We start from the raw sequence: 72,089 nt of genomic DNA on the forward strand, positions 1-72,089 counted from the left end.
TCTGGGTAAGTGTCTCTGTGTCTTCAGATGCAGAATTAGTGTGTGGGTGGTCCTAGAAAGGCTATGGGAGGAGGGTATTTGAGGATACTAGTAAGGTTTCCTGTAGATGTAAAGGAGACATGAGTTCCAACAGTCCTCCTTACCCCAGAGGACTGTACTCTGTACAGTACAATGAGGATATTTTCATCTAAGAATGTTTGCTTCTTTAATTCAGATTCTCCTAAAATTAGTCAATTTTTCATAGTAAAAATCAATTTTATTTTTTCATTGTGTTAAATGTGATAACTTCTACTGACAAAACTTACATATGAAATGCCACTTACAGGTTTTAAACAATACTTATTTGTATATATATTATCAGGGATGACATCAGTTTTAATGTTACCTAAAACTTTACTTCTGTGAAATTCATAACCCAAATGGAACTATTATGTGACTTCTATAGTTGGAGTGATTATAAGTTTTAAAATCTTTAGAAGGAAATGAAGTTCCATGTTCAAACCTCACTTTATAAAAGGGAATATCACTTTGCTATAAACTATCTACTTATATTTTCTTATGAATTCTTAGGATTCAACTTAATTTCACAAATTAAAAATTCCCTGATTCTGTACTCTATCAGTTAGGAAATATCAAATGACAGGATCATGATAACAGGCTTTTGAAGTACTTTAATCTTTTTTAAAAATCAAATGAATGTGCTGGTAGTTTCTTATTCCTGGATCTAAAACACACAGGAATATAATTCCCAAGTTTGGAGAACTTTTTCATTAGTCCTTTATGTTTTGGTTTCTAAAATAAATATATATACCCTTTCCAATTTCTGTCACAATGCCTGAACCTGGTTTTGGTTAGTTTATGTCAGTAGAATCCCTTCCTTCCCTGGTCATTGGACTTAACTTTCACATTTTTTTCCCAAACTCAAATTTTCATATCTTTAGCATGAACAGATATGTGTGAACCTATCTCCTTTTCTTGTCACTAAAACACAAAGAACAAGATGAAACAGAAAAGCCAAAGCTGTTGAGCAGAAAATCAGGATTTGAATTGTACATCACTATATCAATCAGGGAGATGGACTTCCCTGCAGGACTATTTGGGTTTCCCAGTAATGAAAGCTTGGGGTTTTCAAAGAAGCACTTCTGAGGTTTCCTGATTCTCTACTTTAAAAGAACACTTTCTTTTCTAGTAGATTTTTCTCAGGAGAAATTTTAAATAGTGGTAATATATCATGGCTGTAAGTGCGAACACTGAACAGTACATTACAACCTCAAAAATTTACAAACACAACCTATACTTCTCACCTCTATTTCTCACAATTATCTGCCATTCATTTGCCCAAATATTTCCAGAGTTTTCCTCATGATATTTCTGGAGGTTTTGTACTTCACAGCAGATGTCCCCCCAGGACTGTCAGCCGCTGGTTGATGGATTTGCCTTCCCTGAGGTGCCAGCCATTTCTCCCTAAAGCTCTCCATAGAGTCCCAGCATAAGTAGTGCCACAAGGTAGAGGGTGCTGCCTCCATGAACCTCGGATGCAAACTCATTTGCTTGAACCTTGAGTCTTTCATAAAAAATCACATGTTATACTAATTTAAAAGGCCAGCAATTTCTAGCTTTACATTATTTTCCAACTTAGAATGTTTCAAAATATCTTTCGAATTACTAAGCTCCCAGACTGACCCAATAGAAAGTCTACCTAATATTACCTTATTTTGAGTAGTAACTTCAAATGTAAAGTGTAGCTTGTATTTATATGAAAGTAAGGATATTACATTCTTTCAAACAATCCTTGGCACACTATATCAGGTTTACTTTATCTTCCTCTTTAATACAGCATGGATATTCAATGGAGATGCATTTATGCTTTTTGAAATATCCTAATGATGCAGGGAGACCAGAAAATAGTAGAAGAAACTTAAGTTTGTAATAAAATAAAACATACTATTTTCCATGAGTTGGCATGGTGATATTAGAATACACAACCACAGGCTCATTATTCTGGTGATGGTTTGTTATTCTTTATGTCAGAAAATACTGCTTCTTCATATCTGATGGATTTGGAATTTCAATATTCTCCTAGTTGATTTTGTACCTTTTGAGTTCTTTAGCACTACAGCACTAAAATTTTCCATAACTAGTTTCTTCTTTTATATAGATACACTGTTTTGCAATTTTAAAAATATATAACTGATGCAAAGAGATAGAAAAAGTAAACATACTTTTTATGACATGGCTGAGTCCTATTATAGACAACTGTAGACTCATTTAAATGGACACAGCGCACATCTACCTCTGTTATACAACTTTGTTTTTGATACCTAAGAATTCTCTAGAACTCTGCATTTCTATCACCTATTCTATGAGCATTACACTTATTTTTACTAATGAATAATCATGGTGAAATTGCATATAATTTGAGAATTTTCAATAAGTAGAATGAATCTGACGTAACTTTAAACATACATATATGAAAACACCATAATAAATCTCACCATCGAGTATGTCCAAAAGAATTGGGTCCTAATTAGAATGTTATATTCCATGCTTGAATAACTATATCAAAATGGATTCTACTGGTATGTATATCTATAAAGAACTAATAATAAAAGCTTTTGCTTTAATATATTAATGTTTCTAAAGTGGCAAGTTCCTTTGTTATAAGTTCACTGAATTTTCTATAGTAAAGAAGAGCAGTTTACAAAAGTCTAGAGAAAAAAATGTTTGTTTTTTCCTAAGAAATATATTCCAAAATATTTTCAACCACTCCTTTCACCCAAATCTTGAATGATAATGTTATGATTTGAAAACTTCCATCACAAAAACATTTTGCAAGTAGTTTCAATCCAGTCAATGGATGATCACAAAGTTCACATTTGCATGTTTATAAAGGTAAATAAAGCAATGTCTTCAGGAATCTGTGTGATTTAGGAGGAGGAGAAACTGGTAATTAGATATAATAGTGGAATATTTTGTGCCATGGTTTGCAAATATCTAAATACAGCAATTGACAGGAAGATGACTTTAAGTTTGAAGCATGAGGACATATCCTACGGGAAACTCAAAGACCTGGGTGTTTCTGGGTCTGAGTGTAAATACTGTAAGAGGAGTCACATAAGGAAAGTTATATGAAGACTATTCCAATATCCCCAAACAGAAGTCTTCCACTTGTTGTTAAACTTGTTCATGGGGGACAAGCCTTTTCCCCCTGGGTCATGGATATTTAGTTGCAGTGTGACAGGCTGTATTTGACAGGTCCTGATACAAAAGCATTGATTACAGGCTTATGATACTTAGTTAACCTCAAAGTAAATGTTTCCTTGCATTTAACATAAGTGTGTTTGTGATATTTTCCTTTGTGTGTCCCCTGAGAAGTCAAGTGACTGGTTAGTTTTTAGCTAAAAGCCCCATTTTCCTGCTTTGAGCATAAAGCAACCTAGATTTCATATTACTTTTCCAGCTAATGTCAGTCTGGTGTTTTCACAGTGACCAACCTAGTTATCACCTTCTAACCCTTCAACACTGTTTTCTGCATAATGATGCATGATTTTCTGATCAATATTATTTACTCCACAAAACACACAAGCTCCTTGGGTAGTAAATATCCAAATAGCAAAACAATAATGTTAGCTCCACCTGTCTGTGGATTTAACTTTTCAATGAAAAGTATCTTTAGACCTCATCCTGATGATATTTTATTGGTACATTCAAAAATGCGCTATTTGTATTTCCCTAACTGAAACTCTGTGTTTCTGGTTTTGAGTGGGTTTTTTTGTATTGTTCTGGTTTTTTGTTTGTTTGTTTGTTTGTTTGTTTGTTTTGTGGTGCTGGGGATTGAACTCAGGGACTTGTACATGTAAGGCAAACACTTTGCCAACTGAGCTACTTCCTCAACCCTATTGTGTTTCTCAGTATTAATGTTTATGATTTTGCCTCAGCTTTATATGCATGTTTATTATGGACTTAATAATTCTGCCTTTCTTCAGAGGTACTTGGATAAAATTTGAGAGTATAATAAACCACTATATCATTTATTATATCATTCTTAGAATTGATATGGAGATTCAGAAGGGATTTACAACCATGTTCACAGTGATGTACAGATCAAAAATTTCAAGTCCTGAGTTAAAGAGATTCAGCAAAATGCCAGGATTTGAGCCATGACCACGTTATTTAATGTGATGTTTATCAGGTACCCACAGAACTCTGGATCCATCAAGTAAGCTGAAGGATCCTTGATGTAAGTTCTCACTTCTGAGCAAATAAACTTATCTTACAGCATTACCACCACCAAGAGGTGGAAGAAATTTTTCATTTTCCACAAATATGCATGGTGGCACTCATGCATTCAAACTGAAAAAGTCGATCACACAGAAGTTGAGAGCAAAAAAGCTTCCTACATCTATGATTAGAAAGGGAATGAGACAAATGGTGGGTAAGGAGTACCAAAGAGAGTGTACAGGGGAAAGAAACTCTTAGGTTTTATAGCATAATAGGATGATTACTGTGTATAAGAATTACATGCACAATTCATAACAACCACAGCAGAGTTTTCAGGTTTCAAATGTGACAATGATAATATTTAACAGCATGGGGATTGCCCTGATTTGATCACTATATATTGAATACCCATGTTAAATTATAATGCTGGGTTCCATATCCAAGAACAGTTAGTAGATTCCAAGTAAAAATTAAAATAAACAAAAATGAACCACTCAGTGTTTTAATCAAGTATCTATATCAACTCAGATTTTTAAAACATATCTCATGTTCATGAATATTTAACTTTTCTGGTTTCTCTTAATAGCTTGCCTTAGAGATGTACATTTTCCAGAGAGTCATGAAGTGATTTAGCCTCACGTGCAAGATTTTCTGATTACTATTGTTTTTTAATATGTAATTGTAAGTGAATTAAAATGAGTCTACTCTGTCAGCCACTTGAATTAAAGCATGAAAAGGCCCCATTGAGGAAATATTTCATCAGTATATCAACATCAAAGTTTCTGTATCAAGTTTGTTCTTGGGACACTGAACTGGAAAGCTGCCTATTTAAAGGAGGAGAAAATTGGGACTCGTTAGGAAGTCAAACTTTGAGTCTTTGATCAAATGTTTTTTCTTTCATGAAAACCTTACAATAGAATGATTCTGAAGCTATTTGAACTGTGACTTTAATTACCACTCTGATTCCAGATGACTGAGGAGAAAACATTAGGATATATTCCTAGGAATATTTGACAACTAGACTTGGTTCTCTTAGGACAGTTTTTGTGGTGAACATAATAACAGGAATCTAAGATGTAAAGCTGCAGTGATTTAAACAGTCCTAAAATACCACCAAAGGCCTTTCTACACATATTGCTAAGATGTTCTAACATGATGGAGATGAATTGAAGCAGCAACACAGTAAGTCATTATTAAAATAATTAAATTAAATCACCCAAGTCAAAGGTATGAACTGTGTAATTTAACATAATGGCCAAACTCTCTACAGATGTTCTTATATGCCAAAAACACTTCCATATATCTGTCACACATAATAGGTCTAGAAGATAGGTAATATGACTGCCCATATTTCAGAGATGAGATGATCAGATTTAGCATCAAGTTCCCATTTGAACTGAATGGAAGATCACGAAGGAAAATTCAAACAATGTCTTAGAGGGCTTGCTTCTCAATGTTGGATCAGTTGATGTATTAAAGATATTACATCTGGTTAAAAACCAGAATAAAGAGAGTAGAGAGTACTAAAATAATACCCCTATGAGTACACCTACATCATTGAGATCCATTTCTTGAGAGGGTTAGAATTCTCTGCAATTGTGCAATTCTCCCTATTACATTCACCAAAAGTTGTAGAGATTTCAGTATGTACCTGGTGCTTAATAAAGAAGAGAAAGATGAAAAATGAGCAAGACACTACCCCAGGCAACCTCAAGATGAGATTATGCTCCAGAACTGTTTTCAATGGGAAAAGGTCATTCTGAGTGAACAAGAAAGCTGAGCCACATTGAGAGCACAAAAATCACTGCATATTGCAGACATGATTTGGTGACAATAGGGAAGTGACACCTCAAGAGTATCAGAGAGCCTTCAGTCCTGAAGTGAGGAAAGGTTGTGTCAGGGTGAATCCTCCCATTTCCTGATGGTAAGACCAGAGATTGAGATTGATGAAGATGATACTATTTGAAATCAACTCTTTCTCTTCCTTTTCTCCTACGATATAATATGATGCTTTGCCCAAAAGATGAAAAAGACCAAACAAATGTATGGTTTTATTAGCATAAAAAATGCATTGTTTTCTGAAGTGGGCATTGGGATCTCAGCCAACACCATCCTTCTTCTCTTTCACATCTTCACATTCCTTCTCCAGCACAGGATAAAACCCACTGACCTCATCATTGGTCTCTTGGCCCTAATACACTTAGGGATGCTGATAATTATGGGGTTCATAGTTACAGATGATTTTCTGTCTCACAATCTTTGGGATGGCATAAAATGTCAACCATTGATCTACCTGTACAAGTTTTTGAGGGGCCTCTCAATTTGTGCCACCTGCCTTCTGAGTGTCCTCCAGGCCATCACCCTCAGCCCCAGAAGCTCCTGCTTGGCAAAGTTTAAACACAAATCTCCACATCAGATCCTGTGTTCCTTTTTGTTACTGTGGGTCTTCTACATGTCCTTTAGTGTTCACTTCTCATTCTCTTCTACTGCCATGCACAATGTGACATCACATGGTCTTGTATTTATTACTGAATCCTGTATGATTTTACCACTGAGTTACTTCCTCAGGCATTTATTTTCCATATTAGGTGCATTGTGGGATGTCTTTCTAATAGGGTTCATGGGCCTCTCAAGTGGGTACATGGTGACCCTCTTAACCAGGCATAAGAGGCAGTACCAGCACCTTAACAGTACCTGCCTTTCTCCAAAAGCATCCCCTGTACAGAGGGCCACCAGGACCATCCTGCTGCTCATGAGTTTCTTTGTGCTCATGTACTGTTTGGACTGCATCTTCTCCTCCTCAAGATCTATGTGGAACAACGACCCTGTTTGTAATTCTATCCAGATAATGGTTTCCAATGGCTATGCCATGACAAGTCCCTTCCTACTCCTCTTTAATGAAAAACAAATTCTTAACTTATTGAAATCCTTTGGGGGGAAGATAGCACATATTTAACTGAGTGATGGGTAAGATCTCCTCATGTGCCAATATGCTGGCTTCTGAATCACAGCATAGAATAAATGCTCTCTGGAAAGTCAATATGGAGATATGCATGTTTTCTTAAATCTGTTTACCTGGAGACATGTGAATATTAAATATGTCATAAAAATGTCAATAATGTACATTTTTGTATAACACAAGCACACAACATATCTCCTTGGTATCAACCAGTGATTTCTATGGAGTGGGTGTCATTTTAAGGCATGGGTTAGCCACTTATAAACACTTTGAGATGGTACAGCTCTTTTAAATAAGTACTTCAATGAGATGTATTATATCCAGCTAAATATGTCAAATTTATTGTCATCAATTTCCACCTGATCCTTCAAAAGTCCTTTATATTGATCTGGTAAAAATAATCAAATGCAGGGACTCAAGTTATCTTATGTACACCAGTGCTTATAGTAGCATTACTAACAATAGCCCATGTTGGAAACAGCTCAATTCCCAAAAGGATATGAATGTATATGCAAAATGTGGTCTGATCACACCATTGAATATTATTCAGCCTGTAACAGAAATATACATGACTGAGGGAGTAACTCCTGAACCTTGAAGACATTATTGCAACTAAACTGTCAGTAGCAAAAGAACCAATGCTGAAATTGTGTTTGTAGCTCAGTGGTAGAGCAACAGTCTACCACGTAAAAATAAAGGTATGTGTCCATCTACAACCAAAAATATTTTTAAGAAAGAATCAACATGGTAAAATTCTAACATAGAATTTTTAAATGAGAGTAGAACCTTTTACAGACTGAAAACAAAATGGCAGTTACAAGGGGATGAGAAAGGGGGCCAGTGAGGAGTTCATATTTGAGAGCTGCACAGGAATAGTGTGGGAAGAAGAAAAAGTATTGGCGATGGGTGAAAATTGTTTTCACAGTAGGACGAATGTGCTTTCTGCCACTGACCTGTAGTCTTAGAAATGATCAGAATGGTGAATTCTCTGTTATGTGAACCTTGTCATGATAAAACAGGCCCAGTGACCTTCATTATGTTAAGGAAATATGATAAAAGGGCAATCACCACATGTTCTCATTCATTTGTAGAGAGCAATAAGTGCATCTAGTAGAACAAATGGAATAGTGGTCACGAGAGAATGGGAGGAGCAGGAGGAGTATTGAAGCAAAGAGTTCAGTGAGGGGGCCCTAGGAACAGAGTGGAGGGATCATTTCAGGTAATTCTTTAGCACATGAAGATAACTATGGGTCAAAATGACCTAAAATGTGTATCAAAGTGAAATTCCTGATACTTAAGAATAATTAAAGTTGAGGAGATAGAAATACTAATTACTCCAATCTGATTACTACACCTTATATATGTACTGAATTACCATAATATATCCTCTAAAATTGTTCATAAAATATAACATAAACAATATCTCTTAAAAATCAAAAAAATACAAAGTCTTTAAAAAGTGTTTCCAGTGGCCTTATAAAATGCTCTGAAAACAAATTTTCTAAAATTAAAAGAAGCTTACATGTCATGATTCCAAGATGCCAAAATACAATTTTCTAACAATTTTAAGGCATTTTATTGAATTTTGCCCAAAACATTTTATTTATTTATGTATTATTTGGACCAGGGAAGGAACTCAGCAGTTCTTAATGACTGAATCACATTCCCAGCAGTTCTTATTTTTCATTTTGAGACAGGGTCTCAATTACTCGATTAGACTCTTGCTGAGTTTTTTGAGGCTGGTCTTAAATTTGCAATCTTCCTGCACAGCCTCCTATTTCACTGGTAATACAGGTGTGTGCCACCTTGAAATCTACGCAAAGGAGGTGGAGAAATTCTTGTTATGGATTAATTTAAGCAGCAGTTTGTGTGACTGAGCCTTCAAGGGTACGTTACCTTAGGTGTAACAGTGGTCCACGTTACCTTTTAAATATAGGCTTTATACTTATTTTTAAAGGGATATTTGTATCTTTTCCTCTTCCTTCTCTTCCCACCCCTAAACTGGGGACAGAGAACAACATTACCTTGAGTTATCTGTGCTCCACAGGATGGTGTCACGAGAAGACCTGGGAAGTGACTATCACCCAAATTAAAAAGTTCACTTCAGCACACCTTCAGGACTCACCTGAGACCCCCTGTCAGTTCACACCAAGAATATAGCCTTTAAATATGTTCTTTAAAAGCCCTCTGTTCTCCCTGATGGGAAGAATCACAGCACTGTGGCAGGAGTCCCCTGTGTTTCTCCTTGGCTAGCAAAGCAATAAAATTTCCTTTTCCTTTTCCTCATAACTGTGTCCTCATTATTAAATTGGCATGAATTGGCATCAGGGAGATCTACTGAGCACTTGGTAATGAAATTGGTGACCACACAGGGACACAATAGCAGCATCCACTCTGGTTTCTTGGGATGGGCTGGCACTCCAAGCAATCATATTTCCATGCTGAGGATGAAAGGCCAGTATCTTTTGGTAACTGACTGCTAGAAATTTAGAAGCCAGGTGCTGTGCCTCAGGTGGGTCATAAGAAGCTATTTCTTCTCAGGGAAGGACTGAGGGCTTATCTAAGCTGTTTCCAAAACCTGTTTTGCTACAGGGAACTGCAACCTTTCTTCCATGAACTCTATCACTTGAACCATCTTGGTCTACTTCAAGAAAGAGGAAATGGAAGGCGATAAATCTGTGACACCTTGTCCATTTTGTAAGTTCCCCAGGTATGCACACTGAGACCATTGATTCTACATAGCTAGTTCCTCTTTGTGGGACATGAGATCTCTCTTCATTGGGACATCTGTGGTGCCACTCATTTAGGAGTTAAAGGGAGTTGGGAACATGGGGAGATTTTCCCTATGTGGTCAGTTTTAAATATTCCCATCTGTCAGCCATGGTTTGGGAATCCTGGCTCTAGTTTATTTGTTGCTATTTTTTCTGGTCTCTAAAAAAGGGCAATATTTTGTCAATCTTATAAAATCTCTCATGGGAAAGATCTTGGTGGAATGGGCCACTAACAGATGTGAACCTAAGAAAAAGATGATGATTTACTCTAACAATCTGCTCTTTGAATAACTTTCTGAATTACTGCAAAATTTTGCAGTTCTGAGTTGATCTCTCAGAGATGAAATGAGTGAAAGATTCTGTAAGTATAGACATGTATGCAGTTACAGAGTAAGGAGACTAAAGTGTCGAAAACTAATTTGGATGCAAAAAGGAGCTGCCATTAATGTGCTAGGAGAGCAGGACAACTAAAAAGGGACTTAAAAATTTTTATACCTTAAAACTCAGCCACTGACACTCACAGTACTGCTTCTCATCTGGGCCCCAGGCAGCTGCAAAACATCCTGCTCTGAGTCAGGGAAACAAATACTAGCATGGAGGAAAAAAACAATCTCAAGAAAGTAGCTTGAACTACAGAGAACTAGGCAAGTAGGACGTGGCCTCTACTGTGCCTTATAGTCACTATTTGCCTGTGGGAATAAAATCAGACTTTGAGAACAGGCCTCAGTTTGCCACTTCTGCAGACATATGAAATCTCTGTGGGCTGTTGTCCTCCCTGATTTTCTTGCTGTGTTCTTGTCCTAAGGGTTCAAAGAATGAAATCCATGGATGGTGGCAGAGGACAAAAATGAAACAAGTAAAATTAGGGTTGAATCAGAGGAGAAAAGATAAAACTCCTGGCATTGTGTGGGGGACAATGGCAGAAAGATTTCTACCTGAGTATACTACTTTGGGAACTGAGGGCTTCAGGATAAAGACACTGTTAAGAATCCATGCTGAACAGACATTCCAAAGGACTGGGGATAATTGTTAAATTCTATAATGTTCAGATGTTGACAAGGTACCAATGAAATTGACATGGCCCATGGCTTTCTATTTGGCTGTGCACTTTTAGAACTTAAGTCTGAATTGTATGTATCCTCCATTTGTATCCACACCATTTCCATTTTCCTGCCGCTCTAGGATTTATGAGTGGACAAGAATGCCTAATCACACAGGGATGCTTTTACATTTGAACAAATCCTATTTGGGTCCCATTACACACCTCGAATGACAATTAACTAGCCTATCATAATGAGGGTGAGGGAGAAAACCTGTCAATCACAAAGAAAGGGGGAATGGGTTCCAGTACTATTAAATTATTACCTGGCAAAAAGTAGTCTCCCCTTTTAAGATCTGAAAGGATGAGTGTCAAGATGGTAAAGTAGAGGGTGACTGCATTCTGTGTCACTCCAGGACTCAGGATTCAAGAAGATGAGGTCCTGAGAGACTGGGGACCAGCTCAGAGCTGCTGTGTGGGTCTTACCTGCTGAGGGTAGATTCCCAGCTGAGGCAGTAGTTCCAAACATCAGGGAACATTGAGGATGAGAGCTGCCCAGGGAGACTTCCCTGTAGGGTGGTGGATCTGAAAAGCCAGTAACTTCACAGAGGAGAGATGCCTGGCAAGGCTTCCCTGCAAGGTGAGTCTTCCCTGCCAGGCAAGGCTTAAAACTAGGGTGGTAGAACCAGAGACCCAGGCCCAGACCAGATGGGCCCCAGCCTGCAGTCCAGTGCTTCTTTTGCTGATCATTAGTCAACACGTGGACGTGCCTCTGCCCACTGGCAGGGAATAAACCCAACCTGGAGGCCACCACTCCTAAAGGGGCAGCTTCCTTTGTGGATCACTGATTTATCAAGTTCCTCCAAGACTTCAGGCTACTGAAGACTAGGAGGTGAGTTACTGGAAACCTACAGGGACACTATAAGTCAATAGGAGAAAAACTGCAAAATCTCAGGTTTTCACTATTAGAGGGGAAGATACCTGAGAAATATGAGAAAACAAGGGAAGAAAATGTCCCAAACAAACCTAGATGCTACGTCAATAAAATCCAAAGACAGCATGGCAGAAGAAATGTCAGAAAGGGAGTTCAGAATGTACATGTTTAAAATGATCAGAGAAGCAAACGATGAGAGAGCAATGCAGGCCTTGAGTGATCACACCAATCACAGTGAAAAGAGTGAATGTGGGAAGCAAAGGATTATTTTAATAAATAGATATTCTGAAAACAAAAGAATTCCTTGAAATGAAGGAAACAATAAAGTAAATTAAAAACTCCATAAAAAGCAGAACCAATAGGACAGAACACCTGGAAGACAGAACCTCAGACATTAAAGACAAAGTGTTTAATCTTGCAAACAAAGTTGACCAAGCAGAGAAGATGGTAAGAAACCAGGAACAGAACCTCCAAGAATTATGGGATACCATGAAAAGGTCAAATTTAAGAATTATTTGGATTCAGGAAGGCACAGAGAAACAAACCAAATGATTGAATACTCTATTCAATGAAATAATATCAGAAATTTACCAAATCTGAAGAATAAAATGGAAAATCAAGTACAAGAGGCTTATAGGACTCCAAATATACAGAATGACAACAGACCCACACCAAGGCACATCATAATGAAAATACCTAATATAGAAAATAAAGATAGAATTTTTTTGCAACTAGTCCATATCAGTTTATTGTAGGTATTGTTTCAAAAATAGCACAAATAACCTTTCATGTTATAAAATAACTTAGTACAATTTATAATAAAACTTTTGAGAATTTAACATCTCATCAAAATACAATAAAATTTGGTTTCAAATATGACTAACCCTTTCAGTTTTTGTTGTTGTTGTTGTTGTTGTTGTTGTTGTTAAACTTGAGGGAGGAATATAAACCAAAATACCCAAACTACTGCTGCACATTTAAACTTCTAACAACGCATATTTGGTTTATTTTAATGAAACTCAACCATCCTAAATTAATACATAATTTTCCTTCCCACATGGTTCTTGGTGATTTTTGTTCCTTGGACTTGTATTTGTTTCAACACAGCTTCTTTCTTCATTTTCAACTTTCCATCTGTAAAGTCATCTTTCTCTGGGCCCCCGGAACATGTAGTTGAACTCACTCAGCCCCTGACATCAGTTTCTGTAATCCTTGCTTCAGTGTAGGGAGTAACTGCTTGAGTAACTACAAAGGTATTTCAAAACCTCAGTGCAATTTGGTTCAGGTATTTTCATTCAGATGTCATCACCTTCAGGGAGATTAATCACTGGAACCCACTGATCCATGTAGCGACTTTCCCGGCAGAAACAAACAAGTTGACTTAAAGCAGGATCCTTCCATTGTGATGAATGTGGATTCGTAACCAGCACGCAGTGCAGGTCCAGGGGCTGCGCTGCGCCCTTGCTCTTGGTTGGGCTCCCATCTGTTTCCAGCAGCAGGAGTTTCGCCAGCCGGCCTGGGCTGCTGAGGCGCAGGATGTTGATAGCTTTCTCACAACAGAACGCCTGGATCAGAGTGAAGTGGATCTACAGAGCCATATCCCTGTCCTCCTCCTCGTCTGCCGCCAGCAGGCACAGAACCACATTATCCAGGTCCACATTGAGTAGCTTGGCCACCTCCTACACCCCTGATGGTGATGGTGCACTGACCCAGTGCTTTGCTGAGCACTTCCTCCAGGGCAAGGCCCACCTTGTCCATCCTTTTGGTCTTCTGCTCTCTACCCGAGAATTCCTCCAAAGTCATATTGCAACTGCAAGTCCTTCACAGAGAGTGCAGCATGCGGGCTGCTTCTGCCACCATGGGCGCACAGGCACCAGCTCTCTGCACTGGCTCTCCGGCTTCTTGTGGCGCGCTCCAATCCCGCGCGCAGTCCCATAGCGCCTCACCCTCCCGGGCTCCTTCTGCAGTGATCAACGCTGCCTCGCTGTCCCTGCCTTCCTGCCCCTTTCCCCTGGTCGCTAGCTCAGGGGCCATAGCCTCGCCAAAAACCGCGACACCACTAGGGCGGCTGCTTCACAACCACTGGAGGAAGATAGAATTTTAAAGACTGCGAGAGAAAAAAATCAAATTACATTCAGGGGAAACCAATATGGGTATCAGCAGATTTCTCAAAATCCTTCCATGATAAACAAAAGCTAAACAAATTTACAAATAGAAGGCCAGCACTACAGAACATTCTCAGCAAAATATTTGATGACGAAGAGATGAAAAACAATGATGTAAATCAGCAAAGGGAGGAACTACCCTATAGGAATAGCCAAATAGAGGAGAAACAAAGTCATGTTTAAAAAAAAATAATAAGCTAAATTATCAGGAATACAAATCATATCAAAGTAATAATCCTGAATGTTAATGGCCTGAACACATCAATCAATAAACATAGACTGGCAGACTGGATTAAACAGAGAGACCCAACAATATGCTTCCTTCAAGAGATTCATCACAGAAAGAGTTACCTACAGGCTAAACATGAAAGAATGGGGAAAAGTATACCAATCACACGGACTCAGCAAAAATGCTGGAGTATCCATTCTCATATCAGATAATGCGGACGTCAAGCCAAAGTTAGTCAGAAGGGATAAAGAAGAACATTTCATACTGCTTAAGGGAAGCAAAAATCAGCAAGACATAACAATCATAAATATCTATACCCCAAACAGTGGCTCATGCATGTACGTCAAACCACTCCTTCTCAATTCCAGGAACAAAATAGACCACAACACAATAATACTAGGTGATTTTAACACGCCTCTCTCACCACTGGACAGATCTTCCAAACAAAAATTGAACAAAGAAACCATATCTCAGTATACATTTGATAATTTAGACTTAACAGACATATACAGAATATTCCATTCAACAAAGAGTGAATACACTGTCTCCTCAAAACCACATGGATCCTTCTCTAAAATAGACCATATTTAATGCCACAAAGCTACTGTTACCAATTACAAGATAGCAAAACTCCCTTGTATTCTATCAGATCATAATGGATTGAAATTAGAAATAAATGACAGAACAAAAACCAGAAACTACTCCAACAACTAGAGATTAATTATATGGTATTGAATGATAAATGGATAACAGAAGATGTCAGGGGGAAATTAAAAAATTCTCAGAGGTAAATGAGAACAAAGATACATATATCAAAATCTCTGGGACGCAATGAAAGCAGAACTTAAAGGAAATTTTATTTCATGGAGTGCATTCAAGAAAAGAAGAAAAATATCAATAAATGACCTAGCACTACAAATAAAAGCCATAAAAAAACAAGAACAGATAAACACCAAAAGTACCAGAAGACAGGAAATAGGTAAAATCAGAGCTGAAATCAATGAAATTGAAACAAAAGAAACAATCAAAAAATTGACAAAATTAAAAGCTGGTTCTTTGAAAAAATAAGCAAAATTGATAAACCCTTAGCCACATAAACAAAGAGAAGGAGAGAGAAAACTCAAATTACTAAAACTGGGAATGAACAAGGAAATATCATGACAGATACGACTGAAATAAAAAACATAATTAGAACCAATTTTGAAAATCTATACTCCAACAAAATAGAAAATCTCACAGACATCAACAGGATTCTAGACACAGATGATTTACCCAAAATGAACCAGGAGGACATACACTATTTACATAGATCAATTTCAAGTAATGAAATAGAAGAAGTCATTAAAAGCCATCCAACAAAGAAAAGTCGAGGATCAGATGGATTCTCAGTCAAGTTCTACAAGACCTTCAAAGAAAAGCTCATTCCAAAACTCCTCAAAGAATTCCATGAAATAGAAGAGGAGGGGACCCTTCCAAACTCATATCTCACAAGTGAGATAGCACTCTGACTTTGTCAGAAAGCCCAACACTCCTCATAAATCTCTCCTGCAAACCTCATAGAGACCACCCTACACATCTCACAATGCCAACCCTACCCATCTCAAAGAACAGACAGTGAAAACACATTGCCCTCAGTCCTCATCTCAGAGTTCGACCAATACACCAGAGTCGGCCGTCCCTCCATACCTCAGAGAGCATCCTTTCAACATCTCTATGTCCTCCCTGCTCATATGGGAGAATTCTAACAACTCACCTCAGATGTACCTCTGTACACAACACACTGAGCCTTTCTACTCACCTAAGATCATCCTCAATATACACATCAGTATGTTGAGTATACACCCTCCATAGTAAACACAGCAGGCCCTTTAACACAGCTCAAGTAGATCTTCAACACACCACATAGCACATTTCTGCACATGTAATAGGGCCCTCCATACACAGATCAGTGGGCAGTCCCTACAAACTCAGAGACCTCTTTACACATCAGAGCACTGTCCCTACACATCGCAGAAGGCCCTCACTACTCACCCCATGAGCATTCCCTGGACACCTCATAAAGACTTCCTATAATTCTCAGTCCTCACTCTACTTCTTTGCAAGCTGTCACTGAACACCTCAGAGTGCCATTCTATGCACCTCAGAGAACCTGCACTACAACAGAGAGAGCACTTTCTATCCAACACAGCAGCCTTTTCTATATACCTCAAACAACCCTCCTTACTCTCCTTTGGGATTACTCCCGCTCTTGTCAAGGAGTCCTCCTATATATATCAGATGGCCCTCTCTACAAACTCCAGGGAAACCCAACTTCTCACCTCAGAAAACCCTTCATATGTACTTCAAGGACCTCCTATGTACCTACACAACTAAGAAAGTCCTTCCCTTCTCACATCAATTGCTCAAACTAAACACCTATGAAACCCTTCCTACACAACTCAGAGTGATCACTTCCTGAGAGATCCTACACTACAAAACAGAGTTCAACCTACACACCACAGTCCTCATTCCACACCTCTGAAAGCTCTCCATTCAACACCTGTGTTCTCTCTACACATCTCAGAGAAGTTCACTACCTCACAGTCCATCCAATACACAACTCACTGAGTTCTCTCTACTCAACTCAAAGTGCCCTCCATAAATACCTCAATGATCCCTATCTAATTACCTCAGGTGGCCCACCACAGATATCAAGGAGCCCTCTGAAACACCTCACAGAACCCTTCTACATATGTAATAGAGACCTCATTACATGGCTCAGAGGCCTGTCCTTACAAAGCTCAGAGATCCCTCCCAATGCAACTCAGGGTGCCTTCTATACACATCTCAGGTAGTGATCACCAATCACCTCAAGAGCAACATTTACACACCTTAGAAAGAAGTCCCTACAATATTCAGTGAATCCTCATTCTATTCTGTGCAAACCCTCACTAGACACCTCAGAGTGCCGTACTGCTCACCTCTAAAAAACCTCACTACACCTTACACTGCCTTTCCTACTCAAAACAGAGGCCTTCACTATACACCTCAAATAGCCCTCCTAACTCCCCTTAAGGAGCACTCCTACTCACATCAAGGAGCCCTTCTACACACCTCATATAGCCCTCCTACACATTTCAGATGGTCCAGCTTGCACACCTCTGTGAGCCCTCACTACACACCTCAAGAAACACTTCCTTCACACCTCAGAGAGCCCTTCCTACACACCACAAAGACATCTCCCTACATGCCTCAGAAAGTCCTCCCTACTCACATCGACTGCTGTTCCTACACAACCCTGGAGTTCTCTCTACAAACCTCAGAGAATCACCCTGCCCACTTAAAGGATCCCACACTACAAAACAAAGAAAGAACACCCTACTCATCTCAATGAGTCACCGACACACCACAGAGAGGAATCACACCTCAGAGAGCCCTCCCGTCGACATCACTATCTTCCACATTCATCTCAGAGAATTCTCACTACCCACTGCAGACATCCCTACACCACCCACTTATTGAGCTCTTTCTGAACTTCTCAGATTGTCCTTCGATACACCTCAGGGAGTCCTTCCTAATAACTGCAGTTGGCCCTCCCACACATTTCAGCCCTTTGACACACATCATAGAATCCTTCTACACACATCATACAGCCCTCCCTACTTGAACTAGAGTCTCTTCCCTACAAAGCAGAAATCCCTCCCAATATGCCTCAGAGTGCCCTCCCTACACATCTCTGAATGCCCTCCCTACTCACCCCAATGGCATGCCCTACACACCTCAGTGAATCCTCAACGCTTTACAAGCACTTACTAAATATCTCAGAATGCCCCTCGTACTCACCTCAGAGAACCATCACACACCTCACAGTGCCCTTTCTACTCACCACAGGAATCCCTATACACCTCACATAACCCTCCCTACACACCTCAGGGGGCAAGCCCTCTCACATCAAAGAGCCCTCCTACACACCTCATAAAGCCCTCCTGCATACTTCAGATGGCTCTCACTACATACTTCAGTGAGCCCTCCCTATACATCCCAGGGGACGCTACCTTCACACTCAGAGAACTTAGACCACAATCATCAGAGAGCCCAAACTGTTCATCTGAGTATCCTTCCTGAACACCAGAGAGCACATTCCCTTCACATTTCAGAGAGCACGATCTTCACATTTCAGGGAACACTCTCTACACACCTCAGAGATTCTGTAGTACAATGTATAGAGAGCCCTCCATACTCATCTCAGGGACTCCAACCTACATACCACAGATTCCTTCCATCATGTCTCAGAGAGCCCTTTCTTCACATCCCACAAGGCCATTCATACATATGCTAGAGAAGCTTCCTCTGCACATCATTGTGCAATCCCTACACACCACAGGAAACCCTTCCAACCCACTTCAGAGAGCCTAACTATATATATAAAAAACCCTTCTTTCACACCTCAGTTTTTCCTCTTTACTCATCTCAGAAATCTCTCACTACTCACACTGGATGGTTGTATCTACACACCATGCTGAGCCCTTTCTACTCACCACAGAGGCCTCGCCCATAAACCCCAATTAGTTCTCCTAATCACCTTAGGGAACATTCCCACTCACGTCATGGAGCCCTCCTACACATTTAAGATAGCCCCCCCATACACATCTCACAGCATCTCTAATGCATACCTCAAACTAAACTCCCTAAAACCCTCAAGAGCCCTTTCTATCGTAAACAGAGGACATCCTTATACACCTCGTTTAGCCCTCCATACTCACTTAAGGGTGCACTCCCACTTAGGTGCCCTCCTTCACACCTCAAAAAGACCTCCTGCAGACTTCAGAGAACCCTCCATACACACCTCAGAGAGGCCTCCCTGCAACATCTGTGTCCTCCTTACTCATCTCAGAGAACATTCACTACTCACCTCAGAAGTCCCTTTGAACACAACTCACTGGGCCATTTATACACACCTCAGTGCATCCTCCATATACACCTCAGTAAACCATTCCTAATAAATTGTCAGAGCCCACCCACACATGTCAAGGAGCCCTGTGACACACCTCATAGAACCCTACTACATGTCATAAAGCCCTCCCTACACTGCTAAGAGACCATTCCCTTCAAACCTCAATGTTCCCACCTACATACCTCAGAGTGCTCTCCCTATACATTCCAGAAAGCCCTCACAACTCCCCTCAAGACCAGTCTATGTGCATCTCAGAAAGATGTCCCTACACACCTCAGTAAATCAATTGATTCATTTGCATCCCCTCCTGACACACCTCACAGAGCTCTCCCTTCACAATTCAAGAGTGCCCTTCCTACATACCTTAAGGAAACCTGCCTACACAACATAGGTAGACCACTCTACCCACAAGTGCCCTCCCTACACACCTCAGAAACCCCCCCACTCTCTCCTAGCACTCGTCCTCAGAGGATCTTAAAAAATACACAACAATCTTGCTTTACAACTCATTGAGCAATTCTAAACACCTTGAATTGCCCACCCAATACACACCAGCAAGTCCTTCTTTCACAGTCTCAGAAAACCTTCCACAAAAAACTCAGAATGTCCTCCCTACAAAACTAAGGAAACACTAACTACATACCTCAGATAGACAACACTACTCACCACAAATCCCTTCCTGCACACCACCAAGGCACTTACTGACACAGACCAGAGAATGATTGCAATACCCCTTTGAGTGCCCTCCCTGTGAACCTCAGAGATTCCTTCTACTCTCTTCAAAGAACACTCCCATCTCACCAGAGTGTGATTTACCTACTAATCTCAGAGAGATCTCACATCTGTATTCAGGGGCTCGTTCTACACAACTGACATGGCGCTCTTACTTAGTCAGAACACCCTCCTACACCCAGCATAGATTTCTCCCACACACCTCACAGAGACCTTCTTGAGTACCTCTGATATTCTACACTACAAATCTCACGGTGCCCACCCTAACTTATCTTGGGGAGACCTACTACACACCATAGAGAGCCCTCCATTCAACATCTGTGTCTTCCCTACTCATGTCCAGAACTTTCACTACTCACCTCAGAAGTCTCATTACACAACTGAGCACTTTCTTTCACCTTAAACAACTCTTGCTATACACCTCAGTGAGCACTCCTTAGTCACAAAAGCTCACCTACACACACCATAGAGCCCTCCCTACACAACGCAGAGGCTCCTCACTACGAACCTCAGAAATCCCTCACTACTCACCCCACGAGCAGTCTATAAACACCTCAGAAATATCCTGACACATAAGTGAGTTCTACTTTTACTCCTTTGCCTGTCCCTAGAACACCTCAGAGTGCCCTTCTCACCTCAGACAACACACACTACACCTCAGAGAGCCACAGCGGCCTTCCTTATGCACTCACATCCCTCCTTACTCACTTTAGAGAGCACTCCCACTCACCTTATAAAGTTAAAACCCTCAGAGCACACCACACACAGCCTCTCCACACACCTCAGGAGGCCTTCACACTCACTTGAAGAAGCCCTCCAACACACCTTATAGAGCCCTTGTAAACACATCATTGAGCCTTCCCTCCACAGCTCAGAGAGTGCTTCTCCACATTGCATAGAGCCTTCTCAACCCAACTCATTGACCCTACACTACAAAGCTCAGAGAGCTCTCCATACTCATCTCAAAGACACCCGACTACGAAGAACAGGGCCCAATTCACACTTTAGTGAGCCCTTCCTATGCACTTCACATGGCCATTCATATACACCCTAGAAAGGCTTTCTCTATACCTCCTTCAACAATCTCTACACACTTCAGAAAGTCCTTCATGAACATCTCAAAGACACCTCCATACACACCTCAGAAATACCTGCCTACTGTCCTCAGTCACCATTGCTACACACATCTGGAGACCTTAGACAGCCCTTTTGTCTCACCACACAGGGCTTCCCTTCATATTATAAAAACCCCCCTTACTCACTTTAGGGAACACTCCCACAGACTTTGAGAACTTCTCCTATACACTTCATAATGCCCTGAATCACACTTCAACGTGCCCTCCCTACAGACCTCAGAGAGCCCCACTGCACACCTCAGAAAACTCTAAATTTACATCTCAGTTACACTACTCAGCACAAATCCCTCTCTGTACCAAACAAGAGCTGTAGGCACAGCTCAGAGAACCCTCGTGATAGCCTTCCCTGAACAAATCAGAGATTTCTTCTACTATCCACAAAAAACCCTCCCATCACAACTCAGCATATTCTCCCTACTCACCTCAGAGTGATCTCATTAATCACATCACTGGGCCCTTTCTATAAAACTCAGATCGCAATTTTAGTCAACAAACCCTGACAACCCCTAACATGCCTCCTACACACCTCAGAGAACCTACACTACAAAGCTCACTCAGCCTTCCCAACTCAGCTCAGAGATTCCTAAAAACAAAAAACAGTGCCCTCCCTTCACACATCAGAGAGCCCATCCTACACAAAATGCACATCCATACACATCCTAGTGATTCTTCCTACACACCTCATTGAGCAATCCTTACACTCCTCATAAGGTCATTCCTACACACCTCAGAAAGCCCTCACTGCAAGTCACCACAGCGTCTCTAAAAACCTCACAATGTCGTCCCTTCACATTTCAGATAGCCATGCTACACAACTCATACAGCACTTTTTTTTCACATCTCAGTATATCATATTTAATCATCTCATACATCTCTCACTACTCACTTTAGAGGGCAGTACCTATATACAGAAACGAGTCCTTTCTACTACTTCAAAGTGCCCTCCATACACAACTGAGAGAGCCCTTTCTACTCACCCCTGAGGTCTTCCCAGTACACCTCAAATAGCACTCACCTAAAAGTGCACTCTCACTTACATCAATGAGTCCTCCTGCACCCCTCATAAACCCCTCCTAAGCACTTCAGTGGGCCCTCCCTATGTACCCAGTGAACCCTAACTTTACACCTCATACAGCCAATCATACACACCTCAAAGCCACCTCTGTTCACACCTCAGAAAGCCCTCCCTACTTACATAAAGCACCTCCATACATACTGCAGAATGCCATCCATACACACCTTAGACACAATTCATCCACACCACAACCATCCCTCTATCCTCACAAAGCCCTCCTCACACACCTCAGAGAATCCTCACTACACATCCCACACAACCTCTCCACACAACTCAGAAAACACTCATTTCACACTTCAGAGATCCCTCTTATGTACCTCATAGAGTCCTCCTTTCACGCTGAAGTGTGTTCTCCTGACTAATCTCAAAATTGTCTCAGTCTTCACATTAGATTGCTGTCCCTACACACTTTGTATGTCCTTTATAGTCATCTTTCACTGCCCACACTATACAACATGAGTTCTCCTTTTACACCTCATATAACCTTCAATAAAATCTCATGATGCCCTTTCTACACACTTCAGAAAACCTAAGTACACATTTCAGTTAGCCCTCTCTACTCCCCAATAACACCACTCTGCCTGTCACTCCAAGCTGTATCTATACTTCTCAGAGAGCACTTCTCATAGTCCTTTGAATGCCCTTCTTGAACATCTAAGAGATTTCCTCTACTCTCCTCAGTGTCCTCCCATCACAATTCAGGGTGTTCTTCATGCTCATTTTAGAGATACCCCACTACTCACTTCAGAGGGCCCTTTCTGCACAACAGAGTCAGAACCCTCACTTCCTCAAATACCCTCTGACACCCCTCAGATTCCTCCTTTACACCTCATTCAGAGCTCCATGCAAACCTCAGAGAGCCAACCCTACCCACCTCAGAGAGGCTATCCACAAATCTCAGGGGGCTCTCCTTACTCACCTCAGAGGAGTCTACCTACACACCACAGAAAGACCTCCCTCCACATCTCAGAGAGCCCTCCCATCAATGTCTAATGTCCTCCCTACTCATCTCAGAGAACTCACAACTCACCTCAAATTTCCCTCCATAAACAACTCACTGAGTCTTTTCTACCCTCCTAAGACAGCCATCAATACACACCTCAGGGAGTCCTCCCTAATAACTCCAGGTGGCCCTGCCACACACCGAGGAGCCCTCTGACACACCTCATATAGACCTCTGACCTGTGTCATAGAGCCCGCCCTACACGTCTCAGAGCCCCATCCCTAGGAATCTCAGAGATGCCTCCTGTCACACCTCAGGCTGCCCTCCATAAATATCTCAGAGAGCCCTCACTACCCACTCTAGAGCAGTCCCTGAATGCCTCAGGTTGATGTCCCTACATACCACAATGAGTTCTCACTCTTCTCTTTTACAAGTCTTCCTAAATACCTCAGAGTACCCTACACACTCTTTATCTAAGAGAACCCTCACTACACCTCAGAGATCCCTTTCTACTCACCAGAGGCCTTAACTGTACACCAAAAATACCCCTCTTTTCTCAACTTAGGGAGCACACCCACTCACATCAAGGAGCCTTTTACACACCTCATATAGCCCTCCTACACACTTCAGATGCTCTCCCTACATAACTAGGCAAGCCATCCCTACACGCTTCACGAGACTGTCCCTTCACACCTCAGATAGACTTTCCTAGACACCCCAAAAACATCTCCCTACACATCTCAGAAAACCCTCCCTATTCACATCAATCACTATTTCTGCACACCTCAGAAGCACTCCCTGCACACCTAAGAGAAGCATCCCCACCCATCTCAGAGATCCTATACTACAAGACAGAACCAGACTATTAATCACACAGAGTCCTCCCCCCACACCTCAGAAAGGACCTTCTACAAAATTTGTGTGTCCGCCCTCCTGCTATCAAGAGTCCTTCCGATAAACACACAAGACCTTCCATATAATCTTTGAGATGCTTCCTCTGCACCATATTGAGCCATCCCTACACACCTAAGAAGGACTTTTCTACAGACCTCAGAGAATCCTAGGTATCCATCACACAGAACCTCTACACACCTCAGAAACCTTCCCTTCAGAAAACCCTGTAACACAACTCGTAGAACCTTTCTTGCAAACCTTAATGTGCTCTCCATACACATCTCAGTTCTCTCACTATTCACATTAGTGGGTGATCCCTATGCAACTCTTTCTTCCTTTCTACCACCCTGCATGCCTGCCCTGGTGAACACTTTATGCACATTTCACACTGTCCTCCCTATTCACCTCAGAGACTTATCCCTACAAAAATATGTGAAAAAAATCAATACCATAAAAACATTCAACACTCAGGAAATTAAAGTCAAAATGCCACCAAGATTTCATCTCCAATTATAATTCATTAATATAAATAAGAACCAATGAGGGTGTATTATTCAGAGTTCTCTAGAGGAACAAAATCAACAGGGAGTATGATTTTAAAAAGGGTATAGCTTGTAGCTCCGCAACGCTGGACTCAAGCAGAGGATATCTGTTTCTCAGTGAGGCATTTTTTGCTGCTTATCGATCCCCTGCTCTTTAACCCATTTGTCTGCTGTGATCACCTGCAATCTACCAGCATATCGATGCCTTTTTTGAGTGCAGATTGCTCACTGTCAGATGTTTATCATCCGCCATTTGCCTGCCTCTCGCCTGTCCATCGCCTGCCTTACCTCTATCCATCACCCAACACTCAAGGTTCACCTCCCGATCGTCCGACAGCTGCCAGCAGATTGACCGCAGACCGCCAGTGGAGCACCAGCTGCCTGCTGCTGCCTGGAAATTCACTGTTACAGTACCTGCACGTTTCATTACACGTGGCTGCCACCATTTTGAGACAACAGCCAGGCCCTGTAGGACCCCTGGCTGGACTGACTGACTCCTGTCTCCAGGATCCCTCAGCCCAACTGATCACTCCCTGCCTCTGGGGCCCTCACATCAACTGACTGCTTCCTGCCCCCAGGACCCCCAGACCAACTCACTGTGCCCTATCACCAGGAACCCAGACCAACTGATTGCACCTGGCCTCCTGGATCCCAAAACCACACCAAACACACCCGACCTCCAGGAACACTGCCAGACCAACTGCATCCTGTCTCCAGGACCTCCAGCTGACCACATCCACCCTGGAGCTGCAGCTCCCCATTTGCCAACACATTTGGAAGCCAGAGCAGCCATCTTGGATAATCCTGGAAGCCATAGCTCCGATCTTCAGGTGGGGCAAATCACATCTCAAGACGTCTACTGGAGGCTTGAAGCTCATTGTCAGGTACCTCTCAAACATCAGGCTACTGAATACTGGGAGGTTTCATTAGTATATGACTATTATACAGTAGATTTTCTTTTTTCTCCTTTTTTAAAAAAAATTTAAGTTTTTATTTCTTTACGTTTCTTCTTTCTTTCCTTCTGTTTACCTGTTCCCTCAGAGTCACGTTCTCCCTTATTTACATGATGTTATTGTCCCCATAGGGGCTATTTGGTCTAGGATTGCATAGTGTCTGATTTGGTTACTGCTAATATTGATCTCCCGTTAAAGAAAGGGTTTTGGACACCTATAGGGCCACTATAAGCCTATATGGGGAAATCTGCAATACCCAGATCTGCATTGCTAGAGGGAAAGATACATGAACAACATGAAAAAACAAGGGAAGAAAATGATCCAAACAAATCTAGATTCTATAGTAATAGAATCCAATGACAGTATGTAAGAAGAAATGTCAGAAAAGGACTTCTCATTATACATGATTAAGATGATTCTCGAACTAAAGGATGAGATAAGAGAGCAAATGCAGGCAATGAATGATAATACCAATAAGCTGAAAGAGCACATGCAGGAAGCAAAAGATCATTTCAACAAAGAGATAGAGATTCTCAAAAAAAAACCAAACGGAAATCCTTGAAATGAAGGAGACAATAAACCAAATAAAAAACTCAATGGAAAGCATCACCAACAGACTAGACCACTTGGAATACAGAACCTCAGACAATGAAGACAAAATATTTAATCTTGAAAATAAAGTTGCCCAAACAGAGAAGATGGTAAGAAATCATGAACAGAATCTCCAAGAACTATGGGACATCATGAAAAGACCAAATTAAGAATTATTGGGATTGAGGAAGGCACAGAGATACAATCCAAAGGAATGAACAACCTATACAATGAAATAATAGCAGAAAATTTCCCAAACCTGAAGAATGAAATGGGAAATCAAATACAAGAGGCTTACAGAACACCAAATGCACAGAATCACAACTGATCTACATCAAGGCATATTATAATGAAAATGCCTAACATTCAAAATAAAGATAGAATTTTGAAGGCCACGACAGAAAAGCACCAGATTACATATGGGGGGAGACCAATACGGATAGCAGCCAACTTCTCAACCCAGACTCTAAAAGCTAGAATGGCCTGGACCAACATATTTCAAGCTCTGAAAGAACATGGTTGCCAACCAAGAATCCTACACCCAGCAAAACTACCCTTCAGATTTGAACATGAAATAAAATCCTTCCATGATAAACAAAAGTTAAAAGAATTTACAATTAGAAAGCCTGCACTACAGAATGTTCTCAACAAAATATTCCATGAGGTGGAAATGAAAAAAAACAATGCAGGTCAGCAAATGGAGGAACTACCTTAGAGAAAAACCACTCAAAGGAGAAACCAAGCCAACTTAAAAACCAAAAGTAAGCCAAATGACTGGGAATACAAATCATTTCTTAATAATAACCCTTTAGATTAATGGCCTAAACTCACCAATCAAAAGACATAGACTGGCAGAATGGATTAAAAAGAAAGACCCAACAATATGCTGCCTGCAAGAGACTCATCTCATAGAAAAAGACATCCACAGACTAAAGGTGAAAGGATGGGAAAAAACCTACCATGCACATGGACCCAGTAAAAAAGCAGGGATTTCCATCCTTATATGAGATAAAGTGGACTTCTGCCTCGTCCAGCGAGTACAATGAAGACTCGGCTCTCAAATGAAGTTTTAAGGTCTTTATTTTTATGGGAGAGCTTCTGAGCCGAGTGCCTGGTTCTTCCTCCTCCTCCACCGCCGCCATCTTCTTTTTCTTCTCTTGTCGCACAGCTCTCTCTCTCCTTCTTCTCTTGTCATGCAGTTTTCTCTCTCCTTCTTTTCTCTCGTGCAGCTGTCACTTCTCTCTTCTTCCTCTCTCGTCGCGCTGCGGCCGCCTCTCCTCCTTTCTCATCCCACAGCTGCTGCCTGCCCTCCTTGCCTTGCTTGCTCTGCCATGCTTGCTCCCTTCACCACCCAAAGTATGCAGCTTCATGGGATATAACAGCCAATCACCTTAACGGGTCAGGCGTTTGGCTCGTGGAGACTTAATGGTGGGTAATGAGGACATGTACTGATCATGAGATAAGGACGGACGCGGAGGAGATCAGTCAGCCAATAGAAAGCACTTGCAGCTGGGCTTCTCGGCGCCATAGGGTGAGGCCAGCCACCACTGCGGGCCCTACAGTGCAGCGGCCTCCAACAGGCTTCAAGCCAAAGTTAGTCAGAAGGGATGAAGAAGGACATTTCATACTGCTTAAGGGAACCATAAATCAGGAAGACATAACGATAGTAAATATTTATGCCCCAAACAATGGTGCATCAATGTACATCAAACAAATCCTTCTCAATTTCAAGATTCACATAGACCACAACACAATAATTCTGGGCGACTTTAATGCACCGCTGTCACTACTAGATAGATCTTCCAAACAAAATCCAACCAAAGAAACCATAGAACTCAATAACACAATCAATAACCTAGACTTAATAGACATATATAGAATATTCCATCGATCAATGAGTGGATACACTTTCTTCTCAGCAGCACATGGAACCTTCTCAAAAATAGACCATATGTTATGCCACAAAGCAGCCCTTAGGAAATGCAAAAAAATAGAGATACTGCCTTGTGTTCTATCAGATCATAATGGAATGAGAGTAGAAATCAATAACTAAGGAAGAAAAGGAAATTACTCCAACACTTGGAGACTAAATAATATGCTATTGAATGAAACATGGATACCAAAAAACATCAGGGAGGAGATTAAAAAATTCTTAGAGGTCAATGAGAATGATGATACAACATATCAAAATCTCTGGGACACTATGAAAGTGGTACTAAGAGGAAAATTCTAAGCATGGAGCGCATTCCAGAAAAGAATGAAAAGTCAACAATTAAATGACCTAACATTACAGCTCAAAGCCCTAGAAAAAGAAGAACAGAATAACAGCAAAAGTAGTAGAAGACAGGAAATAATTAAAAATCAGAGCTGAAATCAATGAAATTGAAACAAAAGAAACTATTCAAAAAATTGACATAACAAAAAGTTGGTTCTTTGAGAAAGTAAACAAAATAGATAAACCCTTAGCCACACTAATAAAGAGAAGGAGAGAGAAGACTCAAATTACTAAAATACATGATGCAAAAGGAAATATCACAACAGACACCACTGAGACACAGAACATAATGAGAAGCTGCTTTGAAAATCTGTATTCCAACAAAATAGAAAGTACTGAAGACATTGACAAATTTCTAGAGACATATGCTCCTCCCAAACTGAACCAGGAGGACATACACGATTTAAACAGATCAATATCAAGCAATGAAATAGAAGAAGCCATTAAAAATCTACCATCCAAGAAAAGCCCAGGACAAGACAGATTCTCAGCCGAGTTCTACAAGACCTTCAAAGAAGAACTCATTCCGATATTTCTCAAAGCATTCCAGGAAATAGAAAAGGAGGGTACCCTACCAAACTCTTTCTATGAAGCTAATATCACCCTCATACCCAAACCAGGAAAAGACACATCAAGGAAAATTTTAGACCAATATCCTTGATGAATATAGATGATAAGATCCTTAACAATATATTGGCAAACCGTATCCAAAAACATTAAGAAAATTGTTCACCACGATCAAGTGGGGTTCATTCCTGGAATGCAAGGATGGTTTAACATCCATAAATCAATAACTGTAATCCATCATGTCAATAGACTTAAGAATAAGAATCATATGGTTATTTCAATTGACACAGAAAAAGCATTTGACAATATACAACACCCCTTCATGCTGAAAACACTAGAAAAAATAGTGATAGTAGGAACATACCTGAACAGTGTAAAGGCTATTTATTATACAATGGAATATTACTCAGCTATAAAGAATAATAAAATTATGGCATTTGCAGGCAAATAGATGAAATTGGAGAACATCATGTAAAGTGAGATAAGCCAATCTCAAAAATCCAAAAGAGGAATGATCTCACTGATAAGCAGATGATAACAATTAATGGCGGGTGGGAGTGGGACAAGATTGGAGGAAGGAGGGACAGTATAGAGGGAAAAGAGAGGTGGGAGGGGTGCGGGGGGAAGGAAAAAATAATGGAATGAATCAAAGATCATTACTCTATGTAAATTTATGAATATGCAAATGGCATGCTGTTACTCCATGTACAAACAGAAACAATATGTATCCCATTTGTTTACAATGAAAATAAATAAAATTAAAAAAAAGAAAAGAAAAAGGGTATATCCTAGTTTGGCTTGCACAACCAGAAGCTGGATAGTCCACAATGACCATCTTCAGGCTAGAGAGCTGGAAGAATGAGTAACTCTGCAGTCTAAGATGCAGAAGTCCCAGAATAAGAAGGATCAACAGTGCTACCCTACTCCAAGACCAAAGCTTCTGGAAACTCCCTGGAGAACCACTGGCAGAGTCTGCTTTGGGAGAGTGAAGAAGCAAGAGTCCAAGATCCTCAGATGATTGAAGCAGAGTTGAGCTTGCATCTGCATCTACTTCCTTGTTCTTCCAACTTTTATTCCATCCAAGCCACGATCTTTTTGGACAGTGCTGCCCATGCTTACGGAGGGTCTCCACTTTAGTTCACATCCGACATGCCAATCATTCCTAGACATACCCTCATTGACACACCTAGAAGCTTCTTAATCATTGGCATCTCTTAATCCAACCAAGTTGACAATTCAAACTAACCATTACAGAGGGCAAACATACAGATAAAAGGAAATACAATATGCTCTTGTCAATAAGTATGTTCACTATGGAAATCAGTATAGTGATTTCTCAAAAGACTAGGAATGGAATTACCACATGACCCCACTACACCCCTACTGGTATTTATCCGAAAGATCTAAAGTCAGCAATACATATACACAACCATTTTTATAACAATGTCATTGACAACAGCCCTGTTATGGAATCAGTCTAAGTGTTGATCCACTGCAGATCTTAGGACACTAACATTTATTCTGTTAGTCACTACATCTGATAATGTCCATTAAAGCTTTTATAAAGCCAGTAACGGCGACCTACTCCCCAGAGATTCTTGTTGAACTTAATGGAGCTACAGCCTGGGTATCAGTGTATCTGTCATGAATCTTTGTAGTTAAGATGACATCATGGGCGTTCCATGATGGTGGACTAGAGGGTGACTGCATCTCCAATCGGTCCAGAACCAAGGATTCAACAAGGAGAGGCATTGAGAGACACAGACTAAAACAGAGTCACAGGGTGAGTCTCCCCGACCCAGTGAAGTGCTGCCTGGGTGGCAGGCCCGAATTCAGGTGGCTTATTAAGAGTAGGGCAGGGCAGCTAGAGTCCTCCCCAGGCAGCTCTGCGCACTTTGCTGGTGGGCTCCTCCTACAGGGCCAGATTCTCCAGCATCCCGGAGCAGTCCCCCAAGTGAGAGCCTTTCTGCACAGAACCAAGCTTCAAGTCCTTGAACCAGGGCGGCGAATTCCTGCATGCAGGTTGCTTCAGGGACCTGGACAGGGCAGCCAGGTACTTCCCCAAGCAGCCCGCAGCCCGGCCCCCTCCACCGGGAAGCGCATTTCCACTAGCTTCTCGGAGCAGGCCCCCCAGTGAGAGCCTTTCCACACAGAGTCAGCTTCATGTCTTGGAACCAGTAGCAGGCTAGGGGAAGCTTTCATTGGAGGCACTGCATTATCAAGTTACTCCAAGACTTCAGGATACTGAAGGCAGGAAGGTGAGACACTGGAAATCTACAGGGACACTATAAGCCAATAGAAGAATTCTGCAATATCACAAAGTCCCACTGACATCTGACCAATATGAGAAAACAAGGGAAGAAAATGTCACAAACAAACCTAGATACTATATCAATAAAACCCAATGACAGCACAGCAGAAGAAATGTCAGAAAGGGAGTTCAGAATGTACATAATTAAAACAATCAGGGAAGCAAATGAGGAGATGAAAGAGCAAATGCAGGCATTGAAGGAAGAGATGAAAGAGCAAATGCAGGCATTAAATGATTGCACCAATCAACAGTTAAAGGAGCAAATATGGGAAGCAAGAGATCATTTCAATAAAGAGTTAGAGATATTCAAGAAAAACCAAACAGAAATCCTTGAAATGAAGGAAACAATAAGCCAAGTTGAAAACTCCATAGAAAGCATAACCAATAGGATAGAACACCTGGAAGACAGAAACTCAGACATTGAAGACAAAATATTTAATCTTGAAAACAAAGTTGACCAAACAGAAAAGATGGTAAGAAATCATGAACAGAATCTACAAGAATTATGGGATATCATGAAAAGGCCAAATTTAAGAATTATTGGGATTGAGGAAGGCTTAGAGAGACAAACCAAACGAACGAACAATCTATTCAATGAAATAATATCAGAAAATTTCCCAAATCTGAAGAATGAAATGGAAAACCAAGTACAAGAGGCCTATAGGACTCCAAATATACAAAATTACAACAGACCCACCCCAAGGCACAATATTATGAAAATACCTAACATACAAAATAAAGACAGAATTTTAAAGGCCACGAGAGAAAAGAACCAAATTACATTCAGGGGGAAACCAATAAGAATATCAGCAGATTTTTCAATCCAGACCCGAAAAGCTAGAAGGGCCTGGAACAACATTTACCAAGCCCTGAAAGAAAATGGATGCCAACCACGAATCTTATACCCAGCAAAACTTACTTTCAGATTTGATGATGAAATAAGATCCTTCCATGATAAACAAAAGCTAAAGGAATTTACAAAAAGAAAGCTGGCATTACAGAACATTCTCAGAAAAAATTCCATGAGGAAGAGATGAAAAACAACGATGAAAATCAGCAACGGGAGGAACTAGCCTAAAGGAATAGCCAAATAAAGGGGAAACTGAATCATGTCAAAAAACAAAAATGAGTCAAATGACTGGGAATACAAAACATATCACAATAATAACCCTGAATGTTAACGACCTGAACCATCAATCAAAAGACATAGACTGGCAGAATGGATTAAAAAGAAAAATCCAACAATTTGCTGCCTGCAAGAGACTCATCTCATAGAAAGAGATACCCATAGACTAAAGGTGAAAGGATGGGAAAAAACATACCATGCACACGGACACAGCAAAAATGCTGGAGTATCCATTCTCATTTAGATAATGTGGACTTCAAGCCAAAACTGGTCAGAAGGGATAAAGAAGGACATTACAATACTGCTTAAGGGAAGCATAAATCAGCAAGACATGAAAATCATAAATATCTATGCCCCAAACATTGGCTCATCCATGTACGTCAAACAAATCCTTGTCAATTCCAGAAATCAAATAGACCACAACACAATAATACTAGGCAATTTTAACACACCTCTCTTACCACTGGATAGATCGTCCAAACAAAAATTGAATAAAGAAACCATAGATCTCAATAACACAATCAACAATTTAGACTTAATGGACTTATATAGAATATACCATCCAACAAAGAACAAACACACTTTCTTCTCAGCAGCACATGGATCCTTCTCTAAAATAGACCATGTCTTATGCCACAAAGCGACTGTTAGCAAATACAAGAAGATAGAGATACTATCTTGTACTCAATCAGATCATAATGGATTGAAATTAGAAATAAATGACAGAATAAAAAACAGAAACTTCTCCAATACCTGGAGATTAAATAATACACTATTATATGATGAATGGATAACAGAAGACATCAGGAAGGAAATTAAAAAATTCTTAGAAGGAAACGAGATCAAAGACATACCATATCAAAATCTCTGGGACACTATAAAAGCAGTACTTAGAGGAAGATTTATTTCATGGGGCGCATTCAACAAAAGATGTAGAAATCAACAAATAAACGACTTAACACTACAGATCAGAGCCCTAGACAAAGAAGAGCAGACCAACACCAAAAGTAGTAGAAGACAGGAAATAGTTAATATCAGAGCCGAAATCCATGAAATTGAAACAAAAGAAACAATTGGAAAAATTAACAAAATAAATAGTTGGTTCTTTGAAAAAATAAACAAAATTGATACACCCTTAGCCACACTAACAAAGAGAAAGAGGGAGAAAACTCAAATTACTAAAATTCAGAATGAACAAGGAAATATCACAACAGAAACAAGTGAAATACAAAACATAATTAGAAGCTATTTTGAAAATCTCTATTCCAAAAATCACAAAACCTCAAAGACATGAACAAGTTTCCAGACACATATGAATAACCTAAACTGAACGAGGAGGACATACACAACTTAAATAAATCAATTTCAAGCAATGAAATAGAAGTCATCAAAAGCCTACCAACAAAGAAAAATCCGGAACCAGATGGGTTCTCAGCCGAGTTCTACAAAACCTTTAAAGAAGAGCTCGTTCCAATACTTCTCAAAGTATTCCATAAAATAGAAGAGGAGGAAACCCTCCCAAACTCATTCTATGAAGCCAATATAACCCTGATACCTAAACCAGACAGGGACACATCAAGGAAAGCAAATTTTAGACCAATATTCTTAATGAACATCGACGCAAAAATTCTCAACAAAATTTTAGCAAATCACATACAAAAATATATTAAAAAGATAGTACACCACGATCAAGTGGGTTTTATCCCAGGAATGCAAGGTTGGTTCAACATCCAGAAATCAATAATGTCATTCACCATATCAACAGACTAAAAGTTAAGAATCACATGATTATTTCAATAGATGAAGAAAAAGCATTCAATAAAATACAGCACCCCTTCATGCTCAAAACACTAGAGAAAATTGGGGTAGTGGGAACATTCCTTAACATTGTAAAGGCCATCTACGCTAAGCCCTTTGCCAATATCATTCTAAATGGTGAAAAATTGAAAGCATTCCCCCTGAAAACTGGAACAAGGCAGGGATGCCCTCTTTCACCACTTCTATTCAGTATCATTCTTGAGACTCTAGCCAGAGCAATTAGAAAAAAAAAAAAAAACAAAGAAATTAAAGGGATACGAATTGGAAAAGAGGAACTTAAACTATCCCTTTTCGCCAATGACATGGTTATATATTTAGAGGAACCTGAAAATTCCACCAGAAAACTCTTAGAACTCATTAGTGAATCCAGTAAAGTAGCAGGTTACAAGATCAATACTCATTAATCCAAATGAATACAATTTTCTCATACTAGACAAAGGGGCCAAAAATATGCAATGGAGAAAAGATAGCCTCTTCAACAAATGGTGCTGGGAAAACTGGAAATCCATATGCAACAGAATGAAACTAAACCCATATCTCTCACCATGCACAAAACTAAACTCAAAATGGATCAAGGACCTCGGAATCAGACCAGAGACCCTACATCTTATAGAAGAAAAAGTAGGTCCAAACCTTCAACATGTTGGCTTAGGATCAGACTTCCTTAACAGGACTCCCATAGCACCAGAAATAAAAGGTAGAATCAACCACTGGGATAGATTCAAACTAAAAAGCTTTCTCTCAGCAAAGGAAACTATCAGTAATGTGATGAAAGAGCCTACAGAGTGGGAGAATATCTTTGCCACTCATACTTCGGATAGAGTGCTAATATCCAGAATCTATAAAGAACTCAAAAAATTCTACACCAAGAATACAAACAATTCAATCAACAAATGGGCAAAGGAAAATAACACACACTTCACATAAGATGTACAAGCAATCAACAGATATATGAAAAATGTTCAACATCTCTAGTAATAAGAGAAATGCAAATCAAAACTACCCTAAGATTTCATCTCACCCCAATTAGAATTTGATTATCAAGAATACAAGCAACAATAGGTGTTGGAGAGGATGTGGGGGAAAAGGTACACTCATACATTGCCGGTGGGGTGGCAAATTAGTGCAGCCACTCTGGAAGCAGTATGGCGATTCTTCAGAAAGCTTGGAATGGAACCACCATTTGACCCAGCTATCCCACTCCTTGGCCTATACCCAAAGGACTTAAAATCAGCATACTACAGAGATACAGCCACATCAATGTTCATAGCTGCTCAATTCACTATAGCCACGTTGTGGAACCAACCTAGATGCCCTTCAGTTGATGAATGGATAAAGAAACTGTGCCATATATATACAATGGAATATTACTCCACCATGAAGAATGATAAAATCATGGCATTTGCAGACAAATGGACGAAATTGGAGAATATCATGCTAAGTGAGATAAGCCAATCTCGAAAAAACAAAGGACGAATGATCTCGGTGATTAGTGGATGAGGACATATAAGGGGGGGTATGAGGGGTTAGCGATAGGGTTAGGGTTAGTTTTAGGGTTAAGGATAAGGAGGGTGGTAAGAATGGAGAAAGGAAGGAGTGTATAGAGGGAAAAGAGGGGTGGGAGGGGTGAGGGGGAAGGGAAAAAAATAACAGAATGAATCAAACAATATTGCCCTATGTAAATTTATGATTTCAATTAAAAGAAAAAAAAAGATGACATCGTTTTTCAATTAAAAATTAGGGAAAGTTAGAGAGATTGGACTAACCTGCCAAAAGTCACACACACAGTCCACATTAGATCAAGGGTGTGCGTCTACACCTCTCTATCTCTCCAAAGACTCTTCATGTCTACAAAAAAAAAAAAAAACAGACTCCAAAAAGTTGAGGGGAAAGGAGCTAACCTTCTGTCATGGCTCAACCCACAAGCTTCCCAGGGAATAAGTGTCCATGAGGGTCAGGAGTCCAGGAGGCAGCTTGGTAATCAATGGGCCAAACCATCCGAAGGAGTAAGGCAGAGCCCAAGTCACCAAAGTCAGAGGAGTGGCTGGGCCAGGATGGGGTCTGCATATGGGGACAAACGTTCAACAGCACATAAAGCCTTGGGCTTCCTCCTCCCCAGATGGGTCTTGCCTAATTGTGCCTATGCTGGAATGCTTGTTCAACTACTTAGGCTCCTCTCCTACTTTATATTTCTCTACATGCTTTAAAGTCCTCATGCTTTGGCATTTGTTTTAAACTTCTGTGGTTTTTAAACCTCCCCAGGTCCACTCATGTGGAATTTTAGCATGTAGAGGTTTCAGTTTTCATTGTATACATTCCACTTACTTCAACTTTTCAATTATCTCTAGAAAATATATTATTTCATGGATCACATCTGTATTAATCCTTCACAATTTGAAAATGATTGTGATAAAGAAATATCTTCTGATTCAAACATCCAGAACATCAGTGGGTCTTCTTGAAATTATTCTACTTTCTTTTGATATCAGGTCACAGGGATCTATTTGGACTTTAATGCTTAATAAAACTTCATATGAAGTACACAGGAATCTGGGTCTAATTTTACATGGATTCTCTCAGAGAAGGTGCAGGCCTCCCCCTACCTACATTCATGAGGAGGAGGGCTGATCATGCAGATTCCTTACAACAGACTCCCAGCTCAGCTCCTGCCTCAGCTCTAAGTCCAACCTGCTTGTGATCTCCTCAACATGTGACCTTCAGCTCTGCTCCTACTTTTTTAATTTCCATTTTGTATTAGATTGATTTTAATATGTTACTCAGGGCTTGAAACATGAAACCTTAGCATGTTCTCCATACACATCTCAGTTCTCTCACTATTCACATTAGTGGGTGATCCCTATGCAGCTCATTCTTCCTCTCTACACCCTGCATGCTTGTCCTGGTGGACCCTTTATGCACACTTCACAGTGTCCTCCCTATTCACCTCAGAGACTTACCCCTACAAAAATATGTGAAAAAAAATGTATCATAAAAAAATTCAACACTCAGGAAATTAAAATCAAAATGCCACCAAGATTTCATCTCCAATTATACTTCATTAATATAAATAATAACCAATGAGGGTGTATTATTCAGAGTTCTCTAAAGGAACAAAATCAACAGAGAGTATGATGTTAAAAAGGGTATATATAAGATTGGCTTGTAGAACCAGAAGCTGGATGGTCCACAATGACCATCTTCAGGCTAGAGAGCTGGGAGAATGAGTAACTCTGCAGTCTAAGATGCAGAAGTCCCAGAATAAGAAGGATCAACAGTGCTACCCTATTCCAAGACCAAAGCTTCTGCAAACTCCCTGGAGAACCACTGGCAGAGTCTGCTTTGGGAGAGTGAAGAAGCAAGAGTCCAAGATCCTCAGATGATTGAAGCAGAGTTGAGCTTGCATCTGCATCTGCTTCCTTGTTCTTCCAACTTTTATTCCACCCAAGCCACCATCTTTTTGGGCAGTGCTGCCCATGCTTACAGAGGGTCTCCACTTTAGTTCAGATTCCACATGCCAATCATTCCTAAACACACCCTCATTGACACACCTAGAAGCTTCTTAATCATTGGCATCTCTTAATTCAACCAAGTTGACAATTCAAATTAACCATTACAGAGGGCAAACATACAGATAAAAGGGAATATAATATACTCTTGTCAATAAGTATGTTCACTATGGAAATCAGTATAGTGATTTCTCAAAAGACTAGGAATGGAATTACCACATGACCCCACTATATCCCTCCTGGTATTTACCCAAAAGATCTAAAGTCAGCAGGATATATACATAAACATTTTTATAACAATGTCATTGACAACAGCCCTGTTATGGAATCAGCCTGATCATTGATCCACTCCAGATCTTAGGACACATTTATTCTATATTAGTCACTACATCTGATAACCTCCATTAAAGCTTTTATAAAGCCAGTAACTGAGACCTACTCCCCAGAATGGAGCTACAGCCTGGGTATCAGTATATCTGTCGTGAATCTTTAACATTAAAGATGACATCACTTTTTAATTAAAAATTAGGGAAAGGTAAAGAGAGATTGGACTAACCTGCCAAAAGTCACACACACAGTCCACGTTAGATCCAGTGTGTGCGTCCACACCTCTCTATCTCTCCAAAGAACTCTTCATGTCTACAAAAAAAAAAAAAAAAAAAAAAAAAGACTCCAAAAAGTTGAGGGGAAAGGAGCTGACCTTCTGTCATGGCTCAACCCACAAGCTTCCCAGGAATAATTGTCCATGAGGGTCAGGATTCCAGGAGGCACCTTGGTGATCAATGGGCCAAACCATCCGAAGGAGTAAGGCAGAGCCCAAGTCACCAAAGTCAGAGGAGTGGCTGGGCCAGGATGGGGTCTGCATATGGGGACAAACTTTCAACAGCACATAAAGCCTTGGGCTTCCTCCTCCCCAGATGAGTCTTGCCTAATTGTGCCTATGCTGGAATGCTTGTTCAACTACTTAGGCTCCTCTCCTACTTTATATTTCTCTACATGCTTTAAAGTCCTCATGCTTTGGCATTTGTTTTAAACTTCTGTGGTTTTTAAATCTCCCGAGGTCCAACTCATGTGGAATTTTAGCATGCAGAGGTTTCAGTTTTCATTGTACACATTTCCACTTACTTCAACTTTTCAATTATGTATAGAAAATCTATTTTTTTCTTTGATCACATCTGTATTAACCCTTCACATAATGAAAATGATTGAGATAAAGAAATAACTTTTAATTCAAATATCCAGAACATCAGTGGCTCTTCTTGAAATTATTCTACTTTCTTTTGATATCAGGTCACAGGGATCTATTTGGACTTTAATGCTTAATAAAACTTCATATGAAGTACACAGGAATCTGGGTCTAATTTTACATGGATTCTCTCAGAGAAGGTGCAGGCCTCCCCCTACCTACATTCATGAGGAGGAGGGCTGATCATACAGATTCCTTACAACAGACTCCCAGCTCAGGTCCTGCCTCAGCTCTAAGTCCAACCTGCCTGGGATCTCCTCAACCTGTGACCTTCAGCTCTGGCCCTACTTTTTTATTTTTGATTTTATATTTGATTAATTTTAATATTTTACTCAGGGCTTGAAACATGAATCTACCAGTTTGGAATTGGTGGCATATGGAACAAGCACTACCCAGAAACCAGGTGATCCATATGAGAAAAACATTGTAAGTAGGGCCCATCACACACTGTGGTGAGGATTCTCATAGACACTGGGAAACCATGGGGTCTGTGTGCCAGGAACCCCTCACCCCAAAGTAGAGGCAAATAGTTGTGCAATGGGTTTGGATGAATTAGATCTGAGGATCAGAATGAGAGTAACTGGAGCTGTCAACCTGATGGGGACTTGATCCCAATCAAGATTCCTCCCCAGATGTGTCCAGGGAACTTAGAGAAAAGTTTGAAGCCCAGTTCTCCCAGGACTGCTCTTATCCACCAGAGAAGAAAGTAAAATTAAGAGAAAAGTGATGTGCTGCACTGGGGAACTAGAGTTCTCTGTTGTACAGTGGGATCTTGTCATCTTTTTACAGACATTATAATTACAGGGCTGCAGAGACAGGACTTAAAGACATCCTTTCCTAAAACTCATAGCAGTTTGGACTCCTCTCTATGCACAGAGTCCTGCCCTGCCTCAGCCATCTGGGTAAGTGTCTCTGTGTCTTCAGATGCAGAATTAGTGTGTGGGTGGGTCCTAGAAAGGCTATGGAAGGAGGGTATTTGAGGATACTAGTAAGGTTTCCTGTAGATCTGAAGAAGACATGAGTTCCAACAGTCCTCCTCACTCCAGAGGACTGTACTCAGTACAGTACAATAAGGATATATTCTCTAAGAATGTTTGCTTCTTTAATTCAGATTCTCCTAAAATTAGTCAATTTTTCATAGCAAAAATCAATTTTAGTTTTTCATTGGTTTAAATGTGATGACTTCTACTGACAAAACTTACATATGAAATGTCACAGGTTTTAAACAATACTTATTTGTATATATATTATCAGGGAAGTCATCAGTTTTAATGTTACCTAAAATTTTGCTTCTGTCAAATTCATAACCCAAATGGAACTATTATGTGACTTGTACAGTTTGAGTGATTATAAGTTTTAATATCTTTAGAAGGAAATGACGTTCCATGTTCAAAACCTCATTTTATAAAAGGGAATATCACTTTGCTATAAACTATCTGCTTATATTTTCTTGTGAATTCTTAGGATTCAACTTAAATTTACAAATGAAAAATTCCCTGATCCTGCACTCTATCAGTTAGGAAATATAAAATGAGAGGATCATGATGACAGGCTTTTGAAGTACATTAATCATTTTTAAAAATCAAATGAACGTGCTGATAGTTTCTGATTCCTGGATCTAAAATACACAGGAATATAATTCCCAGGTTTGGAGAACTTTTTCATTAGTCCTTTATGTTTTGGTTTCTAAAATAAATATATATACCCTTTCCAATTTCTGTCACAATGCCTGAATCTGGATTCGGTTAGACAAACATTTATGTCAGTTGAATCCCTTCCTTCCCTGGTCATTGGACTTAACTTTCACATTTTTTCCCAAACTCAAATTTTCATATCTTTAGCATGAACAGATATGTGTGAACCTATCTCCTTTTCTTGTCACTAAAATGCAAAGAACAAGATGACACAGAAAAGCCAAAGCTGTTGAGCAGAAAATCAGGATTTGAATTGTACATCACTATATCAATCAGGGAGATGGACTTCCCTGCAGGACTATTTGGGTTTCCCAGTAATGAAAGCTTGGGGTCTACAAAGAAGCCCCTCTGAGGTTTCCTGATTCTTTACTTTAAAAGAACACTTTCTTTTCTAGTAGATTTTTTTCAGGAGAAATGTAAATAGTGGTAATATATCATAGCTGTAAGTATGAACCCTGAAACGTACATTACAACCTCAAAAATTTACAAACACAACCTATACTTCTCGCCTCTATTTCTCACACATGGCTGCCATTCATTTGCCCAAATATTTCCAGGGTTTTCTTCATGATATTGCTGGAGGTTTTGTACTTTGCAGCAGATGTTCCACAGGACTGACAGCTGCTGGGTGATGGTTATGCCTTCCCTGAGGTGCCAGCCATTTCTCCCTAAAGCTCTCCATAGAGTCCCAGCATAAGTAGTGCCACAAGGTAGAGGGTGCTGCCTCCATGAACCTCAGACCCAAACTCATTTGCTTGAACCTTGAGTCTTTCATAAAGACTCACAAGTTATAATAATTTAAAAGGCCAGCAACTTCTAGCTTTACATTATTTTCCAACTTAGAATGTTTCAAAACATCTTTTGAATTACTAAGCTCACAGACTCACCCAATCAAAACTCTACCTTATCTTACCTTATGTTGAGTAATAACTTCAAATATAATGTGTAGTGTGTATTTACATGAAAGTAAAGATATTACATTCTTTCAAACAATCCTTGGCACACTATATCAGGTTTCCTTTATCTTCCTCTTTAGTACATCATAGATATTCAATGGAGATGCATTTATGCTTTTTAAAATATCCTAAAGATGCAGGGAGACCAGAAACTAGTAGAAGAAACTTAAGTTTGTAATAAAATAAAACATACTATTTTTCATGGGTTGGCATGGTGATATTAGAATACACAACCACAGGCTCATTTTTCTGGTGATGGTTTGTTACTCTTTATGTCAGAAAATATTGCTTCTTCATATCAGGTGGATCTGTAATTTCAATATTCTCCTAGTTGATTTTGTACCTTTAGAATTCTTTAATTATAATCATTGATAAAGCACTACAGCACTAGAATTTTCCATAACTAGTTTCTTCTTTTATGTAGATGCACTGTTTTGCAATTTTAAAAATATATCACTGATGCAAAGAGACAGAAAACTAGTAGAATAAGTTTAAATTTGTGATCAAGTAAAAGATACTTTTTATGGCATGGCTGAGTCCTATTATAGACAACTTTAGACTCACTTAAATGGACACAGCTCACATCCACCTCTGTTATACAACTTTGTTTTTGATACCTAAGAATTCTCTAGAACTCTGTATTTCTCTCTCCTATTCTATAAGCATGATTATAATGAATAATCATAGTGAAATTGCATATAATTTGAGAATTTTCAATAAGTAGAATGAATCTGACATAACTTTCCTCATACATATGAAAACACCACAATGAATCTCACCAAGTACATCCAAAAGAATTGTGTCCTAATTAGAATAAGTTATATTCCATGCTTGAAAAACTATATCAAAATGGATTCTACTGTTATGTATATCTATAAAGAACTAATACTAAAAGTTTTTGGTTAATATATTAATGTTTCTAAAGTGACAAGTTCCTTTGTTATAAGTTCACTGAATTTTCTGCAGTAAAGAAGAGCAGTTTACAATAGTCAGGAGAAAAAATGTGGTTTTTTTTTCATAAGAAATATATTCCAAAATATTTTCAACCACTCCTTTCACCCAAATCTTGAATGATAATGTTATGAGTTGAAAACTTCCATCACAAAAACATTTTGCAAGCAGTTTCAATCCAGTCAATGGATGATCACAGAGTTCACATCTGCATGTTTATAAAGGTAAATAAAGCAATGTCTTCAGGAATCTGTGTGATTTAGAAGGAGGAGAAACTGGTAATTAGATATAATAGTGGAATATTTTGTGCTCTGCTTTGCAAATATCTAAATACAGCAATTGACAGGAAGATGACTTTAAGTTTGGAAGCATGAGGACATATCCTACGGGAAACTCAAAGACCTGGGTGTTTCTGGGTCTGAGTGTAAATACTGTAAGAGGAGTCACATAAGGAAAGTTATATGAAGACTATTCCAATATCCCCAAACAGAAGTCTTCCACTTGTTAAATTTGTTCATGGGGGACAAGCGTTGGGTCATGGATATATTGTTGCAGTGTGACAGGTTGTATTTGACAGGTCCTGATACAAAAGCATTGATTATAGGCTTATGATACTTAGTTAACCTCAAAGTAAATGTTTCCTTGCATTTAACGTAAGTGTGTTTGTGATATTTTCCTTTGTGTGTCCCCTGAGAAGTCAAGTGACTGGTTAGTTTTTAGCTAAAAGCGCCATTTTCCTACTTTGTGCATAAAGCAATCTAGATTTCATATTAGTTTTCCAGCTAACTTCAGTCTGGTGTTTTCACAGTGACCAACCTAGCTTTTCATCTTCTAACCCTTCAACAATGTTTTCTGCATAATGATGAATGATTTTCTGATCAATATTATTTACTCCACAAAACACACAAGCTCCTTGGGTAGTAAATATCCAAATAGCAAAAAATAATGTTAGCTCCACCTGTCTGTGGATTTAACTTTTCAATGAAAAGTATCTGAAGACCTCATCCTGATGATATTTTATTGGTACATTCAAAAATGGGCTATTTGTATTTCCCTAACTGAAACTCTGTGCTTCTGATTTTGGGAGGGTTTTTTGTATTGTTCTGTTTTTTGTGGTGCTGGGGATAGAACTCAGGGATTTGTACATCTAAGGCAAGCACTTTGCCAACTGAGCTACTTCCTCAACCCTATTGTGTTTCTCAGTATTAATGTTTATGATTTTGCCTTGGCTTTATAAGCATATGTTTAGATTATGGACTTAATAATTCTGCCATTCATCAGAAAGGTATTTGGATAAAATTTGAGAGTATAATAAACCACTAAATCATTTATTATATCATTCTTAGAATTGATATGGAGATTCAGAAGGGATTTATAAGTACGTTCACAGTGTTGTACAGATCAAAAATTTCAAGTCCTGAGTTAAAGAGATTCAACACAATGCCAGAATTAGACCCATGACCACGTTATTTAATGTGATATTTACCAGGTACCCACAGAACTCTGGATACATCAAAGATTAGCTGAAGGACACTTGATGCAAGTTCTCATTTCTGAGCAAATAGATTTAATTTGCGGCATTACCACCACCAAGAGGTGGAAGAAATTTTCCATTTTCCACAAATAATGCATGTTGGCACTCATGCATTCAAACTGAAAAAGTCAATCACACAGAAGTTGAGAGCAAAAAAGCTTCCTAGATCTATGATTAGAAAGGGAATGAGACAAATGGTGGGTAAGGAGTACCAAAGAGAGTGTAGAGGGGAAAGAAACTCTTAGGTTTTATAGCATAATAGGATGATTACTGTGTATAAGAATTACATACACAATTCATAATGACCACAGCAGAGTTTTCAAGTTTCAAATGTAAAAATGATAATATTTCAGAGAATGGAAATTGCCCTGATTTGATCACTACATATTGAATACTCATGTTAAAATATAATGCTGGGTCCTATCCAAGAACAGTTAGTATATTCCAAGTAAAAATTAAAATTGACAAAAATGAACATTTCAGTGTGTTAATCAAGTATGTATATCACCTGAGATTTTTAAAACATATCTCATGCTCATGAATATTTAACTTTTCTGGTTTCTCTTAATAGCTTGCCTTAGAGATGTACATTTCCCAGAGAGTCATGAAATGATTTAGCCTCACATGCAAGATTTTCTGATTACTATTGTTTTTCAATATGTAATTGTGATTTAAAATGGGTTTACTCTTTCAGACACTTGAATTAAAGCATGAAAAGACCCCGTTGAGGAAATATTTCATCAGTATATCAACATCAAAGTTTCTGTATCAAGTTTGTTCTTGGGACACTGAACTGGAGAGCTGCTAATTTAAAGGAGGAGAAAATTGGGACTCTTTAGGAGGTCAATCTTTGAGTCTTTGATCAAATGTTTTTTTCTTTCATGAAAACCTTACAATAGAATGATTCTGAAGCTTTTGAACTGTTACTTTAATTACCATTCAGATTCCAGATGACTGAGGAGAAAACATTAGGATACATTCCTAGGAATATTTGATAACTGGACATGGCTCACTTAGGATAGTTATTGTAGTGAACATAATAACAGGAATCTAAGATTTAAAGCTGCAGTGATTTAAACACAGTCCTAAAATACCACCAAAGGCCTTTCTACACATATTATTAAGATGTTCTAACATGATGGAGATGAATTGAAGCAGCAACACAGGAAGTCATTATTAAAATAATTAAATTAAATCTCCCAAGTCAAAGGTATGAAGTGTATGATTTAAACATAATGGTCAACCTGTCTACAGATGTTCTTATATGCCAAAATCACTTCCATATATCTTTCACACACAATAGGTCTAGAAGATACGTAATACGACTGACCATATTACTACCCATCTCATCTGATCATAGATGAGATGATCAGATTTAGCATCAGGGTCACATTTGAACTCAATGGAAGATCATGAAGGAAAATTCAAACAATGTCATAGAGGGCATGCTTCTCAATGCTGGATCAGTTGATGTATTAAAGATATTACATCTGCTCATAAACTGGAACAAATGGACTACTAAAATAATACCCCTATGTGTACACCTACGTCATTAAGATCCATTTCTTGAGAGGGTTAAAATTCTCTGCAATTGTGCAATCCTCCCTATTACATTCACCAAAACTTGTAGAGATTTCAATATGTACCTGGTGCTTAATCAAGAAGAGAAAGATGAAAACCGAGTAAGACACTACCCCAGACAACCTCAAGATGAGATTATACCCCAGAAAGGTTTTTAATGGAAAAAAAGGTCATTCTGAGTGAATAAGAAAGCTGAGGCCCAGTGAGAGCCCAATAATCATTACATCCTCCAGAAATGATTTGGTGATAATAGGAAAGTAGTGCCTCAAGAGTATCAGAGAGCCTTGAGTGCTGAAGTGAGGAAAGGTGTGTCAGGGGGAATCCTCACATTTCCTGTTGGTAAGACTAGAGACTGAGATTGATGAAGATGATACTATTTGAAATAAAGACTTTCTCTTCCTTTTCTCCTAACATATAATGTGATTCTTTATGCAAAAGATGAAAAGGACCAAACAACTATCTGATCATATTAGCATAAGAAATGCATTTTTCTCCGAAGTGGGCATTGGGATCTCAGCCAACACCATCCTTCTTCTCTTTCACAACTTCACATTCCTTCTTCAGCACAGGATAAAACCCACCGAACTCATCATTGGTCTCTTGGCCCTAATACACCTAGGGATGCTGATAATTATGGGGTTCATAGCTACAGATGTTTTTGAGTCTCAGAATGTTTGGGATGACATAAAATGTCAATCATTAATCTACTTGTACAAGTTTTTGAGGGGCCTCTCGATCTGTGCCACCTGCCTGCTTTGTGTCCTCCAGGCCATCACCCTGAGCCCCAGAAGCTCCTGCTTGGCAAAGTTTAAACACAAATCTCCACATCAGATCCTGTGTTCCCTTGGGTTCCTGTGGGTCTTCTACATGTCCTTTAGCGCTCACTTCTCATTCTCTGCTACTGCCATGCACAATGTGACTTCACATGGTCTTGTATTTATTACTGAATCCTGCATGATTTTACCAATGAGTTTCTTCCTCAGGGATTTATTTTCCATATTAGGTGCATTGAGGGATGTCTTTCTTATAGGGCTCATGGGCCTCTCGAGCGGGTACATGGTGACCCTCTTAACCAGGCATAAGAGGCAGTGCCAGCACCTTAACAGTACCTGCCTTTCTCCAAAAGCATCCCCTGTACAGAGGGCCACCTGGACCATCCTGCTGCTCATGAGTCTCTTTGTGCTCATGTACTGTTTGGACTGCATCTTCTCCTCCTCAAGATCTATGTGGAACAACGACCCTGTTTGTAATTCTATCCAGATAATGGTTTCCAATGGCTATGCCATGACAAGTCCCTTCCTAATCCTCTTTAATGAAAAACAAATTCTTAACTTATTGAAATCCTTTTGGGGGAAGATAGCACATGTTTAACTGAGTGATGGATAAGATCTCCTCATGTGCCAATATGCTGGCTTCTGAATCACAGCATAGAATATATGCTCTCTGGAAAGTCAATAGGGAGATATGCATGTTTTCTTAAATCTGTGTACCTGGAGACATGTGAATAATAAATGTCAGAAAAATATCAACCATGTAACTTTTGTATAACACAAGGACACAACATATCTGCTTGGTGTCAGTGATTTATTTGAAGTGGGTGTCATTTTAAGGCTAGGGTTAGCCACTTATAAACATAATGAGAGTATACAACTCTTTTAAATAAGTGCTTCAATGAGATGTATTATATGCACCTAAATATGTCAATTTTTATTACCACCAATTTCCACCTGATCCTTCAAAAGTCCTTCATATTGATCTGGTAAAATAATCAAATGCAGGGACTCAAGTTATCTTATGTACACCAGTGCTTATAGTAGCATTACTAACAATAGCCCATGTTGGAAACAGTTCAATGCCCAAAAGCATATGAATGTATATACAAAATGTGGTCTGATCACACCATGGAATATTATTCAGCCTGTAACAGAAAAATACATGACTGAGGGAGTAACTCCTGAACCTTGAAGACATCATTGCAACTAAACTGTCAGTCACAAAAGAAACAATTCTGGGGTTGTGATAGTGGCTCAGTAGTAGAGCACTTGCCTACCACATGAAAATAAATAAAATAAAGGTATGTGTCCATCTACAAATAAAAATATTTTTATGAAAGAGCCCACATTGTAAGACTCTAATGTAAAATGTTAAAATTAGAGTAGAAACTTTTACAGACTGAAAATAAAATAGCAGTTACAAGGGCATGAGAAAGGGGATCAATGAGTTCATATTTGAGAGCTGCACAGGATTAGTTTGGGAAGAAGAAAAAGTATTGGAGATGGATGAAAATTGTTTTCACAATAGGATGAATGTGCTTTCTGCCTCTGACCTGTACACTTAGAAATGATCAAAATGGTGAATTTTCAGTTATGTGCACGTTGCCATAATAAAACATGCCCAGTCCTTCAATATATTAAAGAAAATATGATGATAGAAGGGCAATCACCACATGTTCTCATTCATTTGTATAAAGCAGTAAGTGGATCTAGTAGAACAAATGGAATAGTGGTCACTAGGGAAGGTGAAGACCAGGGAGAGTATTGGAACAAAGAGTTCAGTGAGGGGGCCCCAGAACAGAGCAGAGGGATCACTTCTGGTAATTCTTCAGCACATGAAGGGAACTATGGGTCAAAATGACATAAAATGTGTTTCCAAATGAAATTCCTGATACTTAAGAATAATTAACATGGGATTGAATGGGTTGTAAAGTCTTGTACTCTGCAGCTGACATAGCTGTGGTAATTTGAATTAACTATTATCCTAATGATTTGTTCAAAGTTTTTAAATGGTATTCTTATAAGTGTGATTGTGATAATTTTAGAGTATTGCATCCAAAATAATTGGACATTTAAAAATTTGTCAGATTCTTTCTTTTTTCCCTAAGCTTTTGAATTTTTGTGAAATGAATATTATTCTTCGTTTTGGTGCACTATATCAGTTAATTGGGCCAGTAAAATCTTTTCTTAAACTGAAAAAAAATAATTTTAAAAAATCTTAAAAAAGAATAACAGTTGAGGAGATAGAAATACTTATTACTCTAATCTGATTACTACAACATATATATGTACTGAATTACCATAATGTAACCCCTAAAAATGCTCATAAAAATAGAATGTAAATAATATTTTCTTAAAGATAAAATATAAAGTCTTGAAAAAGAGTTTTCAATAGCCTTATAAACTGCTCTGAAAACAAACTTGCTAAAATAAAAAGAAATATACATGTCCTGATTCCAGGATGCCAAAATACATTTTTCTAACGGTTTTAAGGCATTTCATTGAATTTTGTCCAAAACTTTATTTATTTACTCATTTTTTTGACCAGGGAAGGAACTCAGCAGTGCTTAATGACTGAGTCACATTCCCAGAAGTTTTCATTATTCATTTTGAGACAGGGTCTCAATAACTTGCTTAGACTCTGGTTGAGTTGTTTGAGGTTGGTATCAAGTTTGCAATCTTCCTGCCCAGCCTCCTAATTCTCTGGTAGTACAGGTGTGTACCACCTTGGAACCTACCCAAAAAAGGAGGAGAAATTCTTTTTATACATTAACTTAAACAGCAGTCTGTGTGGCTCAGTCTCTCAAGGGTGTGTTACCTTAGGTGTAAGAGTAGTCCACTTTACCTTTTAAATATATGCCTTACTGCTTATTTTTTTCTTTCTTTTTTTTATTTTAATTTATATTTATTGCAAACAAATGGGATATATGTTGTTTCTGTTTGTACATGGAGTAACGGCATACCATTTGAGTAGTCATACATTTACATAGGGTAATGATGTTTGATTCATTCTGTTATTTTTTCCTTCCTCCCCACCTCCCCCACCCCCCTTTTCCCTCTATACATTCCCTCCTTCCTCCATTCTTGCTCCCCTACCAGCCCCCATTATATATCATCATCCGCTTATCAGTGAGATCATTCGTCTTTTGGATTTTTGAGATTGGCTTATCTCACTTAGCATGATATTCTCCAATTTCATCCATTTGCCTGCAGATGCCATAATTTTATCATTCTTTATGGCTGAATAATATTCCATTGTATATATATACCACAGTTTCTTTATCCATTCATCAATTGAAGGACATCTAGGTTGGTTCCACAGTCTGGCTATTGTGAATTGAGCAGCTATGAACATTGATGTGGCTGTATCTCTGTAGTGTGCTGATCTTAAGTCCTTTGGGTATAGGCCAAGGAGTGGGATAGCTGGGTCAAATGGTAGCTCCATTCCAAGTTTTGTAAGGAATCTCCACACTGCTTTCCAGAGTGGCTGCACTAACTTGCAGTCCCACCAGCAATGTATGAGTGTACCTTTCCCCCACATCCTCGCCAACACATATTGTTGCTTGTGTTCTTAATAATCGCCATTTTAATTGGGGTGAGATGGAATCTTGGTGTAGTTTTGATTTGCATGTCTCTTATTACTAGAGATGTTGAACATTTTTTCATATATCTGTTGATTGCTTGTACATCTTCTGTGAAGCATCTGTTCATATTCTTAGCCCATTTGTTGATTGGGTTATTTGTATTCTTGGTGTAGAGTTTGAGTTCTTTATAGATTCTGGAAATTAGTGCTCTATCTGAAGTATGAGTGGCAAAGATTTTCTCCCACTCTGTAGGCTCTCTCTTCACATTGCTGATAGTTTCCTTTGCTGAGAGAAAGCTATTTAGTTTGAATCTATCCCAGTTGTTGATTCTTGCTTTTATTTCTTGTGCTATGGGAGTCCTGTTAAGGAAGTCTGATCCTAAGCCAACAAGGTGAAGATTTGCACCTACTTTTTCTTCTATAAGATGCAGGGTCTCTGGTCTGATTTCAAGGTCATTGATCCATTTTGAGTTGAGTTTTGTGCAGGGTGAGAGATAGGGGTTTAGTTTCATTCTGTTGCATATGGATTTCCAGTTTTCCCAGCACCATTTGTTGAAGAGACTATCTTTTCTCCATTGCGTATTTTTGGAACCTTTGTCTAGTATTAGAAAATTGTATTTATTTGGGTTTGTGTCCATGTCCTCTATTCTGTAACATTGATCTACCTGTCTATTTTGGTGCCAATACCATGCCGTTTTTCTTACTATTGCTTTCTAATGGAGCTGAAGTTCTGGTATTGCGATAACCCCTGCTTCGCTCTTTCTACTGAGGATTGCTTTAGCTATTCTGGGTTTCTTATTCTTCCAGATGAATTTCATGATTGCTTGCTCTATTTCTGTAAGGTACGTCATTGGGATTTTAATTGGAATTGCATTGAATCTGTATAGCACTTTTGGTAGTATGGCCATTGTGACAATATTAATTCCGCCTATCCAAGAACATGGGAGATCCTTCCATCTTATAACGTCTTCCTCGATTTTCTTTCTTCAGTGTTTTTTAGTATTCATTGTAGAGATCTTTTACTTCTTTGGTTAGATTGATGCCCAAGTATTTTTTTTTTTTTGAGACTATTGCAAATGGAGTTGTTTTCCTCGTTTCCCTTTCAGATTCTTCATCACTTGCATATAAAAATGCCTTCAGTTTTTCTCCATTAAGAATGATGTTGGGTTTTTCAAGATGGCAGCCTAGAGGGTGGCTGCATTTCATGGTGCTCCAGGACTCAGGATTCAAAAGAGGAGATATTGATACACTTTGGACCAACTCAAAGCAGCCGGGCGACTCTCAACCGTTGGGAAGGCGTCCGGATGGGATGGTGGTCCCAGAACGCAGGAAACTTTGTGAAGTAGAGCTGCCGGCGAGACACCCCTCCCCCCACTGGAGCAGTGAACGGGGACAACTGGGAGCGCCGAAAAGGAGGCCGCTCGGCACAGCGCTGGGACTCGGAGCAACCACTTGGGCTCCAGCGGCTGCCCAGGGGAGGAGCAGCGAGGAGAGCTGTGTGGACTCAGGACACTGGGGCCTGCCCTGAGGAGGAGGAGGAGGAACGTGGCCGCGTGGATTCGGAGTGACTGCACCAGAGCTACAGGCCGTTGCCAGAGGAGAAGCTGCGTGGCGAGCTGTTTGGACTCAGAAAGACTGCTTCTGAACACCAGGGCTGGCCCTGAGGATGAGGAGGAGGAAGAGGAGCACGGCCGCGTGGATTCAGAGTGATTACACCAGAGCTACAGGCGGTTGCCAGAGGAGGGGCTGCGTGGCGAGCTGTTTGAACTCAGACCACTTCTGAACCCCGGGGCCTGCCCTGAGGAGTAGGAGGAGGAGGAGGAGGAGCGCGGCGGGTCGTTTGGACTCGCAGTGACTGCATTAGCGCTCCAGGCGGCTGCTCAGAGGAGAAGGTGAGTGGTGAATTGTTTGGACTTAAAGTGACAGCGCCTGAACACAGGGGGGCTGCCTGGAGGAGAAGCGTGGTGGGTCGCTTGGTCTTGAGTGGCCACACCAGAGCTCCGGGCAGTTGCTCATAGGACCCGTGTTGCAGGTCACGTGGATTCAGAGCCACTCAGAGCGACCGCTCCTGAACACTTGGGGGGTTATCTGGAGAAGGAGGAGGAATGTGGAGGGTCACTTCAACTCGGAGTGATTGATTGCCCAGGGCTACGGGTGGTTGGTGGGAGGTGGAGGCACGCAGTGAGTTTCTTGGACTCCTAGTGACCGCACCGGAATACTGGGTGGCTGTCTGAAGGAAGAGGCATGTGGCGGGTCTCCGGGTCTCAGAGCGATTGTACGGGGCCCCAGGAGGCTGCTCAGAGGAGGGGCCGCATAGCCAGGTGATTAGGTGCAGAGCAGGGTCCCAGGATCTAGGAGGCTTCTGGGTGGAAGAGCCGCACAGAGACAGGCTTAGGGCGGAGCAAAGGTTCCAGGCCTGGGGGATATATATAGAAATCTTCAGGGACATTGTAAGTCAATAGAGGAAATCTGCAATATCTCAGTGGTCCACTGATACCTGAACAATATGAGAAAACAAGGAAAGAAAATGCTGCAAACAAATCTAGATGTTACATTAATAAAACCCAATGACAGCATGGCAGAAGAAATGACAGAAAAGGAGTTCAGAATGTACATAATTAAAATGATCAGAGAAGCAAACGTTGAGATGAAAGAGCAAATGCAAGCATTGAATGATCGCACCAATCGACAGTTAGATGAGCAAATACAGGAAGCAAAAGATCACATCAATAAAGAGTTAGAGATATTGAAAACAAAACAAACACAAATCCTTGACATGAAGGAAACAATAAACCAAATTAAGAACTCCAGAGAAAACATATCCAATAGGAGAGAACACCTGGAAGACAGAACCTCAGACATTGAAGACAAAATATTTAACCTTGAAAACAGGGTTGAACAAACAGAGAAGATGGTAAGAAATCATGAACAGAATCTACAAGAACTATGGGATATCATGAAAAGGCCAAGTTTAAGAATTATTGGGATTGAGGAAGGCCTAGAGAAACAAGCCAAAGGAATGAACAATTTATTCAATGAAATAATATCAGCAAATTTCCCAAATCTGAAGAATGAAATGGAAAATCAAGTTCAAGAGGCTTACAGGACTCCAAATACACAAAATTACAACAGACGCACACCAAGGCACATTATAATGAAAATACCGAACATACAAAATAAAGACAGAATTTTAAAGGCTGTGAGAGAAAAGAACCAAATTACATTCAGGGGGAAAACCAATACGGATATCAGCAGACTTTTCAATCCAGACCCTAAAAGCTAGAAGGGCCTGGAACAACATTTTTCAAGCCCTGAAAGAAAATGGATGCCAACCAAGAATCTTATACCCAGCAAAACTTACCTTCAAATTTGACGATGAAATAAAATCCTTCCATGATAAACAAAAGCTAAAAGACTTTACGAAAAGAAAGCCAGCATTACACAACATTCTCAGCAAAATATTCCATGAGGAAGAGATGAAAAACAAAGAAGCAAATCAGCAAAGGGAGGAATTATCCTAAAGGAAGTGTCAAATAAAGGAGGAAACAAGTTGTGTCAAACAAATAAATAAATAAAATTTTAAAAATGAACCAAATGACCGGGAAACCAAATCATATCTCTATAATAACCCTGAATGTTAATGGCCTGAATTCATCAATCAAAAGACATAGACTGGCAGACTGGATTAAAAAGAAAGATCCAACAATATGTTGCCTGCAAGAGACTCACCTCATAGAAAAAGATACCCATAGACTAAAGGTGAAAGGATGGGGAAAAACATACCATGCGCATGGACTCAGCAAAAAAGCTGGAGTATCTATCCTCATATCAGATAATGTGGACTTCAAGCCAAAGTTAGTCAGAAGGGATAAAGAAGGTCATTTCATACTGCTTAAGGGAAGCATAAATCAGCAAGATATAGCAATCATAAACATCTATGCCCCAAACAGTGGCTCATCCATGTATGTCAAACAAATCCTTCTCAATTTCAGAAACCAAATAGACCATAACACAATAATACTAGGTGATTTTAACACACCTCTCTCACCACTGGACAGATCTTCCAGACAAAAATTGAACAAAGAAGCCATAGATCTCAATAACACAATCAATAATTTAGACTTAACGGACATTTATAGAATATACCATCCAACCAAGAGTGAATACACTTTCTTCTCAGCAGCACATGGATCCTTCTCTAAAATAGACCAGATATTATGCCACAAAGCTAATGTTAGCAAATACAAGAAGATAGAGACACTAGCCATGTATTCTATCAGATCATAATGGATTGAAGTTAGAAATAAATGAAAGAGTAAAACACAGAAACTATTCCAACATCTGGAGATTAAACAATATGCTATTATATGATGAATGGATAACAGAAGATATTAGGAAGAAATTAAAAAATTCTTAGAGGTAAATGAGAACAAAGAAACATCATATCAAAATCTCTGGGACACTATGAAAGCAGTACTTAGAGGGAAATTTATTTCATGGAGCGCATTTAATAAAAGAAGTAAAACTCAACAAATAAACAACCTAACACTACAGCTCAAAGCCCTTAGAAAAAGAAGAACAGAACAGCACCAAAAGTAGTAGAAGACAGGAAATAGTTAAACTCAGAGCTGAAATCAATGAAATTGAAACAAAAGAAACAATACAAAAAATTGACAAAATAAATAGTTGGTTCTTCGAAAAAATAAACAAAATTGATAGACCCTTAGCCACACTAACAAAGAGAAGACGAGAGAAAACCCAAATCACTAAAATTCGGAATGAACAAGGAAATATCACAACAGACAGGATTGAAATACAAAACATAATTAGAAGCTATTTTGAAAATCTATACTCCAACAAAATAGAAAATTTCGAAGGCATCAACAGGTTTCTAGAGACATATGAATTGCCTAAGCTGAATGAGGAGGACATAAACAATTTAAATAGACCAATTTCAAGTACTGAAATAGAAGAAGTCATCAAAAGCCTACCAACAAAGAAAAGTCCGGGACCAGATGGGTTCTCAGCCAAGTTCTACAAAACCTTTAAGGAAGAGCTCATTCCAATACTTCTCAAAGTATTCCATAAAATAGAAGAGGAGGGAACCCTCCCAAACTCATTCTATGAAGCCAATATCACACTGATACCTAAACCAGACAGAGACTCATCAAGGAAAGAAAATTTCAGACCAATATCCTTAATGAACATCGATGCAAAAATTGTCAACAAAATTTTAGCAAATCGCATACAAAAACATATTAAAAAGATAGTGCACCATGATCAAGTGGGTTTCATCCCAGGTATGCAAGGTGGGTTCAACATCAGGAAATCAATAAACGTAATTCACCATATTAATAGACTTAAAGTCAAGAATCACATGATTATTTCAATAGATGCAAGAAAAGCATTTGATAAAATACAGCACCCCTTCATGCTCAAAACAGAATGAAACTAAACCCATATCTCTCACCATGCACGAAACTAAACTCAAAATGGATTAAGGACCTCGGAATCAGACCATAGACCCTGCAGACTATAGAAGAAAAAGTAAGTCCAGATCTTCGACATGTCGGCTTAGGACCAGACTTCCTTAACAGGACTCCCATAGCACAAGAAATAAAAGCTAGAATCAACCACTGGGATAGATTCAAACTAAAAAGCTTTCTCTCAGCAAAGGAAACTATCAGCAATGCGAAGAAAGAGCCTACAGAGTGGGAGAATATCTTTGCCAATCATACTTCAGATAGAGCGCTAATCTCCAGAATCTATAAAGAACTCAAAAAACTCTACTCCAAGAATTCAAATAATCCAGTGGACAAATGGACTAAGGAAATGAATAGACACTTCACAGAAGAAGATCTACAAGCAATCAACAAACATATGGAAAAATGTTCAACATCTCTAGTAATAAGGAAATGCAAATCAAAACCACCCTAAGATTCCATCTCACCCCAATTAGAATGGGGATTATCAAGAATACGAGCAACAACAGGTGTTGGCGAGGATGTGGGGAGAAAGGTACACTCATACATTGCTGGTGGGACTGCAAGTTAGTGCAGCCACTCTGGAAAGCAGTGTGGAGATTCCTTAGAAAACTCGGAATGGACCCTCCATTTGACCCAGCTATCCCACTCCTTGGCCTATACCCAAAGGACTTAAAATCAGCATACTACAGAGATACAGCCACATCAATGTTCATAGCTGCTCAATTCACAATAGCCAGACTGTGGAACCAACCTAGATGCCCTTCAATTGATGAGTGGATAAAGAAACTGTGGTATATATATACAATGGACTATTACTCAGCCATAAAGAATGATAAAATTATGGCATTTGCAGGCAAATGGATGAAATTGGAGAATATCATGCTAAGTGAGATAAGCCAATCTCAAAAAGACAAAGGACGAATGATATCGCTAATAAGTGGAGGATGACACATAATGGGGGGGAGGGAAGGGTTAGTGTTAGGGTTAGAGTTAGGGTTAGGGAGGGGGGCAAGTATGGAGGAAGGAAGTACTGTATAGAGGGTAAAGAGGGGTGGAGGGGTGGGGGGAAGGGAAAAAATAACAGAATGAATCAAACAACATTACTCTATGTAAATTTATGATTACACAATTGGTATGCCTTTACGCCATGTACAAACAGAGAAACAACATGCATCCCATTTGTTTACAATTAAAAAAAAATGAACAAAAAACTGTGATATATATATATATATATATATATATATATATACACACACAATGGAATATTACTCAGCTATAAAGAATAATAAAATTATGGCATTTGCAGGCAAATGGACGAAATTGGAGAATATCATGTTAAGTGAGATAAGCCAATCTCAAAAATCCAAAAGAGGAATGATCTCACTGATAAGCAGATGATGACTCTTAATGGGGGGTGGGAGTGGGACAAGAATGGAGGAAGAAGGGACTGTATAGAGGGAAAAGACAGGTGGGAGGGGTGGGGGGAAGGAAAAGAAATAATGGAATGAATCAAACATCATTACTCTATGTAAATTTATGAATATGCAAATGGTATGCTGTTACTCCATGTACAAACAGAAACAACATGTATCCCATTTGTTTACAATAAAAATAAATTTAAAAAAAAGAATGATTTTGGCCATGGACTTAGCATAAATAGCCTTTACAATGTTCAGGTATGTTCCTACTATCCCTATTTTTTCTAGTGTTTTGAGCATGAAGGGGTGTTGTATTTTTTCGAACGCTTTTTCTGCATCAATTGAAATAACCATATGATTCTTATCATTAAGTCTAGTGACAGGATGGATTATGTTTATTGATTTATGGATGTTAAACCATCCTTGCATTCCAGGGATGAAACCCATTTGATCGTGGTGCATGATTTCCTTAATATGCTTTTGGATACGGTTTGCCAATATTTTGTTAAGGATCTTAGCATCTATATTCATCAAGGATATTGGTCTAAAATATTCTTTCCTTGATGTGTCTTTTGCTGGTTTGTGTATGAGGGTGATGTTAGCTTCATAGAATTGTGTTTAGTAGGGTACCCTCCTTTTCTATTTCCTGGAATACATTGAGAAGTATTGGAATGAGATCTTCTTTGAAGGTCTTGTAGAACTCGGCTGAGAATCCATCTGCTCCTGGGCTTTTCTTAGATGGTAGGTTTTAAATGGTTTCTTCTGTTTCATTGCTTGATATTGATCTGTTTAAATTGTGTATGTCCCCTGGTTCAGTGTGGGAGGAGCATGTCTCTAGAAATTTGTCAATGTCTTCAGTACTTTCTATTTTGTTGGAATACAGATTTTCAAAGTAGCTTCTAATTATGTTATGTATCTCAGTGGTGTCTGTCATGATATTTCCTTTTTCATCACAAATTTTAATAATTTGAGTTTTCTCTCTCCATCTCTTTGTTAGTGTGGCTAAGGGTTTGTCTATTTTGTTTACTTTCTCAAAGAACCAACTTTTTGTTTTGTCAATTCTTTGAATTGTTTCTTTTGTTTCAATTTCATTGATTTCAGCTCTGATTTTAATTATTTCCTGTCTTCTACTACTTTTGCTGTTATTCTGTTCTTCTTGTTCTAGGGCTTTGAGCTGTAATGTGAGGTCATTTAGTTGCTGACTTTTCATTCTTTTCTGGAATGCGCTCCATGCAATGAATTTTCCTCTTAGTACCACTTTCATAGTGTCCCAGAGATTTTGATATGTTGTATCGTCATTCTCATTGATCTCTAAGAATTTTTTTATCTCCTCCCTGATGCTTTCTGTTATTCATGTTTCATTCAATAGCATATTATTTAGTTTCCAGGTGTTGGAGTAATTTCTGTTTTTTATTTTGTCATTGATTTCTACTCTCAGTCCATTATGATCTGACAGAACACAAGGCAGTATCTCTATTTTTTTGCATTTCCTAAGGGCTGCTTTGTGGCATAACATATGGTCTATTTTCGAGAAGGTTCCATGTTCTGCTGAGAAGAAAGTGAATCCACACGTTGATGGATGGAATATTCTATATATGTCTATTAAGTCTAGGTTATTGATTGTGTTATTGAGTCTATAGTTTCTTTGTTTGATTTTTGTTTGCAGGATCTATCTAGTGGTGACAGCAGTGTGTTAAAGTCATCCAGAATGATTGTGTTGTGGTCTATGTGATTCTTGAAATTGAGAAGGATTTGTTTGATGTACAGGGATGCACCATTGTTTGGGGCATAAATATTTACTATTGTTATGTCTTCCTGATTTATGGTTCCCTTAAGCAGTATGAAATGCCCTTCTTTATCCCTTCTTACTAACTTTGGCTTGAAGTCCACTTTATCTGATATAAGGATGGCAACCCCTGCTTTTTTACTGAGTCCATGTGCGTGGTAGGTTTTTTCCCATCTTTTCACTTTTACTCTGTAGATGTCTTTTTCTGTGAGATGAGTCTCTTGCAGGCAGCATATTGTTGGGTCTTTCTTTTTAATCCATTCTGCCAGTCTGTATCTTCTGATTGATGAGTTTACGCCATTAACGTTCAGGGTTATTATTGAGATATGATTTGTATTCCCAGTCATTTGGGCTTATTTTTGGTTTCTCCTTTGAGTGGTTTTTCTCTAAGGTAGTTCCTCCCTTTGCTGACCTACATTGTTGTTTTTCATTTCCTCCTCATGGAATATTTTGTTGAGAACATTCTGTAGTGCAGGCTTTCTATTTGTAAATTCTTTTAACTTTTGTTTATCATGGAAGGATTTTATTTCATCTTCAAATCTGATGGCTAGTTTTGCTGGGTATAGGATTCTTGGTTGGCAACCGTGTTCTTTCACAGCTTGAAATATGTTGTTCCAGGCCCTTCTAGCTTGTAGAGTCTGGGTTGAGAAGTCGGCAGCTATCTGTATTGGTCTCCCCCTATATGTAATCTGATGCTTTTCTCTCATGGCCTTCAAAATCCTATCTTTATTTTGAATGGTAGACATTTTCATTATAATGTGCCTTGGTGAGGGTCTGTTGTGATTCTGTGCATTTGGTGTTCTGTAAGCCTCTTGTATTTGATTTTCCATTTCATTCTTCAGGTTTGGGAAATTTTCTGATATTATTTCATTGAATAGATTGTTCATTCCGTTGGTTTGTATCTCTGTGCCTTCCTCAATCCCAATAATTCTTAAATTTGGTCTTTTCATGATGTCCCATAGTTCTTGGAGATTCTGTTCATGATTTCTTACCATCTTCTCTGTTTGGGTGACTTTATTTTCAAGATTAAATATTTTGTCTTCATTGTCTGAGGTTCTGTCTTCCAAGTGGTCTAGTCTGTTGGTGATGCTTTCCATTGAGTTTTTTATTTGGTTTTTTGTTTCCTTCATTTCAAGGATTTCTATTTGGCTTTTTTTGAGAATCTCTATCTCTTTGTTGAAATGATCTTTTGCTTCCTGCAGGTGCTCTTTCAGCTCATTGGTATTATCATTCATTGCCTGCATTTGCTCTCTTATCTCATCCTTTGCTTCGCGAATCATCTTAATTATGTATTATCTGAAGTCCTTTTCTGACATTTCTTCTAATATACTATCATTGGATTCTATTACTATAGAATCTAGATTTGTTTGGATCATTTTCTTCCCTTGTTTTTTCATGTTGTTCATGTATCTTTCCCTCTAGCAATGCAGATCTGGGGTATTGCAGATTTCCCCTATAGGCTTAGAGTGGCCCTATATGTTTTCAAAACCCATTCTTTAAGGGGAGATCAATATTAGCAGTGCCCAATTCTGTCACTATGCAATCCTAGACCAAATAGCCCCTATGAGGACAGTAACAAAATTGTCATAATAAACAGAATGAGTTCAAATATTATCTTCAATAAAACAAACAGATTTGCAATAAGGTCTGCAGTTTCTAATGGAGGACAAAGAGGATGCAGAGGGATGTAGAATGTGGCTATTAATGGGATAAGAAAAGATTATACAGAAGTTCTAGATAATAGAAAGGGTGAGAGTGCAATCAAAAGAAATTGGATGTTAGCATGCAGAAAAGGGAGACAGAGACTCTGAGGGAACAGGTAAACAAAAGGAAAAGAAAGCAAGAAAAGTAAAGAAATAAAAACAGATTTTTTTTATAAGGAGAAAAAAGAAAATCTACAGTATAACAGTCATATAGTGATGAAACCTTCCGGTGTTCAGTAGCCTGATGTATGAGAGGTACCTGACATTGAGCTTCAAGTCTCCAGCAGGTGTCTCAGGATGGGATTTGCCCCACCTAAAGATCGGAGCTCCGGCTTCCAGGATTATCCAAGATGGGTGCTCTGGCTTCCAAAAATGTTGGCAAATGGGGAGCTGCAGTTCACGGTGTGGCTGTGGTCAGCTGGAGGTCCTGGAGGCGGGATGTGGTTGGTCAGGCAGGGGTCCTGGAGGTCGGGTGTGTTTGGTGTGGTTGTGGGATCCTGGAGGCCGGGTGCAATCCATCAGTCTGGGGTTCCAGTGATAGGGTGCAGTCAGTTGGTCTGGGGGTCCTGGGGTCAGGGAGCAGTCAGTTGATGTGAGGGCCCCAGAGGCAGGGAGTGATCGGTTGGGCTGAGGGATCCTGGAGACGGGATCCTGCAAGGCCTGGCTGTTGTCTCAAAATGGTGGCAGCCACGTGTAATCAAACCTGCAGGTACTTTGACAGTGAACTTCCAGGCAGCAGCAGGCAGCTGGTGCTCCATTGGCAGTCGGCGATCCGTTTGCTGACTGTTGTCGGACCATCAGGAGGTGAACCTCATGCGTTGGGTGATGGAAAGGTGTAACCCACTCATATAGAAGTCAAGGGGAGTTGGGGAGTTGGGGAGATTTCCCCCTCTGTGGTCAGCTCTAAATATTTCCATCTGTCAGCCATGGTTTGGGAATCATGTCTCTAGTTTTTTTGTTGGTATTTTTTTCTGGCCCCTTAAGTAGGGCAATATTATTTCAATCCTATAAGTTCTTTCCTGGGAAAGATCTTAGCTAAATGGGCCACCAACAGATGTAAACCTAAGAAAAAGGTGTTTTACTTTAGCAATCTGCTCCTTGAATGGCTTTCTGAATTACTGCAAAATCTTGCAGTTCTGAGTTGATCTCTCAGAGATTAATGAGTGAAAGATTCTGTATGTATAGACATGTAATGCAGTTACAGAGTAAGGAGTCTGAAGAGTCAAAAACTAACTTGGATGCAAAAAGGAGCTGCCATTAATCTGCAAGTAGAGCATGACACCAAAAAAGGGATTTAATTTTTTTTTCCTTTGAAGCCACTACTGACAGTCATAGTGCTGCTTCTCTCTCAGCCCAAGGCAGCTACAAATCATCCTGCTCTGAGTTACGGAACCAAATACTGGCATGGAGGAAAAGAAATATCCCAAGAAAGTACCTTGATCTATAGAGAGCTAGGCAAAGAGGATGTGAGCTCTACTGTGCTTTATGGTCACTATTTGCCTTTGGAAAGAAAATCAGACTTTGTGAGCAGGGTTCAGTTTGCCACTACTGCACACAAATGAAATCTATCTGGGCTGTTGTCCTCCCTATTTTATTGCTGGGTTCTTATCCCAAGGTTTCAAAGAATGAAATCCACAGATGGTGGCACAGGACAAAAAATGAAAGAAATAAAATTAGATTTGAATCAGAGGAGAAAAGATGGAACTCCTGGTGATGTGTGGGGGGAAATGGCAGAAAGATTTCTGCTTGAGTATACTAGTTTGGGAACTGAAGGCTTCAGGGTAAAGGAATTCATCAGAATCCATGCTGAACAGACATTCAAAAGCACTGGGGTTAATTGTCAAAATCTATACTGTTCAGATGTTGGCAAGGTACCAATGAAATTGACATGGCCCATGGCTTTCTATTTGGCTGTGCACTTTGAGTCCTTAAGTCTGAATTGTATGTATCCTCCATTTGTGCCCACTCCATTTCCATTTTCCTGCCCCTCTAGGATTAATGAGTGGACAAGAATGCCTAATCACACAGGGATGCTCTTACATTGGAACAAATCTTATATGGGTCCCATTACACACCTCGCCTGACAATTAACCAGCCTATCATAATGGGGGTGAGGCAGAAAACCTGTCAATCACAAAGAAAAGAGGAGTGGGTTCCGGTACTATTAAATTATCACCTGGCAATGAAATAGTCCCTCCTTTTCAGATCCGACAGGATGAGTTTCAAGAAGCTGGACTAGAGGGTGGCTGCATTCCATGTCGCTCCAGGACTCAGGATTCAAGAAGAGCAGTTCTGAGAGACTGGGGACCAGCTCAGAGCTGCTGGGTGAGGCTTCCCCAGTGGGCGAGGCTCCCAGCCAGGGCGGTAGTTCCAGGTGGTAGGGAACTATGAGGAGCAGAGCTCCCCACCAAGACTTCCCGACCAGGTTGGTGGATCTGGAAACCCGGAAACGTCACAGAGGAGAACTGCCTGGTGAGGTTTCCCCACCAGGTAAGGCTTTCCTGCTGGGGCGGTAGAACCAGAGACCCAGGCCAAGACCAGCTGGGCCCCAGCCCACACTCTAGTGCCCCTTCGGCTGACCATCAGTCAACACATGTAGGCACCTCTGAGCACTAGCAGGGAATAAAACAAACTGGAGGCCACCACTCCTAGAGGGGCATCTTCCTTTGTGGGTCACTGCATTATCAAGTTCCTCTAAGGCTTCAGTCCACTGAAGGCTAGGACATGCGTTATTGGAAAACCATAAGTCAATAGGGGGAAAATTGAAATATCTCAGATTTTCACTACTAGAGGGGAAGATACCTGAGCAATATGAGAAAACGAGGGAAGAAAATCTCCCAAACAAACCTATATGCTACATCAATAAAATCCAAAGACAGCATGGCAGAAGAAATGTCAGAAATGGAGTTCAGAATGTACACAATTTAAATGATCAGAGAAGCAAATGATGAGATGAAAGAGCAAAAGCAGGCATTGAATGATCACAAAACTCACAGTTAAAAGAGCAAATGCAGGACGCAAAAGATTATTTTAATAAAGAGATAGAGATTCTGAAAAATAAAAACAGAAATCCTTGAAATGAAGTAAACAATAAACCAAATTAAAAACTCCATAGAGGCTATCTTTTCTCCATTGCATATTTTTGGCACCTTTGTCTAGTATTAGAAAGTTATATTTATTTGGGTTTGTGTCTGTGTCCTCTATTCTGTACCATTGATCTACCTTTCTATTTTGGTACCAATACCATGCCGTCTTTCTTACTATTGCTTTGTAATAAAGTTGAAGTTCGGGTATTGCGATACCCCCTGCTTCATTTTTCCTGCGAAGGATTGCTTTAGCTATTCTGGGTTTCTTATTCATCCAGATGAATTTCATGATTGCTTGCTCTATTTCTGTAAGGTACATCATTGGGATTTTAATTGGAATTGCATTGAATCTGTATAGCACTTTTGGTATTATGGCCATTTTGACAATATTAATTCAGCCTATCCAAGAACATGGGAGATCTTTCCATCTTCTAAGGTGTTCTTTAATTTCTTTCTTTAGTGTTCTGTAGTTCTCATTGTAGAGGACTTTCACCTCTTTTGTGAGATTGATTCCCAAGTATTTTATTTTTTTCGATGCTATCATGAATGGGGCAGTTTTCATAATTTCTCTTTCTGAGGATTCATCACTTATGTATAAAAATGCATTGGATTTATGAGCATTGATCTTGTAACCTGCTACTTTGCTGAATTCACTTATGAGTTCAACAAATAGTGCTGGGAGAATTGGAAATCCATATGCAACAGAATGAAACTAAACCCATATCTCTCACCCTGCACAAAACTCAACTCAAAATGGATTAAGGACCTTGGAATCAGACCAGAGACTCTGCAGATTATAGAAGGAAAAGTAGATCCCAATCTTCAACATGTCGGCCTAGGACCAGACTTCCTCAACAGGACTCCCATAGCACAAGAAATAAAAGCTAGAATCAACCACTGGGATAGATTCAAACTAAAAAGCTTTCTCTCAGCAAAGGAAACTATCAGTAATGTGAAGAAGGAGCCTACAGAGTGGGAGAATATCTTTGCCAATCATACTTCAGATAGAGCACTAATCTCCAGAATCTATAAAGAACTCAAAAAACTCTACTCCAAGAATACAAATAATCCAGTCGACAAATGGGATAAGGAAATGAATAGACACTTCACAGAAGAAGATCTACAAGCAATCAACAAACATATGGAAAAATGTTCAACATCTCTAGTAATAAGAGAAATGCAAATCAAAACCACCCTAAGATTCCATCTCACCCCAATTAGAATGGCGATTATCAAAAATACAAGCAACAGGTGTTGGCGAGGATGTGGGGAGAAAGGTACACTCATACATTGCTGGTGGGGCTGAAAATTAGTGCAGCCACTCTGGAAAGCAGTGTGGAGATACCTTAGAAAACTTGGAATGGAACCACCATTTGACCCAGCTATCCCACTCCTTGGTCTATACCCAAAGGACTTAAAATCAGCATACTACAGAGATACAACCACATCAATGTTCATAGCTGCTCAATTCACAATAGCCAGATTGTGGAACCAACCTAGATGTCCTTCAATTGATGAGTGGATAAAGAAACTGTGGTATATATATACACGATGGAATATTACTCTGCCATAAAGAATGATAAAATTATGGCATTTACAGGCAAATGGATGAAATTGGAGACCATCATGCTAAGTAAGATAAGCCAATCTCAAAAAATTAAAGGACGAATGATCTCGCTACTAAGTGGATGATGACACATAAGGGGGAGGGTGGGGGGAGTTAGTGTTAGGGTTAGGGTTAGGGTTAGAGTTAGGGAGGGGGACAAGAATGGAGGAAGAAAGGACTGTTTAGAGGGAAAAGAAGGGTGGGAGGGGTGGTGGAAAGTGAAAAAATAATAGAATGAATCAAACAACATTACCATATGTAAATTTATGATTATACAAATGGTATGCCTTTAACCCATGTACAAACAGACAAACAACATGTATCCCATTTGTTTACAATAAAAAAAGGGAAAAAAATCTCCATAGAAAGCATAACCAATAGGATAGAACACCTGGAAGAGAGAACCTCAGACATTGAAGACAAAATATTTAATATTGAAAACAAAGTTGACCAAGGAGAGAAGAGGGTAAGAAATCATAAACAATCTATAAGAATTATGGGATATCATGAAAAGGCCAAATGTAAGAATTATTGGGATTGAGAAAGGCACAGAAACAAACCAAAGGAATGATAATCTATTCAATGAAATAATATCAGAAAATTTCCCAACTCTGAAGAATGAAATGGAAAATCAAATACAAGAATCTTATAGGACTCCAAGTATACAAAATTACAACAGACCCACACCAAGGCACATTATAATGAAAATACCTAACATACAAAATAAAGATAGAATTTTAAAGGCTGGGAGGGGAAAAAAAACCAAATTACATGAGGGGGAAACCAATATGGGTATCAGCAGATTTCTCAAAATCCTTCCATGATAAACAAAAGCTAAAAATTTACAAATAGAAGGCCAGCAATGCAGAACATTCTCAGCAAAATATTCCATGAGGAAGAGATGAAAAACCACAATGTAAATCAGCAAAGGGAGGAACTACTCTAAAGGAATACTCAAATAAAGGAGAAACCAAGTCATGTTAAAAAACAAAAAGTAAGCCAAATTACCAGGAATACAAATCATATCTCAATAATAATCCTGCATGCTAATGGCCTGAACTCATCAATCAAAAGACGTAGACAGGAAGATTAGATAAAAGAGACACCCAACGATATGCTGCCTCCAAGAGATTTATCTCATAGAAAGAGATACCTACACACTAAAGGTGAAAGGATGGGAAAAAATATACCATGCACATGGACTCAGCAAAAAAGCTGGAGTATCTATCCTCATATCAGATAATGTGGACGTCAAGCCAAAGTTAGTCAGAAGGGATCAAGAAGGACATTTCATACTGCTTAAGGGAACCATAAATCAGCAAGATATAACAATCATAAATATCTGTTTCCCAAACAGTGGCTCATGCATGTACGTCCAACAAATACTTCTCAATTCCAGGAACAAAAGAGACCATAACACCATAATACTAGGTGCCATTAACACACCACTCTCACCACTGGACAGATCTTCCAAACAAAAACTGAACAACAAACTATAGATCTCAATAACACAATCGATAATTTAGACTTAACAGACATATAAATATGACATATAGAATATTTCATTCAATGAAGATCAAATAAGCTTTCTGCTCAGAAGCATATGAACCCTTCTTTCAAATAGGCCATATATTATGCCACAAAGCTACTATTAGCAAATACAAGAAGATAGCGATACTACCTTGTATTCTATTGGATCATAATGGATTGAAAATGGAAATAAATTACAAATAAAATTACAAATAAATAAATTCCAAAACCCTTATAGCACCAGCCTTTCTAAAAAAGCATCCTCAGAAACGAAGGACAGCAGGACCATCCTCTATTTATGAGTTTCTTTATGCATGTGCTCTTTGAACTGCATCTTCTCCTCAAGGACTATGTGAAACAATGACCCTGATTGTAATTCTATCCAGATGATCGTGGCCAATGGCTATGTCTTCAAAAGTACTTTGCTGATGACTGTACTGAAAAATGAATTATTAACTTCTTGGGATCACTTCTGGGGAATATAGCACATGTTTAACAACTGAGTGATGGATAAGTTCTTGGAACTGCCTTCTGAACAATAAATTATGAGATAGAATATATGCTCTCTGGGTTAAGTGAAGAAGGAGATATGCATGTTTTCTTAAATCTATTTATGTTGAGAATGTGAATAACAAACATGTTGTAGAAATTTTAATCATGTACCTTTTTGAGAAAATATAAGGATCCAACATTTCTATTTGGTGGGAGCAAGTAATTCCTATTAAGTGCATCTCAACTTCATGGCCTGGATTAGCCACCTATTAACACTTTGAGAGTGCACAGCACTTATTAACAAGTGCTTTAATGAGATGTATTTTGCCCAACTAAATATGCCAATACTGATTGCCATGAATTACCACATGATCCATCAAATTGTCCTTTTATTGATCTACTAAAAAGAATTGAATGCAGGCACTCAAGTGATCATACGAACACCAGTGCTAACAGTAGCATTATTAACAACAGAACCCAGTGGTAAAAACTCAATGTCCAAAAGCATATGGATATATAAGCAAAATATGTCCTGGGCACAGCATGGAATATTATTCAGCCTGGAACATAAAAACATATGAAAGAATAACTTGTAAACCTTGAAGACATTGTTCAAGTGAACTGTCATCACCAAATAATGTTTTGAGACTCAAAAGTTGAAGGTGAAGCTAAGAGTACAAATAGACACAGACAGAAAATACGATGGCAGGGGCTGAAGAAGGGGCACAGTGCGGTTCATATTTGATATACACAAAGGAATAGTTTAGGAAGAAGAAAAAGTGCTGGATATGGATGTTGACTGTTTTCACAATAATATGAACATGCTTACTGCCTCTGACATGCAGTCTTAGAAAGAATCAAAGTGCTAAATTTTGTTACATGCACCATAGCAAAATGAAAAGTCCCCTGTGTGGGACTATTTCATCTTTCATGGGTACATCTGTGGTGTCACTGGTGTAGCAGTCAAATTTATTTGGCAGTTGGGAACTTGGGGAGATTTCCCCCTTATCTGGTCTATTTTAGAAGTTCCCATCTATTCACCATGGTTGGGGAATCCTCTCAATCTCTATGTTTTTTGTTTGTTTGTTTGTACCTGTTACAGGCCCTTTAAGACATGAGCAGTACTGTGTGATCCTGTATACTGTTTTCCAGGAAAGATCTTGACAGATAGTGATGGTTTGAGTTCTTCTTTACCTATTTGTATTCATTTAAGTTATATCTTTGATCTCATTGCTCTGGCTAGAGTTTTGGGGCAATATTTAATAAAAGTCATGAAAGAGGGTATTCTTGCCTTGTTACAGTTTTTAGAGGAAATGCTTTTAATTTGTCTCTTTTTAGACTTCTATTGGCCTTGGCTTTAGCAAGTATAGCTTTTACAATGTTGAGGTATGCTCCTACTATCCCTACTTTTTCTAGTGTTTTGAACATGAAGGAGTGCTGCATCTTATCAAATGCTTTCTGCATCTTTTGAGATGATCATATGGTTCTTGTTTTTAGTCTATTGTTATGATTAATTACATTTATTGAAGCAACCCTGTATCACTTGGATAAACCATACTTGATCATGGTGCACCCTTTTTAATACACATTTGTATCCCTGTTCACTGATGACATGATTATATATTTAGAGGAACCTGGAAATTCCACCAGAAAACTCTTCAAACTCATAAGTGAATTCAGTAAAGAAGCAGGTTACAAGATCAATGCTCATAAATCCAATGCATTTTTATACATAAGTGATGAATCTTCAGAAAGAGAAATTAGGAAAACTACCCCATTCACAATAGCCTTGAAAAAAATAAAATACTTCGGAATCAATCTCACAAAAGAGGTGAAAGACCTCTACAATGAGAACTACAGAACACTAAAGAAAGAAATTAAAGAACACCTTAGAAGATGGAAAGATCTTCCATGTTCTTGGATAGGCAGAATTAATATTGTCAAAATGGCCATACTACCAAAAGTGCTACACAGATTCAATGCAATTCCAAGTAAAATCCCAATGATGTACCTCACAGAAATAGAACAAGCAATTATGAAATTCATCTGGAAGAATAAGAAACCCAGAATAGCTAAAGCAATCCTCAGTAGAAAGAACGAAGCAGGGGGTATCGCAATACCAGAACTTCAGCTCTATTAGAAAGCAATAGTAACAAAAACGGCATGGTATTGGTACCAAAGTAGACAGGTAGATCAATGGTACAGATAGAGGACATAGACACAAACCCAAATAAATACAATTTTCTCATACTAGACAAAGCTGCCAAAAATATGCAATGGAGAAAGGATAGCCTCTTCAACAAACGGTGCTGGGAAAACTGGAAAACCACATGCAACAGAATGAAACTAAATCCCTATCTCTCACCATGCACAAATCTCAACTCAAAATGGATCAAGAACCTCGGAATAAGACCAGAGACCCTATATCTTATAGAAGAAAAAGTAGGTCCAAACCTTCAACATGTTGGCTTAGGATCAGACTTCCTTAACAAGACTCCCATAGCACAAGAAATAAAAGCTAGAATCAACCACTGGGATAGATTCAAACTAAAAAGCTTTCTCTCAGCAAAGGAAACTATCAGTAATGTGATGAAAGAGCCTACTGAATGGGAGAAAATCTTTGCCATGCATACTTCACATAGAGCACTAATCTCCAGAATCTATAAGGAACTCAAAGATCTCTGCACCAAGAATACAAATAACCCAATTGACAAATGGGCTAAGGAAATGAACAGACACCTCATAGAAGGAGATCTAAAAAAGTCAACAGATATATGAAAAAATGATCAACATCTCTAGTAATAAGAGAAATGCAAATCAAAACTACCCTAAAATTCCATCTCACCCCAATAAGAATGTCGATTATGAAGAATACAAGCAACAATAGGTGTTGGCGAGGATGTGGGGAAAAAGGTACATTCATACATTGCTGGTGGGGTTGCAAACTAGTGCAGCCACTCTGGAAAGCAGTGTGGAGATTCCTTAGAAAACTTGGAATGGACCCACCATTTGACCCAGCTATCCCACTCCTTGGCTTATACCCAAAGGACTCAAAATCAGCATACTACAGAGATACAGCCACAACAATGTTCATAGCTGCTCAATTCACAATAGCCAGATTGTGGAACCAACCTAGATGCCCTTCAGTTGATGAATGGATAAAGAAACTGTGGTATATATATACAATGGAATATTATTCAGCCATAAAGAATGATAAAATTATGGCATCTGCAGGCAACTGGATGAAATTGGAGACCATCATGCTAAGTGAGATAAGCCAATCTCAAAAATCCAAAGGAGGAATGATCTTTCTGATCAGTAGATGATGACCCACAGTGGGTGGGTGTGAAGAAGGTAAGAATGGAGGAAAGAGGAACTGTGTAGAGGGAAGAGGGGGGTGAGAGGGGTGGGGGGAGGAAAAAGTAACAGAATGGATCACACACTATTATCCTCTGTAAAAGTATGATTACACAAATGGTATACGTTTACTTCATGTACAAACAGAGAAACGGTACATATCCCATTTGTGTACAATAAAAATAAATTTTAAAAAATAAATAAAGTCATATGAAGGACAAAAAGTAGTTTTACTCACAGTAACTAATATTAATTTATCACGTTTATGTATACAACAATAATAGCTTCACTTGTTCACATACAGATATCTCCGAAATGCTAATCCTGGGGCAGATATGAAGCTGCCACTATGTGTTCCACCAGTGAAGTGAAGAAAGAGACAACTCACTGTGCATCAAATTCCTACTATCTATGACATCAGCCCCACCTTACACATGAATAAACAGAGCTTCTGAGAGGTTAAAAATGTATTCGAGGCTCTATAACTATATAAAAAGCCAGAATTCAAATGCATGTTGATCCCCTCCAGATCTTAGTCCACTAACATTTATTCTATATTAGTCACTACATCTGATAACCTCCATGAAGGCTTTTATAAAGCCAATAACTGAGACCTACTCCCCAGAGTTTCTTGTTTAACTTAATGGAGCTACAGCCTGGGTATCAGTGTATTGGTCAGTAATCTTTAAAATTAGAGATGACATCATTTTTTAATTAAAAAATTAGGGAAAGTTAAAGAGAGACTGAGCTCACCTCCCAAAAGTCACACACAGAGCCCATGTTAGATCAAGGGTGTGGATCTGCACCTCTCTATTCCTCCAAAGAACTATTCATGTCTCCACAAAGACTCCAAAAAGTTGAGGGGAAAATAGCTAACCCTCTGTCATGGCTCAACCCACAAGCTTCCCAGGGAATAAGTGTCTATCAGAGACAGGAATCCAGGAGGCACCTTGATGATCAATGGGACATGCCATGCCAAGGAGTAAGGCAGTGCCCAGTTCACCAAAGGCAGAGGAGTGGCTGGGCCAGGATGGGGTCTGCATGTGGGGACAAACGTTCAACAGCACATGAAGCCCTGGTCTTCCTCCTCCCAAGATGAGTCTTGCCTAATTGTGCCTATGCTGGAATGCTTGTTCAACTACTTAGGCTCCTCTCCTACTTTATATATTTCTCTCACATGCTTTAAAGTCCTCATGCTTTGGCATTTGTTTTAAACTTCTATGGTTTTTAAACTTCCCCAGGTCCACTCATGTGGAATTTTAGCATGCAGAGGTTTCAGTTTCCATTGTATACATTCCACTTACTTCAACTTTTCAATTATCTCTAGAAAATATATTATTTCATGGATCACATCTGTATTAATCCTTCACAATTTGAAAATGATTGTGATAAAGAAATATCTTCTGATTCAAACATCCAGAACATCAGTGGGTCTTCTTGAAATTATTCTACTTTCTTTTGTTATCAGGTCACAGGGATCTAGTTGGACTTTAATGCTTAATAAAACTTCATATGAAGTACACAGGAATCTGGGTCTAATTTTACATGGATTCTCTCAGAGAAGGTGCAGGCCTCCCCCTACCTACA

The 72,089-nt window shown here is 39.2% G+C and overlaps 2 protein-coding genes and 1 pseudogene across 3 annotated transcripts; 2 read left to right on the forward strand and 1 right to left on the reverse strand.

The window, feature by feature from the left end:
- Nucleotides 1-6,337: 6,337 nt before the first annotated feature.
- On the forward strand, nt 6,338-7,177 carry LOC306650432 (vomeronasal type-1 receptor 90-like; the record flags this gene model as incomplete). Its single annotated transcript, XM_079122465.1, has 1 exon — nt 6,338-7,177. Exon 1 carries the CDS (start codon nt 6,428-6,430, stop codon nt 7,175-7,177), a length of 750 nt encoding a protein of 249 aa, XP_078978591.1. The 5' UTR covers nt 6,338-6,427.
- A 5,663-nt stretch (nt 7,178-12,840) lies between these two features.
- Nucleotides 12,841-13,844, reverse strand: LOC306650257 (growth arrest and DNA damage-inducible protein GADD45 alpha-like; annotated as a pseudogene). The gene has a single exon. The product of its transcript is annotated as a growth arrest and DNA damage-inducible protein GADD45 alpha-like (transcript).
- A 32,276-nt stretch (nt 13,845-46,120) lies between these two features.
- LOC306650489 (vomeronasal type-1 receptor 90-like) lies at nt 46,121-47,053 on the forward strand (the record flags this gene model as incomplete). Its single annotated transcript, XM_079122495.1, has 1 exon — nt 46,121-47,053. The coding sequence occupies one exon, from the start codon at nt 46,121-46,123 to the stop codon at nt 47,051-47,053; it is 933 nt and encodes a 310-aa protein (XP_078978621.1).
- Nucleotides 47,054-72,089: the final 25,036 nt, after the last annotated feature.

This window comes from Sciurus vulgaris, assembly GCF_902686455.1.
Source record: "Sciurus vulgaris genome assembly, chromosome: 19".
NCBI classification, from domain to species: Eukaryota; Metazoa; Chordata; class Mammalia; order Rodentia; family Sciuridae; genus Sciurus; species Sciurus vulgaris.